General features: G+C 46.5%; 2 protein-coding genes across 2 annotated transcripts in view; both read left to right on the plus strand.

The window, feature by feature from the left end:
• Positions 1 to 3639: 3639 nt before the first annotated feature.
• LOC308154361 (myosin-11-like) lies at positions 3640 to 26336 on the plus strand (the record flags this gene model as incomplete). The annotated part of the gene is made up of 41 exons (XM_080527524.1): positions 3640 to 3810; positions 4038 to 4208; positions 5010 to 5166; positions 5663 to 5690; positions 6111 to 6210; positions 7369 to 7386; positions 7858 to 7950; positions 8050 to 8113; positions 8384 to 8482; positions 10059 to 10202; positions 10396 to 10491; positions 11162 to 11280; positions 11437 to 11589; positions 11704 to 11877; positions 12044 to 12217; positions 12409 to 12523; positions 13248 to 13441; positions 13746 to 13867; positions 13960 to 14029; positions 14358 to 14518; positions 14811 to 14919; positions 15062 to 15193; positions 15322 to 15528; positions 15815 to 15952; positions 16105 to 16228; positions 16477 to 16648; positions 16979 to 17191; positions 17695 to 17839; positions 18013 to 18219; positions 18897 to 19001; positions 19179 to 19331; positions 19852 to 20100; positions 20825 to 21037; positions 21278 to 21490; positions 21743 to 21904; positions 22066 to 22194; positions 22612 to 22700; positions 22958 to 23081; positions 25587 to 25795; positions 25942 to 26050; positions 26157 to 26336. The coding sequence occupies 41 exons, from the start codon at positions 3640 to 3642 to the stop codon at positions 26334 to 26336; spliced, it is 5805 nt and encodes a 1934-aa protein (XP_080383650.1).
• A 40158-nt stretch (positions 26337 to 66494) lies between these two features.
• Positions 66495 to 72089, plus strand: part of snpha (syntaphilin a) — a gene marked incomplete at both ends in the record, with an annotated part of 10456 nt that continues 4861 nt past the window's right edge. Inside the window, 2 exons of the mRNA XM_080527525.1 lie at positions 66495 to 66538; positions 67272 to 67367. Of these exons, the coding sequence (XP_080383651.1) occupies positions 66495 to 66538; positions 67272 to 67367 (140 nt within the window). The remainder of the gene's footprint in view (positions 66539 to 67271; positions 67368 to 72089) is intronic.

Here is a 72089-nt window from a genome sequence, read left to right on the forward strand (position 1 = left end):
TAGAGAAAGCAGGGAAGGCTATCATCACGGGGCTGTGTTTGCTGTCAATCAAACTGTAGCACACGTCAGGTGCTGGGGTCAAGTGCAGCCAGGTTAACCAATGAGAGTAAGCCCCCCCCCCAAACAACAACAACATCAACAACGAACGCGAGTCAGATGCAGCAGGTTATAGAAAATGCAGGAAACTCAAACCACAGTCAGCAAGAAAAGAAGATGCACCTACAACAAAGACTGGGAAAACACGTATACGTGGGTGAAGCCAGTGCAGGGCGACTCTCAGAGAGTTTTTTGCAATCTTTGCAAGAGTTCTTTTTCAATTTCACATGGCGGTGAATACGACATCAAAAGACACCGAGAATGCGATTCTCACAAGAAACGTGTCGCTCAAAAAGAGACATCCAACTCTATGGAGACATTCCTACTCAAACCGAAAAATGATGGCCACTCTGATAAGGTAATAGCAGCAGAAATAACTAATGTTTACCATACAGTGCAACACTCCCAATCATACCGATGAATTGAGAATCAAGGACCCCAATTGAAATAAGCCAGTGGCTTTCTTGGGTTTTTATCCTGTTAGTTGACCTTGTATGTAATATGTACTTTCATGTACCTACTTCTGCAAATCTTCTAATAAAGTTTTCAATCAATCAAACCGGTCAATTGACTGTGTTAACAAGCTAGCTCCGACCATTTATCCTTTCTCTTAAGCATCCCCATCACCAATGCTTCGGTAGAGAGAGTGTTTTCCCTCATGACGGCAGCGTGGACTGACCAGCGGAACCGGTGCTCTGTGGAGCTTATCAAGTCTGAAATTCAAATCAAGACCAACTTTGGATACAGTTGTAAGGAATTCTACACCTATGCACTCAAGGAGAAGGCCTTATTGGAAGCTGCACGCTCAAACAAAAAGTACCAAGGCAAGAAGAGCATCTAAGGTAAGATAAACTTACTAAACTGTTTAGAATATAGGCTAGACTAAGAGTAGGATATTTTTGAATATAGTATGATATTGTGGGCTAATGTGGTGTTAGATTTTAATACGGTGCTGCTATTCTTGTGTTTCTGTTTCACTGCCAGGTGTTTTCCATGGTGCTGGAGTGCATAGATAGCCTGTGTGGGGGAGCCCACCTGCTGTTGCTGTGATGGACAAAACTAAAAAGATGTGTGATGGACAAAACAGAAAATATTTCAACCAGGTGCTTTCCATTGTGCTCGGAGTGCATAGCCTGTGTGGGCTTGCCTGTGTCTGCAGCTGTTGCTGTGATGGACAAAACTGAAAGGAGTTTTATTTTATTTATTATTAATTTTAGTTTTTGTGCCAGTTATGCCAGTTTTTGTAGTTGTATTTTGTGCCTACTTTTACAGGAAATACAGGAATTTGGCTTAGGAAGATGCATTTATAAAGACTTGAAGTGAATAATGCCTGCTGCTTTGGTTAGCCTTAGTTTACTTTTCTTTATTAAGATACTAAATTGATACTGCACTTCACATTCTGCTCCATAGAGATACTGTTTTGTGAGTTCACATTCAAATAAAATATATTTGTTATATAGCCTATTTGTTAAGTTTTTATCTGCATAGTCTATTGGATGCTACTGAATAAACCAAACAGAATAGGAAACAGAATGGAAATGCATTTTTAAAAATTCATTCATTCATTCCGGCCGGGGGGGGGGGGTGTGTACCAGGGGCACCTAAAGTTCGGTCGGGGCCTGTTGAGAGGTTGTCCCACATTGTCCCACACGAACATACTCCTTGTCCCACATTTGGGTTGTTGGGACCTGGTCACCCTACCTTCACCTTCAGCTGGAGAGCAGAGCATCCTCCTCCTCGCGCTGCTGTTCATTTGGGTCACGACGGAAACGAGGCGGATCCACGCGCCCTGCTCCTCCCACGGACGACGCGGGCCGGTTTAAATACCCCGTTAGGACGCTGCAGCCAGTGGATTGGGAGGATAGTTCACCTGGACGTTTACCTGTGCTATTTCCACCCTGGAATACTGAATCGAGCCAGCATTGAAGGATACATTCCCACATAAAGGGAAGCAAAACAGAGTAAGTATCCTATAGAAACTTGAAAATGTTGACTGTGAGGAGTAGAAAGTAATATTACTGTATGCGTATAGACCTGCTATGCAATGTCAAGCTGCTTCGACTTTATGTCTGCTGCTTCTAATTATGATAGCCAGTGTCGAATATAGAAATATCTGCCTGTTTTGTTGTGGAATAGCCTATAGGAAAAACGAAAACAACTTTTCGGCTGTGAGAATGGTTAGACCTACACCTGTTTGAATATTATAGAATAATAAGTTGACAATCAATGTTTGAATTTAAGGTGTAGACTACAAGTATTGCTATTCCATATCTTATGCTACAACTTGCAATAGGATGTTGATTGATTTTCTAAACATTTAGATACATTTTTTTTATTTAACACATAACATGACACCTTTATGTGAAGTGTGTTTTAGCACAATTCTCAATCAAAATGTAGGCCTAGCACCGTATGAAAGAGCAGTGCACATTCACAGATACAACATCAGCCTTCAGCTGTAGTCGGTCCCCACATCACAGCACCTTGTGACATGTCCCCATTTTGGGGTAAACGGTAAGCTTGGATGGGCACATGAATTACTCCTTATAAGGTATTATATTGGGAAGTCCCTACATCCCGCTGTAGGCCACCAAGACACTGTCACTGAAGAGAAGGTACCCAAACATGGTCATCCCAGAATGGCACCTCAGCTGTTTTATTGTAGTGGTTATCATTGTGATATTTTACATAGTTTATTGCGTTATGGTCACTGCAAGGCAGACAGTGCAGCCTTGTGCTCCACAGGGAGAGAAGAGGAGGAGTGAGTAAGTAATGCAAAGAGCTTGGGATTGAATGTATGCTCTTAACCGATAGTTGTCTACTGCTGTGTATCAAGATATTAAACCCCAACTTGATTCAGCAATACAACTCATTTGTAAAGCTTATCAGGTTACTGATAAGGGAGAGAGAGAGAGACAGACCGACAGACCGACCGACCGACACAGACAGACAGACAGACAGGCAGACAGACAGACCGACCGACCGACAGAGAGACAGAAAGATGGTCATCATACAAAAATTGTTTGCATTGACTATGCTGTTAGTCACTTTGGATAAAAACATCATCTAAATGGCGTAGATATTACGGTATATATTATAAAGACAAAAAGAAAGACAGAAAGAGTAACAGACTGACTGTCTAATGTGGCAACCTTTCTTTATTGTCTAATTCTCCTTCATCCACAAACAGCAAGTCCAGTTCAGCAATCGTATTTTCATGTGGATGAAGGAAAGGAAGCCTCTTTAAACTATGGGACAAACTGTTGAAATAAGCTATGCTGTATTGTTTAGGTCTGTTATGGGTCAGGGGTCAACATATTAATGAATAGATTAGCTATTTTCTTCCACATGTGAGGGCAACTAATTTAATCATTGTTGTTGTTGTTTTGTTGGTGTTTTCATTTGTGCCTCTGTTTATCTTCATAAAGACCAATTGGATATCCGCGTGAGGGATTATATAGCACACTGTATTGTATTGTATTGTACTTTACTATATTGCTCCACAGCTCTGAGATCAACTCAACTACCACCGACCTGTCCAAAATGGCTGCCAGCGACTCGGCCAGCGATGACAATAAGTTCCTCTTCCTGGACAACGACTTCAAGAACACTGGGGTGGCACAGGCAGATTGGTCAGCCAAGAAGATGGTATGGATCCCGTCAGAGAAGGAGGGCTTCGAGGCAGCCAGCATCAAGGAGGAGAAGGGGGATGAGGTACCGGTCTGCTACAATGTCATTGACATTAGACAGAGACCAATTCTAAATAGGCCGCTAGCCCATCTTCCCAAGGGACTTTGGAATATTGAGTAAATCTGAAAAGAGCACCGGTGCAAGATGCTCCACCTTGCTCTGTTCCATTTTGGTTCGAAAAGCAAATATACTTCCTGAAGAACCATGAGATTGGTGACGTCATTGTCTAATGAACCCTCTTGTCATCTAAGGTGCTGGTGGAGCTCTCTAACGGCCAAAAGGCCACGGTCAATAAAGACGACATCCAGAAGATGAACCCGCCCAAGTTCAGTAAGGTGGAGGACATGGCCGCTCTCACTTGCCTGAACGAAGCTTCTGTGCTGCACAACCTGAAGGAGAGGTACTTCTCCAGCCTCATCTATGTAAGTATACTGGATATGAAACGGCAGGTAGTCTAGAGGTTAGAGAGGCCGGCTAGGCCGGTAGTGGTGGTCTAGTGGATAGTGAGTTGGACTTGGGATCGGAAGGTTGGGAGTTCAAATCCCGCCTGAAGCCACACCACTACTAGTGTGCCCTTGGGTAAGGCACTTAGCCCTCAGTTACTCCAGGGGGAATTTCCCTGTAATTCGTAATTGTAAGTCGCTTTGGATAAAAGCGTCTGCTAAATGGCAAAATTAAAATTATAATTAGCAATCAGAAGGTCGCTGGTTCGATCCCCCGCCTCAGGAGGGAGCCGGATGTGAGCTGGTGACTGGAGGGTTGCTGGTATCATATCGAAGGTGCCTACCACTGCTGTTGTGCCCTTGAGCAAGGCACTTAACCCCTAATTGTCCCAGGGTCGCTGACTATGGCTGAGCGAAAAAAATACATTTCGTTGTACTCTGTGCAATGACAAAGGTCAAATCTAAAAAATAAATAAAAATGCAGACCTATACTTTGTGTGCACACACAAATATCACAGGCCAGTACTAACTATTATACAGTACCTGCAGGAAGTAGGGGTGCTGGAGGTGCTGTGATGAGTGATGAACGGAGCTTGTATAAATAATTTGGTGAAAATGTCCCATTGATAGTTTTAAATGACCGGCCATAATGTACAGTCTGAATACAATTAATATAAACCTTGCCATCCCACTTTAATACATACTTAAATATATTATTCATATATATTCAGTAGATGAACATGTTGAGCCTGACCTCCTCCCCCTCCCTCTCCTCCTCAGACGTACTCTGGCCTGTTCTGTGTGGTAGTGAATCCCTATAAGATGCTGCCCATCTACTCAGAGAAGATCATAGAGATATACAAGGGCAAGAAGCGCCATGAGGTGCCCCCCCACGTCTACGCCATCACAGACAACGCCTACCGGAACATGATGCAAGGTAACAAGGCCACCGGAGAACGTGTGTGTTTGTGTGTGTGTGTGTGTGTGTGTGTGTATGTTTGTGTGTGTGTGTGTGTGTCTGTGTGTGTGTGTGTGTGTGTGTGTGTGTGCATGACCATGGGCATGTGTGTGTATGTGTGTGTGTGTGTGTGTGTGTGTGTGTGTGTGTGTGTGTGTGTGTGCGTGTGTGCGTGTGTGTGTGTGTGTGTGTGTTACATGGCTGGCTGGAATGGTCAAGTAGTGACCTCAAAACCAAGCCCTTCTTTCCACCCTTCATACAAGGGTGACACTTCCAAAATACCCATACATGGAGTAGTTAGACTTTCCAATAGACTTCTCCATCCATCTGCTATTTTTAGCCAATAACAATAACATGAAGCTAATCTCCTTCTGAACTAAACTTATCCCACCACCTATCCTCCTCCTCTCTCCTTATCCCTCTCTCCCCCTCTCTCCCGCACCCTCTCTGTCTCTCTCTTTGTGTTTCTCCACAGACCGTGAGGACCAGTCCATTCTCTGCACGTGAGTCAAAACACCAAACACTGACTTTTCTTCCCATCACATGACCCCCCCCCACACACACCTTGGTCACTAAGCTGGAGATCGACAGAGCAGAGGAGGATAGTGATGGTAGTGTTCAAGTTATTGCCGATTTGCATGGGCAAACAGTAAAGACGTGAGAATACACAGTGTGTTGGCTCAGCTCCGTTTTATAGCTACAGATTACTTGGAGCAGTCCTTATCATAGTCTTTCATGCTCATCTTCACTCTGGGAAGCCACACACACACACACACACACACACACACACACACATAACCTGAACTCAATGTACCACTCACCTCCTACACCCATAACCCTCATCACTGCACCCTAACCTCCTTAACCCCTCTCCCCCCTCTCCCCCTCTCCTCCCCTCCTCCCTCTCCCCCCCTGTCCCCCAGAGGTGAGTCTGGTGCAGGGAAGACAGAGAACACTAAGAAGGTGATCCAGTACCTGGCTGTGGTGGCCTCCTCCCACAAGGCCAAGAAGGACACCGGCACTGTGAGTATTACCTCTAATATACACCAGTAAACCTGTTCAGACTCAGACAGAGAGATATACAGTAGCAAGACATTGAAAGTTGGAAACATTTGGTGTGTTTTAAATAATTCTAATACATACAAACATGCAAAGTTTCTCTATTATCGTTTTTTTTAATATTTAGACTATAGACTTTTAGGTCAATTTGATAAATTATGGTTATAAAAAACGATTAGGAAATTGAGATGAATAGACATAGGATCAGCAACAATACCTACTGCATAAGCACGGTAAAGAATAATACGGTATGACATTTCTGTGTGACAGGATTCAAATGCATCAGGACTAGCCAAGGTACTGTATAGACACACATTCTGTACCCAGCATTCTTTTAGCACCCAATGTCTTCTGTATGCAATTTTGGTGGTGGTTTTGCTGCTTTGGTGGAGCTTTTAATGTTCTGTAACCTAACATGCATAAAGACTTGCATTAAGTCCATAGTTGCATAAAGTCCAAAGTTGATCATCAATAAATACCATCCCTATGGACAAATGAAGTCAAGTCAAGTCAACTTTATTTATATAGCACATTTTACATGCAGCAGCAGCTGAACCAAAGTGCTTCACAGGTGGGGAGCAAATAAGGAGCACAAATGTAAAACAGGTAAAGTGCAGGATACTAAATAAAATGCAACACAATACAAGATATGATAACAATTAAAAGGAGAGAAGATAAAAGGAGTAAAAACAATAAAACAATAAAAACAATAAAAGCCAGGGACCTAACGATGGCTAAGTGGGGGGGAAGGTCAGGGAAAACAGGTGGGTTTTTAGGAGGGATTTAAAAACCTCCAGGATCTGAGCGGCCCATACGTGGAGGGGGACGCTGTTCCAGAGCTTGGGTGCAGCAGCCGCAGAAGCTCTGTCTCCCCTGGTTTTTAGCCTAGTTCTAGGCACCACCAGCAGTAGCTGATCTGCTGATCTAAGGGATCTGGAGGGGGTGTGGCGGAAGAGAAGAAGGCCCCTACTCAGTTTCATATCCCCTTTGGTGGACTCCCATGCAGGCTGAAAATAATGGGAGAAATGACAATGGAAATAAAAGGTGTACTTGTTAGACAATACCCTCTAGTGGACGTTTATTATAACCATATTGTAATATTATGCTCCCTTATAACAACAGGCAGGATCCTTAGCTTATGTGAGTATAAAGAGACTGTGTTGTCTTTCCTGTCTTTATCAGTTGCGTGCGAGCCTGTCTTCTCCCTAGATTAGATCCATTTTGATAATCAATCTCTCCTCTCCTGACCTGAAGCATGCTAACACTCGTACAAGTTAAAAGTAGCTGCCTGTCCGAATAGAGAATGCACAGTGTTTGAAACATCAAGGTTATCTCAGGATGTTCATCACCTCCACGTTGGGGGCTCTGTGAGTTGTTTTAGTTCTTTGCATGATTCACTCTTGAAATTCCTGCACTCTTTTCTGACTGTAAGCATGCTTTTTTGAAAGTGTGTAAATGTTGCGCCATTCATCGTCATATGTTTTAATGTAGACCATATAATTGCATTGATTTGGCGCTTTTAAGTTTGTTATTGTGTAAATAATATGCACTGGAAAGATGACAGAGAATAAGGTATGTAGTTTATAATAACTTCCCTGTGTTGACCGGTAGGGGGAGCTAGAGAAGCAGCTCCTGCAGGCCAACCCCATTCTGGAGGCCTTTGGAAACGCCAAAACCATCAAGAATGACAACTCCTCACGATTCGTAATTCAACTCACTCCTCTGGAATCATTCCATCCTTAGTTATCAGAGTACAGACTGCAATTGTAGTCATATTTTCTCATACAATCTTTCTCTCTGCAGGGAAAGTTCATAAAGCTCAACTTTGATGTGACCGGGTGCATGGTCGGAGCCTTCATCGATACTTGTATCCTCTGTCAAATGTTGTGGGTGAGAAATGAATACAGATGGGGTGGAGGTATAACCTACCATTCAATTGTAGTGTAGTGTCATGTATGTAAGGGTCTATGCTGTCAACTATGCTTTCTTACCATTCTAACACCACCATTCAGTCCAACCACCAATATATACATTGTTATAATGCAGTGTGGGATTCAGACTTGTCATATTGGAGAGTGAAGTCCAGCAGTTGTTTCTTCACTACAGAGTTTCTCTTTAACCCTTCACTTACCATCAGACTTGCTGGAGAAGTCTCGTTGTATCCGCCAGGCAAAGATCGAACGAGCCTTCCACATCTTCTACTACATGGTGGCTGGAGCCAAAGACAAAATGCGTGGTGAGGAGTGGGACAGGAGTTTCTCACTGAGAGAGTCAGCAGTTAGTCCTGTCAAAAGATTAGAGTCAGATCATCTTTAGATAAACAACAAACTGATGGAATACCTCACTTGAAATTAGTGTTGTTCCGATACAATTTTTTGATCCCGATACCGATACCGATACCTGACCGTGCAGTACTTGCCGATACCGAGTACCGATCCGATACCACGGCGTTTGAAAAAACAAAACAAAAAAACATGTTTTTTGAGCCGCATACTCACCTCGATGTAAAATTATTGCTAACACTTAGTCTGGCACTGCTCAAAACCTTTGTAAAACAGGAAAAAATACCAACAGAGAGTGAATACTATAGTATATAGTATAGTATATAGTATAATATAATAGGGGGATAAGTAATCGGTAGACATCTGAGAATGTAGCTATTGTGAACTTTTAAATTACATTAAGTGGTTGAAGACAACGCAGCGTTTTTTAGCCCTGCCAGCTGTACATCTTATATGCATAACTGCATTTTGTTGTTGGTACTTGTACTCAGCAATGACAATAAAGTTGAATCTAATCTAATATCTCTCTAATATCTCTGATAACGCTAAACCACATAGGATTACCCAATTAGCCAAGCCAGATGAACAAAACTACGTGCGAAACAGCCGCGTAACACATGCAACAACCTAATAAATACACATCTGAAAACTATAACATGTTCATTAATAATATTTCGAAATTCTCACCTGAGCTGCATTTGCCATTGTATTTGTAATTCTTCTTCTTCTTCTTCTTATCAATTGCGTGTTCAAATTATTGTTCGTTAAATGTTCTATACAATGTCGCCGTGTTTTTAAAATCCATTTAAGATCCTTCAAAATCTCGCGGTTTCTCGCGGTTTCTTTTACCGACGCGCTTACGATGACGTGGACCAAAACCCGGAAATCACATTTCCGGGTGATGGATTTGATGCGCGCAGATGGATACTATAGCACCCAGATGGTAATGAAAAATGCTTTGTTGCTTTTACCACGTCACGCGCAGTATCAACCAATGAAAATGCGTGGGGCATCAACCAATGAAAATGAGTGGGGGCGAGGACAACATGCAAGACACTCCCCCATATTTGCATACAGATCTGATAATCGGGGAGAGTGAATACTATAGAACTTTTTTTTATTGTCTACCTGGTATGGTGACAAGAAAATCAACCCCTTATAAAACCTGAAATGTGGCTCTCACAGATGCCAATCAGTGCAATATCCATTTGAGATATAAAACAGTCGTAGTAGTAGTGCAACAGCAAGTGAACATTTACAAACAAAATAAGTTTGGTACTTTAAAAAAAAAAAAAAAAATCGGATTTTTATTTTTGTTAGTACTCGCCGATACCGATACCAGCATTTTTGTGCGTATCGGTGGCCATGCCGATACTAGTATCGGTATCGGAACAACACTACTTGAAATGATAAGACTTCAGTTCCAATGACTTATTATCCGTTTTCTTTCTGCACATAAGAACATGTACATGAAACAGGAATCTGCGAACTCCTATATTATACGATAAACTGTTCCCTGTGTCTCTGTAGAGGACTTGTTGCTCGAGGGCTTCGGTAGCTACCGCTTTCTAGTGGCAGGCCACGTGGAAGTGCCAGGACAGGAGGACGACGAGATGTTCGAGGAGACGCTGCTGGCCATGGAGATCATGGGCTTCACCGAGGAAGAGAGGCTAGGTATAGAGATCTCTCTTTCTCATTCTCTGTCTGTCTCTCTGTCTCTCTGTCTCTCTCTGTCTCTCTCTCTCTCTCTCTCTCTCTCTCTCTCTCTCTCTCTCTCTCTCTCTTTCTGTTCTCTTTCTTTCAGTGTATTTTTGTTTTTATTGATCTCTTTCTCACTCTGTCGGGGGGGACATCCCCCTTTTTGTAGGGATGATGAAGGTGGTGTCCACTGTGCTTCAGCTGGGAAACATCCAGTTCAAGAAGGAGAGGAACCAGGAGCAGGCTACTATGCCCGACAACACAGGTATACGTAGTACACAGGTAACAACACAGGTATAGTACACAGGTAACAACACAGGTATAACACAGGTAACAACACAGGTATAACACAGGTAACAACACAGGTACAGTACACAGGTATAACACAGGTAACAACACAGGTATAGTACACAGGTAACAACACAGGTAACAACACAGGTATAACACAGGTAACAACACAGGTAACAACACAGGTATAACACAGGTATAGTACACAGGTAACAAAACAGGTATAACACAGGTAACAACACAGGTATAACACAGGTAACAACACAGGTATAGTACACAGGTAACAACACAGGTATAACACAGGAAACGTAACAATACCAGAGGTTATTTATGGCCTGATGACAATAACGTGCAATTATAATATCGTAAATGATAATAAAACAGGTATCGCAGTAGAAAGGTAACACATGTAACTGTAAGATAAGACATGACACACAGGCAAATATGGTCTGAGGATTCAAGTACTGTAACAAATAACACAAGTAAGAACAGGACATAGGTTACTGACATCAGAGCAACACTAAGATTGTTGGCTTTGATTCAGAGACTTTTAAAAAAAAAAAAATTATGTATACATTATGGCATCTAATCATACTTTGTATCCATCCTCTCTCTCTCTCTCTCTCTCTCTCTCCCCCTCTCTCCAGCGGCTCAGAAGGTGTGCCACCTGCAGGGCATCAACGTGACAGACTTCACCCGTGCCATCCTCACCCCGCGCATTAAGGTGGGCAGAGAGGTGGTACAGAAGGCCCAGACCAAAGAGCAGGTAAGCAGAAGACCCTACTAGGTTCTGCTACTAGAGTGTTAGAGAGTTTTATATGTATGTATTTTATATTTCTACATTCAGTTTGCAATTCTTATCATATCTCAGTCAAGCAAATCTTTCTTTTTCTTCCCCTCCCCTCCTCCCTCTTTCCCACAGGCTGACTTTGCCATCGAGGCCCTGGCCAAGGCCATGTACGAGCGGCTGTTCCGTTGGATCCTGCTGAGGGTGAACAAGACCCTGGACAAGTCCAAGCGCCAGGGTTCCACCTTCCTGGGCATCCTGGACATCGCTGGCTTTGAGATCTTTGAGGTGAGAGGGGGGCAGCCGCAGCCCTCTAAGACCGGGATGACCAAACCTCTACTCTAACCTCTAAGGTGTTATTGAACTCTACTTTATGTTAACATCCATATTTTCTTGCCGTAGGACAACTCCTTTGAGCAGCTGTGCATCAACTACACCAACGAGAGACTGCAGCAGCTGTTCAACCACACCATGTTCGTCCTGGAGCAGGAGGAGTACAAGAGGGAGGGCATCGAGTGGAGCTTCATCGACTTTGGCCTGGACCTGCAGCCCTGCATTGAGCTCATTGAGAAACCGGTCAGAACTGGGTCATAATTACACACACACACACACACACACACACACACGTTCATGAACACACTCAAGCAAACACATAAACACAGATTACCCCATATCTAAACATCACATCAATGCAACATAACTTAATTTAGCACAAAATCCTAATTTCATTTATTTCCCATAGAATAACCCTCCTGGTATCCTGGCTCTGCTGGATGAGGAGTGCTGGTTCCCCAAGGCCACAGATCTGTCCTTTGTTGAGAAGCTGATGAATACCCATGTGAGCCACTGCAAGTTCTCCAAGCCCAAATCACTCAAGGACAAGATCGCGTTCTCTGTACTGCACTACGCTGGCAAGGTGAGACACACCTTGAGTAAAATCGACATATCTTTGTCTTCGACAATGCTCCAAAACCGGGTCTCTTCCTTCTCATGGTTCTAAGTACCCATACCTAATTAGGAACCAGACTGAAGTAAGCTTGCTTTCACTTCTACTGTGTACAATGTGACTTACCAGTTCACCAGTTGGTCATTGCCATGTATCTCTAGGTGGACTATAATGGAGCCAACTGGCTGACTAAGAACATGGACCCTCTGAATGACAACGTGACAACTCTGCTCAACAACTCCTCCAGCCTCTTCATACAGGACCTCTGGAAGGATGGTGAGTCCGAGTCGTCTTGCCAACACAACTGTAATGTTACTCAACTGTAACAGGGGTAGCAACTTCATTATGATCAAGGGACCAGTTCTGTAAATATCAACATCAAGTGGGTCATGACAATCATTCTAAACATTTTCTTAAACTCTGTATACAGTATGATTACAATTATGGCTTAAAACCCTATTTTTGCAGTCTTTGATATAAACCCAGACACGGCAGCTATATTTTGTAGATGTTTGACAACAGAGACTGCTTAGACCAGGGGTGGGCAATACATTTTCACAATGGGCCACATGAGAAACCGGGACTATTGTGGAGGGCCGGACCAGTAGGCTGAACTTAATTCTGCTCAATATTACTTTAAGCGCTTTATAAAAACAGGTAATGATATGGTTTTGACTAGCTGCTACTGGTAAGAATACATGTTACGATAAGGCTATGAAAATGTGGAGTAGGTCAAATATAGAAGAGCAGACTTTTATTCTGAAATATTTTTTTTCAGACTTTTATTCTTAAAAAAAAAAATCAGACTTTAATTCAGAAATAGTTTTTTTCTGACTTTTATTCTGAAATATGTTTTTTCTGACTTTTATTCTGAAAAAAATATCGGACATTTATTCGGAAATATTTTTTTTCTGACTTTTATTCGGAAATAAACACAGATTAGAGATAATAAGTTACTAGAACCTTCCTTCTCTCATTCATTTCTTCCACCCTCTCTCAGTGGACCGTGTGGTAGGCCTGGAGACCATCAACAAGATGTCAGAGAGCTCCATGCCCAATGCCACCAAGTCTAAGAAGGGCATGTTCCGCACAGTGGGCCAGCTGTACAAGGAGTCCTTGGGCAAGCTGATGACCACCCTCAACAACACCCAGCCCAACTTCATACGCTGCATCATCCCCAACCACAAGAAGATGGTAGGTGACCGTTCCACAGACCCCCCTTATTGTTACCCCCTTCTCCTACTCCCTTTTCTTTTTTCTTTTTTTTAACACAATGACTTACCCGCCTAAACAAAGGGTAAAAATGTTTTTTAAAAAATCATGGGTTGCAATAGATTCTAATAGGACTGTGTACAACTTAAGGTAGCACCTCTATGAAATAGCCACTGTTTTGTACCCAATGAATTTGTGCTTGTAGCACTGCTTTTAGGGGATCATTTTGATTGTCTCAGTTCCGGTAATCAGTCAACTGCTCGACCTCTGCCTTCCCTGCGTGTAGGCCGGGAAGCTGGATGCCAACCTGGTCCTGGAGCAGCTACGGTGTAACGGGGTTCTGGAGGGGATCCGCATCTGCAGACAGGGGTTCCCCAACCGCATCGTGTTCCAGGAGTTCCGCCAACGGTGAGAAACAGAACCATAAAGAACCGTTGTTGTGTTTGTGTGTCTGAATCCTATTAGAGATGGACGTTGCACTCTTCTCTCTCTGGTCACAGCTATGAGATCCTGGCCGCCAACATCATCCCTAAAGGCTTCATGGACGGAAAACAGGCTTGCTGTCTGATGGTGAGTTGAATGGTCGGTACACACACATCCATATCAACCATAGTTGATTGGCTAGTTCATTGTTTCTCCAGTACTCCAGTGTTTAACATGATGAATTTAACGTGTTCACATGTGTACAATGTGACATACCGCCAAGGGTCTTTGACTTACTCAGGACTGTTTGAAGATAATAACTTCTTAACTATGTGGATACGTCATCCCTCTCCTCCTCTCCCCCCAGGTGAAGCACCTGGACCTGGACCCTAACCTGTTCATCCCTCTCCTCCTCTCCCCCCAGGTGAAGCACCTGGACCTGGACCCTAACCTGTTCCTCCTCCTCTCCCCCCAGGTGAAGCACCTGGACCTGGACCCTAACCTGTTCCGTGTCGGCCAGAGTAAGATGTTCTTCAGGACCGGGGTCCTGGCGCAGCTGGAGGAGGAGAGGGACCTCAAACTCACTGTGGTCATCATTGCCTTCCAGGCGCATGCCAGAAGCTTCCTCGCACGCAAGTAAGACACACACACATGCTAGCACACACACACACACACACACGCACACACACACACACACTCACTCACACTCTCTTTGGGATACATACAAAAACAGATACAGAGAGTCATAAATGCAAAGGTATTGAGCTGCACAGACACACACAGACACTCAAGTGTGTACGCACACACACACACACACGCACACGCACACACACACACACACACACACAACTTCATTTCTCTTTAATTTACATCGTTTTATGTCCAGAGTTTAAGTAAACCATGACCTGTTTTTGTCTTCTTCCCATAGGGCCTTCGCCAAGAGACAGCAGCAGCTGACTGCTATGAAGGTGATCCAGAGGAACTGTGCTTGCTACCTCATACTCAGGAACTGGCAGTGGTGGAGACTCTTCACCAAGGTACACACTCACGCACGCTAAAAACATCATTTGATAGCAAAACGTTTAGCGAACTGAACGTTCTCCAGATTGATAGTGATGACAGTGTTAACCCAGTTATTATTTACATTTTGATTGGTCTTCTTATCTATCCATCCTCCAGGTGAAGCCCTTGCTCCAAGTTACCCGACAGGAAGAGGAAATGGGTCAGAAGGATGAGGAGCTGAAGGAGGCCATAGATGTGGCTCAGAAATCCCAGACGGAGCTGAAGGAGATCTCCCAGAAACACACACAGGTGAGGCTGACACACGTACATATGCGCACACACACACACACACACACACACACACACACACACACACACACACACATTCACACAGAGGTGAGACTGACACCCTTTCTCCTTTACCTCTCTGTGTGTAGTTGGTAGAGGAACGAGCCCAGCTCCAGGAGAAACTCCACGCTGAGACAGAGCTGTATGTGGAAGCGGAGGAGATGAGAGTGAGACTGGAGGCCAAGAAGCAGGAGCTGGAGGAGGTGCTGCACGAGATGGAGACCCGGCTGGAGGAAGAGGAGGATCGTAGCCAGAACCTGCTGCTGGAGAGGAAGGATATGCAGCAGCAGCTACAGGTGGGCAGAACCAAAATGGCCGACCTCCTCCGCCGTCTCTCACGATAGTTACAGATTGTTAGAGCCAAAATGGCCGACCTCTTCCACTGTCTGTCAGGTGGGAACGAGATGTAAAAGCCAACATAGCGGTCTGTGATGTCTGCCATAAAACCTCGACGTAGAAGTTACATTTAGACGTAGAAGTTAAATTGTTTAAGCATAATATGCACTATATAAGCTTTACATGGTAGCAATCAAATAGCATAAGTTACATAACCCTGCTGTCATTCTGTGACTACCCCCTCAGGACATGGAATCCCATCTGGCTGAGGAGGAGGACTGTCGTCAGAAGCTGCAGCTGGAGAAGGTGACCGTGGAGGGGAAGATCAAGAAACTAGAAGAGGACGTGCTGGTCATGGAGGATCAGAACAACAAACTGCTCAAGGTGTGTGTGTGTGTGTGTGTGTGTGTGTGAGTGTGTGTGTGTGTTTCTGTGTGTGTGTCTGTGTGTGTGTGTGTGTTTCCGTGTGTGTGTCTGTGTGTCTGTGTGTGTGTGTGTGTGTGTGTGTGTGTGTAACATCTCCTTTGCTGCCCTAGGAGCGGAAGCTTCTGGAGGAGGGGGTTGCTGACTTCAGCTCCAACCTGGCTGAGGAAGAGGAGAAGTCCAAGAACCTGACCAAGCTGAAGAACAAACATGAGTCAATGATCTCTGAACTTGAGGGTCAGTCATTGATCTCTGATCTTAAACCCAGAGAGCATTGGATTTGTCATACATCTCTGTTGACCCCTAAAAACTCACCTTAATTATAAGATTGTATTAAGTAAGTTAAAATACCTCAGGAACATTCTGAGATGAGACTTGTGACCAGTCATTCATTGCATCTACATCTGCATCATTATGCATTTTACCTGTTTAATCTGTTATTCAAATTGTTTGACATTCTTTCTCTTCCTTCGCCAACCGTCCAGTGAGAATGAAGAAGGAGGAGAAAGGTCGACAGGATGTGGAGAAGGCCAAGAGGAAGTTGGAGGCGGAGCATGCAGACCTCCAGGAGCAGCTCGCCGATCTGCTGGCCCAGATCGCCGAGCTCAAAGCCCAGCTGGCCGCCAAGGAGGAGGAGCTACTGGCCACCCAGGCTCGGTAGTCAACATGACTCTGTAGACTGAAACATCACATCATCATTAGGAACATACTGTACTTAGAGAGTCCCACTGTCTCTCCTGGTCTATAGACATACTTACATAGTCCCACTTTCTCTCCTGGTCTATAGACTACTTTCTAGCACAGCATCCATAGCATAAGATATATGTTATACCTTCTCTTTCCTCTCTCTCTCTCTTTCTCTCTCTCTCTCTCTCTCTCTCTCCTTCTCGTGCACTTTCTCCTCCCTCCTTCTCCTCTCCCCTCCTCCCTCCATATCTCCCTCCATCTCCATCCTTCCCTGTCCCCGACCTCTCTCCCCAACCTCAGTCTGGAGGATGAGAGTGCCCAGCGTGCAGCAGCGGTGAGGAGGTTGAGGGAGCTGGAGGGTCTGCTGGGGGAGATGCAGGAGGACCTGGAGGCTGAGAGGGCCGCCAGGGGGAAGGCTGAGGCGTCGCGCAGGGACCTGGGCGAGGAGCTGGACGCTCTCCGGTCCGAGCTGGAGGACACCCTGGACACCACCGCCGCTCAGCAGGAGCTACGGTCAGTCAGCAGGACGGCAGAGGGAACCCACTATGCAGCCAGAGTGATCTGGTGCCCTGATCGCACTTTGTCACTCACCTTGTCAAGTCCTGTGAACGAATAGAAATAAAATACAATAGAGTTATGTTGTGTTATTACACGCCCCAGGAATGAATCAAGGTTAGGGTTGGGGAGCTGATCCTATATCGATGGCCAAAACGCAAAACCTCCTATCTGCTAAAATGTTCAGATTTGCAGTTTTCACTTTAAATGATGACAACAAGGAAGGCTGCACATGATAGGTCTGTCTGTGAAAAAAAAGGGATTTTGCAGATAGGAGGTTCTGCGTTTTGCGTTTCGGCCATCGATATACGTTTAAAACTGTAGTCGGTTTCCTCGCCTCTTGTTTGTCTTTTGTTGTTTTTGGAGGGGATTTAGGCATGCTGTTGAAGAACTTTGTGACACATATATATTTGTAAAAAAGCTCTAAATCAATCAAGTTTCACTGAGTGTTTGATTTCCAGGGCAAAGCGTGAGCAGGAAGTGGCCGTGTTGAAGAAGGCCATGGAGGAGGAGGGGAGGAGCCACGAGGCCCAGGTCCACGACATGAGACAGAAACACACACAGGCTGTAGAGGAGCTGAGTGAACAGCTGGAGCAAGCCAAGAGAGTACGCACAACACACACACACAAACACACACACACACACACACACACACGCACACACACACACGTATGTTGGCAAGTCAGATGTCAACCTGCTTTATTTTCCTTCCTTATCTAACTTTCTTCTCCTCCTCCTCTTCACTCTTCCTCCCCTTCCCTCCTCTCCTCCACCACCAGGTGAGGGGCAGTCTGGAGAAGGCCAAGCAGGGTCTGGAGAAAGAGTGTTCTGACCTTGGCGATGACCTCCGCTCATTGGCCAACGGCAAGCAGGAAGTGGAGCACAAGAGAAAGAAGGTCGAAGGTCAACTGGCCGACGTGCAGTCCTGCTTCAACGAGAGCGAGAGACAGAAGGGGGAGCTAGGAGAAAGAGTCTCAAAGATGACCGTAAGTCAAGTGTTTACCTAAAAATGAGAGGTACAAATATGAGATGAAAATGTTAAAGAAAACCTTACATTTAAAGCCCCAAAAACACTGCATGGGATTATCACACGACAACGTTCAAATTTACTTTGGGCTGTTACATGAAAAAAAAGAATTCCACTGGTCCGGAAAAACACATACAAAAAATAATTCATCCTATCTGCAACCACCGCCCTGAACAATTTAAAATAGGAATCGCATTGTTTTTGAAAAAATGAATCTTCCGGCCCCACGGTGGTGTAGCGGTCTAAGCACTGGCCACTAGTGCAAGCTGCCCACCGGGGACTGGGTTCGAATCCCAGCTCGCCAGATCCGGATATGGCTGGGGCACACACGGGGAGCGGCATATTGGGCGGCCGCTCCCGAGGGCGGTATAGGAGTATTTCCGGACAAGGATCCGTCGCGCAACAGCGCCCCCGGGGTGCCGGAATAACGGTGCTGGGCTCGAGGAGCCAGTCAGCTAGTCTGCCTGGCGGCCTCTTCTGGGACTGCCGGCCACGGGGTCGTGCGGCGGATCCTTCGCAATAGGCAGGGGATAATTGGATGCTAGGTTGGGTTCAATTGGCTACCAAATTGGGTGAAAAAGGGGATAAAATCTGAAAAAAAAGAATCTTCCCTCATCCACTTCTTCCATCTCTCAGTCGGAGTTGGACAGTGTGACTGGTCTGCTGAACGAGGCGGAGGGGAAGAACATCAAGCTGCGCAAAGACGCGTCCAGCCTCGGCTCCCAGCTGCAGGACGCACAGGTGAGAGAGAACGCCACATGAGTTCGGACATTTTAATGGGTGCCATGTTGGTATTAAAGTCACCAGGACCATCACATTCTATGCCAATTATCCCTCTACTTTTCTACACCTGCTCTCCTCCGTCTTCCCCTCCCCCTCTCTCTCTCTCTCTCTCCCCCCCCCCCCCCGTGTCTGTAGGAGCTGTTGGCTGAGGAGACTCGTCAGAAGCTGAACCTGTCTGGGCGTCTGCGTCAGACGGAGGACGACAGGAACAACCTGCTGGAGCAGCTGGAGGAGGACAACGAGGCCAAGAGGGCCGTGGAGAGACAGGTGTCCAGCCTCAACACACAGGTCAGTACTGTAGCAGAGAGACAGGTGTCCAGCCTCAACACACAGGTCAGTACTGTAGCAGAGAGACAGGTGTCCAGCCTCAACACACAGGTCAGTACTGTAGCAGAGAGACAGGTGTCCAGCCTCAACACACAGGTCAGTACTGTAGCAGAGAGACAGGTGTCCAGCCTCAACACACAGGTCAGTACTGTAGCAGAGAGACAGGTGTCCAGCCTCAACACACAGGTCAGTACTGTAGCAGAGAGACAGGTGTCCAGCCTCAACACACAGGTCAGTACTGTAGCAGAGAGACAGGTGTCCAGCCTCAACACACAGGTCAGTACTGTAACAGAGAGACAGGTCAGTGCTGTAACAGAGAGACAGGTCAGTGCTGTAACAGAGAGACAGGTCAGTGTTGTAACAGAGAGACAGGTCAGTGTTGTAGCAGAGAGACAGGTCAGTACTGTAGCAGAGAGACAGGTCAGTGTTGTATCAGAGAGAGACAGGCCATATCCCTGCTGGTGTCGTGTCTCCCTCCCAGCTCTCGGACTCTAAGAAGAAGATGGATGATCTGGGGGGGGCGGTGGAGCTGCTGGAGGAAGGGAAGAAGCGGCTGCAGCGCGACCTGGAGGCCGCCAACAGTGAGTACGAGGAGAAGGCCTCGGCCTACGACAAGCTGGACAAGAGCAGGACCCGTACGCAGCAGGAGCTGGAGGACGTCCTGATGGACCTGGACAACCAGAGACAGCTGGTCTCCAACCTGGAGAAGAAGCAGAAGAAGTTTGACCAGGTGGGTAAAACGGTGTTCCCATGAGGCGGACGCAATGTATTTACAATGCACTTTTTAAGTTGTATGCTAGTGTGGATTTCGGAACGTAGTCAGTCTGTCAATTTGGGTGTGTAACATTATCCTTCCTCACTTCCGATAACATTGTAAGATATGGTAATAGAAAAGTATGAATGAATGAATGAATGAATGAATGGACTTTATTGTCATTGCTACAGTACAGGTACCAAACAACGAAATTTAGGAGGGGTGGCTCCCCTGGTGTTAGGAAAGGAAAAAAAACAAACAAAAAAACTTTTAGAAAAAGAATAAAATCACAAGAAGGTAAGGAGCTGGTTTACATAAATAAAGGCTATGTACACAATCCACTGTACTATACTGCACAGATAGTCAACTAGGGTTGTCATATTGCACAAAAGTATTTTTTCACGTTATTTAAAGTGTCACAGTTTGCAGGCTTGAAATGTACATGTTTGTGCCTCAGCACTAGCTGCCATACAATCCGTCCAGACTGTCCTGGGCCCAGAACTTAGGCCTTTGCTGTGTTCAGGGCCTTGACGGCCAGTACGGACAATACCGTGCCTCGTTTGTCATGAGGTGAAAACAAAGGTGACTTGGATATGTTTACTCCCTCAGCTATTCCCTTATCTCTCTCTTCCTCTACCTATCTATGTTTTCCGAAACCTCTCTCCCATCCGCCCCCCCCCCCCCTCGCCACCCTGCCCAGATGCTAGCAGAGGAGAGGTCCGTGTCCAGTAAGTACGCAGACGAGCGTGATCGTGCGGAGGCGGAGGCCAGGGAGAAGGAGACGCGGGCCCTGTCCCTGGGCAGAGCTCTGGAGGAGAGCCAGGGCTCTCTGGAGGAGGCGGAGAGGGCCAACAAGGCCCTGAGGGCAGAGATGGAGGACCTCATCAGCTCCAAGGACGACGTGGGCAAGAACGTGAGTTGGTCTGGTCTGGCCCCCCTGGCTTTTGACACAAATACCGAGTGTGAATGACCTGTTAGTTGTTCTTGGGGGGTTTTGTCGTTGTTGATCAACACACTCTTGAAAATATACATTTAGTGCTGAAGAGGAGGAGGAGACACTGTGTATCTACTGTACCTCTCCGTTCTTAACTTGTCTACCTCTCTCTCTCTCTCTCTCTCATTCTTCCTCTCTCTCCTCCTCCCCTCTCGTCAGGTTCACGAGCTAGAGAAGGCCAAGCGCGGCCTGGAAGCACAGGTGGATGAGATGAGGGTTCTGACGGAGGAGCTGGAGGATGAGCTGCAGGTGGCGGAGGACGCCAAGCTGCGTCTGGAGGTCAACCAGCAGGCCATGAAGGCCCAGCACGACAGAGACCTGCAGGGGCGGGACGAGATGGGCGAGGAGAAGAAGAGACAGCTCCTCAAACAGGTACAGTGGATGGTGTCTGTCGGATCTGTGGAAGTTGTTACAATTTCGAGAAACGGTTTCGATTTCGGCAGTTGGTAACATTTTATAAGCGCGAGAATGTTTCCATTTCAATCAGATTCAAAAATAACTTCTCTTCCTCTCTCTTTCTCTGTCCTCCTTCCTTCCCCTCTCACTACCCCTCACCCGACACCGTCACTCTCTCTCTCTCTATCTCGTCCCCCTCCCTTCCTCTCCCCCTCCTCCCTCCCTGAGGTGCGTGAGTTGGAGACAGAGCTGGAGGATGAGAAGAAGCAGAGGGCCCAGGCCTCAGCAGGGAAGAAGAAGCTGGAGGGGGAGCTGCAGGAACTGGAAGACCAGGTGGAGGCCACCAGCAGGGGGCGCGATGAGGCCGTCAAGCAGCTCCGCAAGATCCAGGTAAGAGCAGAAGAAGAGCACACAGACCTCACCTTTAATACTCCATCTATAGCACTCTCATTTAACATGAGGTATGTGCCACTGATAGATCAGCTGACCCCAGTGCCATCATAAAGAGAAATCTAGCCTTGATTGACTCCCCGTCTCCTCATCCCTCACAGGCCCAGATGAAGGACATGCAGAGAGAGCTGGAGGATTCACGTGCAACCCAGAAGGAGGTGCTCTCCTCGGCCAGAGAGTCAGAGAGGAGGGCCAAGAGCATGGAGGCTGACGTCATGCAGCTCCAGGAGGTACTGTAGGCCCACTGATGATGGACACACAGGGCCGAATTTAATTTAAACCCCTACAGTGATCACAGATCTGAAATGGAATATGATCAATGGTTCACTTAGCCTATTGGATGATTCAGTAAAGCCATAACTACAGTTGAAATCAAAGATCTACGATTTTCTTCTATGTGCACAAAAGGCAAAGCTCGAATTGTGTTCACAAATCTTTCAATCTGTGTTTGTGAGCACTTCTCCTTTGCCGAGATAATCCATCTACCTGACAGGTGTGGCGTGTCAAGATGCTGCTTAGACAGCATGATTATTGCACAGGTATGCCTTAGGCTGATCACAATAAAAGGCCAGTGTATATTACCCACAGGCTACCTTTCTAATATTTTCAGATCAAGGAAACATCCCCTCTCTCTCTCCCTCCTCTAGGATCTGGCTGCGGCTGAGAGGGCTCGTAAGCAGGCTGAGACAGAGAGAGGCGAGCTGTCTGAGGACCTGGCCAACAACTCCTCTGGGAAGTGAGTCGCACCAGTGAAACACAGTACCGGTAGTTGGCTTTAAGTCAGCCAGCAGCCCAGCACAACCTGGATATGGATATTTTCATGTGAATATATTCATGTAGGCTTGTAACTGAGTACAATATAGAAAGAAGATATTCCATGAAAATAATACAGTACACATTGCACCATTTTCCCTTTACCTGAGTCAATATATAGCATGTCATGTTCCTTTCTCCCTCTTCCTCCACTCCTCTCTGCCTCTGCTGTGCTCTCAGGTCTGCTCTGTCAGATGAGAAGCGTCGTCTGGAGGCTAAGATCATCCAGCTGGAGGAGGAGCTGGAGGAGGAGCAGGCCAACATGGAGACACTCAACGACCGCCTGAGGAGGAGCCAGCAGCAGGTAGGGAAGTGTAGGCAGGGCTCATGGAAGTAGGGAAGTGTTCACTAGGCAAGGCTCATGGAAGTAGAGAGAGTGTTCACTAGGCAGGGCTCATGGAAGTAGAGAGAGTGTTCTCTAGGCAGGGCTCATGGAAGTAGGGAGAGTGTTCACTAGGCAGGGCTCATGGAAGTAGAGAGAGTGTTCACTAGGCAGGGCTCATGGAAGTAGGGAGAGTGTTCACTAGGCAGGGCTCATGGAAGTAGAGAGAGTGTTCTCTAGGCAGGGCTCATGGAAGTAGTCAAATACATGCTCACATCCAGTCATCCGCTCACTGCTCTCCGTCAAAAAGGGCACATCCATCAATAATATTACATAATAACTGCTCTGATTAGATTGCTTAGATTGTTTAATACATCAACGGGGGGGAAAGCGAGATGAACGCCGACATGTGTTAAAGGGAGCAAGACGCAAATCTACCGGCATTTGACTGCCGCTGGACTGAGGAACAGCATAGACACAGCACATCGCCATAATAGCGATTTTTTTTGTTATGCTTGTTGTAAATAAAAGTTCTATGATGCATTGAAATGACATTAAACTAAGATAATACGATGGTTAGCATCATTTTTCTAATCTTTATTAATAAGTTATTACAGAAACAGTAAGTGACATTTTCCTAGAGCGAAATCTGTTGTGGTATTTAAAGATGGCGGTTAGCGAAGAAATCTATGAACATGGGATGACGATTTCCATTGACCAATCAACGGTGTGCAGTAGGGGTGCAACGGTTCAGTTGGCCCACGGTTCGGTACGGTTCGGTATTTTGGGTCACGGTTTTCGGTACGGTTCGGTTCAGAAACAAATGCTACTATTTATTTACAAACTGTTACTTTACTTTATTTTGCTTATACATAATATGGAACTTTAACATACACATGTATATGTTATGTATATAATGTATATATAATTGTATATAAACAAAAAACACTTTCAAATGTCCAAAAATAAATAAACACTTTCGAAAGTAAAAGTGCACTTTAGCCTTGACAGCTGGTAGCCAGTATACAAACAGGAGGAAAACAAATTCACACTACAAAAGTAACACTTTCCACATAGCGTTCCAACATGTCATGTGTTGTATTCCAACGAGTTGCGACATCGTGGATTAATTTGTGTTTTGGTAAGTCTAACATATCTTGTTTAATTGTCAGAATATGGTGGGCTGTGGTGCTTTTGTGGAAGAAAGTGACTGCATGTCTGATCTTACCCAGGAGGCGGGACACCGGGGTTATTGCCACTGCCTTCTTGGCGGCGAGATTTACGACGTGCGCAAAGCAGCCGATCTGTGGCCCCAGTCCACCAGCTTCATGGATCGCATTTACGATATTTGCTGCGTTGTCTGTTGTTACGGGAATTGTTATGTTTGGCCTCTCCAACTTCCACTCAGTCACTGCATTTGTTAGTTCCTCTGCCAGGTGCGCGCTGGTATGGCTTTCGTATAGTGGACGAGTTTGCAGTACTGCGCTCTTCATCTCCCAATCCGGTGACATGTAGTGGACCGTGACAGTGAGGTAACTCTCCGTTGCCCGGGAGGTCCAACCCTCCGTAGTCAGTGCAAAGCTCTGTGTTTTTGCCAAATCGTCTTCAATGCCTCTGCGCGTTGTTTGGTAAATACCGGGGATTATTTTGGTGCTGAATGATGTACGGGAGGGGACACTGTAACGGGGCTCGAGAGTTTTTATCAGATTTCGAAAACCCAAATCTCCAACCACCGAAAAGGGCTGCAAATCCTTTGCAATGAACATCCCCACTGCATTGGTTATTTTTTTGTGTTTCTCTGAAGTGGTAGTGTACGTCTGTCCGAACGCATCAGAGAGAGAGACTGCTGTCTGCTCACTGACGCTACCTGACTGGCTTTCCTGCTCCCAGTCAGTGTTATCGTTGAGTGGTAGCGGCGAATATGCTGGTTCATGTTAGAGGTGCAACCATTTGCATATGGCACACGCTTTAAGCAGAGCTTGCAGACAGTAATATTTCTGTCCACTGTTTTCCCCCCCTTATTGTCGTATTCAACGGGAAAAGCGAAATGACCCCACACCGCAAACTTGTAGGAATCCGGGGCTTCCTCAAACTGTTGCGGCGCTCTCAGAGCTAATTTACGAACGCAGCCAAATCGCAGCATAAACCGAAAACCGCCACGGTTCACTAGTGAATTGAGCCGTGGAACGCAAACCGTACCGTCCGTAAAAAAACCGAGAACCGTTGCACCCCTAGTGTGCAGTGTCACACGTCACACGCAGCCTGGCAAAAAAGTACCTTTCGCTACCCATCCCGAACAAGAACTATTTTAGTTCTTGTTCGGCACGGGTACCAGAAATGGCACGGGTACCTTTGGCAGTGGAAAAAGGATAATAAACCGGGCCAGCCCGGGCTGACCTGGGCTGGCCCTGTAGTGGAAAAGCGCAACTATAGTGAACTGCCTCACCTGTGCGCCTCTCTAACTCTTCCCCTCAACCCGTGTGTCAGGTGGACCAGCTGAGCGGGGAGCTCCAGGCGGAGCGTTCCTCCTCCCAGACCAGAGAGGGCGCCAGGCAGCAGCTGGAGAGGCAGAACAAGGACATGAAGGCCAAGCTGCAGGAGATAGAGGGCCAGGGCAGGTCCAAGTTCAAGTCCTCCATCACTGCCCTGGAGGCCAAGCTGCACCAGCTGGAGGAGCAGCTGGAGCTGGAGAACAGGTGTGGGGGAGCCGAGGACGCTGGGAAATGTAGTCCATACTGAGAGAAGAGCATCCATGTACTGTAGCTACAGTATAGAGAATAGGGTGATAGTGTGTTTTCAGGAGGACTAGGGAAACCGGTTGACTGTGTGTTTTACTGTGCAGAGAGAGACAGGCCGGTGGGAAGGCCATGCGTCAGAAAGAGAAGAGACTGAAGGATCTGATCATTCAGATGGAGGAGGATAGAAAGAATGCAGAGCAGTATAAGGACCAGGTAAAAAAAGAAAACACACACATACATACCTCACATGACTGCAAACACACACATCACACATACACATAATTTCTCCCTCCTCCCCTTCACCCGTCCCTGTCTCCAGGCAGACAAGGCTAACGTGCGCGTGAAGCAGCTGAAGCGTCAGCTGGAGGAGGCGGAGGAGGAGTCTCAGCGCATGGCCGCCGCCCGCAGGAAGCTGCAGAGGGAGCTGGACGAGGCCTCTGAGGCCAACGACGGCCTGAACCGCGAGGTGTCCTCCCTCAGGGGCAAAGCAGACTCTTAATTAAACATGTTTAAACATCAATAAAACAACAGCGTCTAGAAACGTCTGTTTTTTCATCACGAAAAGCAACTTTTGGCTCAAGTGATCTTGAATTTACACAAAACAACACTTCTGGAGGTGTTTTTAGTGGAGTAAATGCTAAATGCCAAAAATGTAAATGCGTCCCCTGGGCTTGAAGACCAGCCCATAAGAATGAAGTACATATGATGAAGGAATGAATGAATGGTCTTTATTGTCATTAATACATATCCGACTTTGCTGTTTTTATTCGACTTTGCTTAGTTGATTTTTTCATGTTTTGATATGTGGTTTTAACTGTGTCTTGTAAAGTGTCTTTGAGAGCCTTGAAAGTCGACCATGAATAAAATAAAATGTATGTTGACGTTGGCATGGTTTTATTTTTCTCTTCAGCACAAACGGAATACAACTCTTTCGCTCAGCCGAGCTAACTTAGAATGATAGACAAACAACTAGGACAAGTGCATCAACACATCAACATACAAGCCTTCAGTCTTATGCAGCGCCCCCCAGTGGTATAATGACAGTACTGCAGAATAAACACAATCCATATTCAACTGAGGACATAATACATTTTACTCAACACCCCCACTTGTACTCAGGTTGCTGTACTTCAAAAATGTAAACAAACAAACAAAAGGAAAAATGTGGACCTTCTCACACATGTTAAATTCCAAAAACATTTCCTGCAAACTTCTTCAGTTTCAGCTTAGTTACAGGTTTTGTCATTATATCTGCTACCATTTCTTCAGTAGGGCGGTACACCAGAGCTACTTTCCCATAATTTACAGTTGATCTTATAAAGTGGCACTTTATGTCCACGTGCTTACACCGCTGTCTGCTCACTGGGTTTTTGGCTAGGGCGATTGTTCCCTGGTTGTCCTCATACACTACTGTTTGTGTATATTTGTAATCATCGATACTCGCCAATAACTGATCTAGATATATACACTCTTGTATAGTTGAGGCCAGAGCTATGTATTCTGCCTCACAGGTGGAAAGTGCTACTGTCGGCTGTTTCTTACTCTTCCATGAGACTAAAGAGCTGTTCTTACTGAGGCTTACACAGTACCCTGTGGTACTACGCCTGTCGGTGGCATCAGCTGCCCAGTCGGCATCACTGTAGGCTAGTAGGCCTAGCTTCTCACTGTCGTTTCTTCTGAAACACAACTCCTGAATAAAATAAAATGTATGTTGACGTTTATGATGGCAGCTTCCACTACGTTGCACTCGGGGAGAATCAATGTTGGAGGAGACGATGAACTGTTTTGCCCTCGGGCATGGTTTTATTTTTCTCTCCAGCACAAACGGAATACAACTCTTTCTCTCAGCCGAGCTAACTTAGAATGATAGACAAACAACTAGGACAAGTGCATGTGCATCAACACATCAACATACAAGCCTTCAGTCTTATGCAGCGCCCCCCAGTGGTATAACGACAGTACTGCATAATAAACACAATCCATATTCAACTGAGGACATAATACATTTTACTCAACAATGTATTATTATTGTTATTATTATTATTTTTAAAAACTATTTGTATATATATTGTGATATCTTCCTAATATAATAATGATGAGCGGACAGCGGGTAAACATTAACTGGTTTATAATAATAAGTGCAGAGCAGTACAGAGCATGGCAGTTCCCCGCATTAGACTATCCCGGAAGCTATACTGCCCCCCCCCACGGGACCTTCCTGACCCGGCAGATAACCTCTACTACATTCCTCCCCCCTTAAGCTATGAGCTTCTTCTAATAAAATCCAAAAACAAATACCCACACAGTATATACTCCATGAAACAAAACAACTACCTGTGCATAACTACCATTAACTGTCCCCTTCCCTATTTATTTTATTTTTTTAAACATCAAAGTCCTTCAAATAACTTGGCCTGGACACTCTTCTATGCGACTGTCGCACAGGAGTGATCCGCTGTTGTGACTGCACTGGCATGCCTGGAGGTAGGTTGTCAGTCACTAATGTTCCCGACTTGTCCGGAGCAGGTTCTGCAGGTCCGGGAGAGTTTCCCCCTGGAACACAGCTGTTTCCCTCAGGAATGGAATTATCCGACATTGCAACAGCTGCTGATGGCAATTCAGGCAGCCCCGGAGGGTCTCTAATCTTCGGGTCCATCAAGTCCTTGTCCTCAGGTCTGGCCAGTATCTGGTCGACGTGTCTGCGCACAATGTTGCCATCTCCCAGCATGACCTTATAGGAAACAGGACCTGTGATTTTGATTATGATCCCAGGTATCCACTTAGGCCCATGACTGAAGTTCCTTGTGATCACTGTGTCCCCCTCCTGGAAACTTCTCCCTGAAACTTGCTTGTCATGATGCTTCTTTTGGATGCCTTGTTTTCGTTCCACCCTTGTTCGACGGTCTGGATGAATTTGGTCGAGTGTGGATCTTAACTTTCGACCTTGCAACATTTCAGCAGGCGACAGCCCTGTGGTGGACTGTGGTGTAATGCGATAACTAAACAACACTCTTGACACCTTAGTGTTGATGCTCCCTTCACCTGCCTTTTTCATCATTGACTTGAATGTCTGCACTGCACGCTCAGCACAGCCATTGGAGGAAGCATGATAGGGAGCAGAGGTGATGTGCTCAATGCCGTTTTTCTGCATAAATTGTTTGAATTCCGTGCTTACAAAACATGAGCCATTATCAGACACAATTGTCTCTGGTAGCATCTGAATGCTGAAGCTCTTCCGTAGACATTCAATGGTGATGGCTGAAGTCGAGGCTGTCACCGGATAAGCATCCATCCATTTTGAATGCGCGTCCATCAGGATCAAAAACATGTGTCCCATAAACGGACCTGCATAATCAATGTGCAGCCTTTGCCATGGTTTGCTTGGCCACTCCCATGGGTGAAGTGGTGCTGGAGCTGGCGAGTTGCGGTGTTCTTGGCATGTGACACATCTCTTGACTACAGCCTCGATGTCCGCATCCAACTTTGGCCACCAGAAGTAGCTCCGCCCCAAGGCTTTCATTCTTGTGATGCCAATGTGACCTTGATGTAGCTGCTGTAACAAAGCGTCTCGTCCAGGCGGCGGCACCACCACCCGTGAGCCCCACAGTACGCAGCCATCTTGCACACATAACTCTGTTTTCCTAACAGCATACGGTTGGAAAGCTGGGTCTGGGACTTGTGACGGCCAACCATGTTGGACAAACTCTGTCACTCTGGACAACCCAGGGTCCCTGCTTGTCCATTTCCTCATTTCCGCTGCCGAGACGAGGGTCACATTCTCCATCATCAGCACTCGTTCTTCTTGCTCTCTCTCTGTGGACTGATGAGGCAGAGGGAGTCGACTCAGGGCATCTGCATTGCTGTGGTATTTCCCTGGCTTGTAAACAATCTCGTACTCATACGCTAGCAACGTTACTGCCCACCGCTGAATACGAGGGGATGCCATTTGAGGCACAGCTTTCATCTCATTGAAGAGAGATAGTAAGGGTTTGTGGTCAGTGCAAATGACGAACTTCCTTCCATATACATATTTATGAAAGCGCTGGATGCCAAACATCACCGCCAGACCTTCCTTGTCCAGTTGTGAATAGTTTGATTCAGCCGACGTCAGTGTCCGCGACATGAAGCTGATGGGCCTCTCCTGTCCATCTGGCATGCGATGTGACAACACCGCCCCCACTCCATACGGAGAAGCGTCGCATGACAGGATCAGATCTTTTTGGCTGTCATAATGCATTAACACCTTAGATGACTGCATAAGTCGCTTCGACTCCTCAAAAGCTCTCTCCTGTTTTTTCTCCCATTTCCATGTTGTCTCTTTCCTCAACAGTTCATGTAAAGGCGATAACAATGTTGACAGGTTTGGCAGAAACCTGTTGTAGTAGTTGAGTAGGCCAAGGTATGCTCTCAGTTCTGTGACATTGGTCGGTGCTGGTGCCTTCTGTATGGCACTGACCTTGTGTGGTAGAGGATGTAATCCCGAGGCGTCCACCTTATGTCCTAGGAACTCTGCTTCCTGTTCCATGAATGCACACTTGTTGCGTTTCAGACGAAGGCCAGCTTCCTGGAGCCGCGTCAACACCTGGTTTAGTGTGGCCAGGTGATCTTGGTCGCTCCGCCCCGTCAGCAAAATGTCATCCAGATAGACGGCCACATTTGGAATGCCGGCCACCAGACTCTCCATCATCCTTTGAAAAATTGCTGGGCTGGAGGAGACCCCGAATGGAAGACGATTCACCTGAAAAATACCTTTGTGCGTGTTAATAGTGACATATGGCTTGGATGCTTCATCAAGTGTCACCTGTTGATACGCATGGCTCAGGTCCAGTTTGCTGAACTTCTCCCCGTCGGACAACTTTTCAAACAAGTCCTCCAATCTTGGGATTGGATACTGCTCGAGCTTCGACACCTGGTTGACAGTGACTTTGTAGTCTCCACATATGCGCACTGAATTATCAGACTTTAACACAGGCACGATCGGTGCTGGCCACTCAGAGAACTTCACTGGTTCAATAATTCCCTGGTCTGTGAGTCTCTCTAACTCGATCTCCACCTTCTTCCTCATGGCGTAGGGGACTGGTCTAGGTTTATAGAACTTTGGGGCAACGCCTTCCTTGACATAGATTTTCGCTGGTGGGCCTACCCAGGTTCCCAGTTCCTCTTTGAACACATCCTCATGTTGCTTTAGCACATCCTGTAATGTCAGTTGTAGCTGCTCCATTTTATTCACCAGCACACAGTTCATTCCTAGCTCTTTGATCCATCCCCTGCCTAACAGGTTGGGTCCTGTGCCTGCTACGACCACTACTGGTAGCTGTTTTACTTGGTCTCTGTACTTTACAGTCACTTCTGCTACTCCCAGTGTAGGTACTTTTTCACCTGTATACGTTTTCAGAGTCACTGAGCAATCCTGCAGCTCTTTTGTGCCCCCTGCTGTCCATAGCTTGGCATATTCAGTCTTTGTCAAGATTGTCACACTGCAGCCAGTATCCACTTCAAATTTAACAGTACTCTCATTTATGTTAAGCTGTGTGGTAATGGGATCAACTTTTGTTAACTTGGACTCTGTTAGATTGTACATAGTAAACACATCTTCGTCGCTTGAAACATTCTCAGGAGATTCACTTATGTGATGGGCAGACTGCTTTTTATCATTTCTAAAACTCTTTTGCTTGTACTTCCCTCCTCCCTTAAGCTTAAGTTGATCCGGAGTTGAGGATTTGCACATTTTCTTCACATGCCCATTTTTCCCACAGCCATGGCACTTTTCATTGAGAAAACGACAGTCCCTTGCCATATGTTCACCCCCACATCTATAACATGCCAATGGAGTTGTTTGTCCTTGCCACTTCTGTTTTTCCTTCACATTATACACTGGCTCATGGGGTACAGCTTTACTCACAGTACTGTCCAGCGTTCTCGGTCCCAACTGCAGATCCTGCACATCCCTATTTGCAGTTTCCATGGCTTGCGCGACTGTCAATGCTCTGTCGAACGTTAGCTCCGCCTCCGCCAACAACCTCCGCTGTATGCGATCATCTGCTATGCCACATACGAGCCTGTCGCGTAGCATCTCTTTCAATTTGTCACCGTAGTTGCAATGTTGAGCCAGCTCTCTTAGTACTGCCACATACTCCGTCACAGTTTCATTTGCCGCTCTAATCCTTGAATTAAATTTAAATCTTTGGACTATCTCGCTGGGCTTCGGGTTATAATGCGACTGAAGCAGTGCGGTCAAGACGTCATATGTCTTCTCACCAGGCTTGTCCGGGCTTAACAAGTTCCTCATTAAACTGTATGTCCGACTGCCTACAGAGCTTAGCAATATTGCCCGCTTCCTATCCGCATCCGTAATCCCATTTGCAATGAAAAAATGTCCCAAAACTTCGACATACTCCTCCCACGTCTGGGTGTTACTGTCAAAAGCAGTGAGTGTTCCTACCATCATGGTAGCCATCTCGACGTCTGGGTTATCACTATTAGCTCCCTCGTCCTCCGACATTAGCCGAGTTGTCCGCGTTCTAGAACTCACAAGTTGTTCGTCTTTTCCACAACTTCCTTCAAGTTCACCATTTATCTCGTCGCCAGATGTGATATCTTCCTAATATAATAATGATGAGCGGACAGCGGGTAAACATTAACTGGTTTATAATAATAAGTGCAGAGCAGTACAGAGCATGGCAGTTCCCCGCATTAGACTAACCCGGAAGCTATACTGCCCCCCCCCCCCCCACGGGACCTTCCTGACCCGGCAGATAACCTCTACTACAATATATTATTATTAAGGAGGATAAACGTTATCGCTCGCGACACGTTATTTGGCTCTCGTGCAGCCTAGGTTGAGAATGCGCGGCAGTCCCGGAGTCTCGCGATGCCTCAGCTCACTGCGAACCTGCCCCTGACTGAACTACACCTACTTACCTCAGAGAGACGACAAAGTGTGAGTACTGACGACTTGTATGTCGTCTTTTAATTGAAAACGACTTGAATACATCCATCACAATGAAAGGGCGTGTATAGAAGTTATTGTAAATATATTTGTCTGTTGTTTTATACTTGTTGCTCGACGTTTGCGGCAGCTGTCAGCTGTCACTGTAGCTCGCTAGCTAGCCAGTCTAGATTCAGGGTATCCGCGCGCGGTGTCTTGAAAAGTATTCAAAGTTCATCAATCAATTTTGGGAAAATCAAGACCCTTAATAAGTATTAAAAAGTCTTATCACGATTTTATGAGGTGATTGTGTTGGTATTTTTCTGAATTAGACTCTGTCCAAAAAGTTTGAGTCCTAAAAACGATTAGCAAAAGTTCGTGAATTGATTAGTTTTATTAAAAAACAAAGACAAATTCAACATACAAATTCAACATCGGTTAGTTTGGTCAACTAACTAGCTAGTTAGCTAGCTGGGAACTGAGAAGCTCAAATCAAATCAAATCAAATCAAATCAAATTTTATTTGTATAGTGCATTTCTTACAAGATGCAACTCAATGCGCTCATTCGAACAATAACACAACATTAACAACGTTGTCATGTCATTGATATTGATTATTATTGGAATGATTGTCATCATCCAACTTCTCTCCTCAGCAGAGCGAGGATAAGAAGACGATGTTTTACACGTACCTCTTCACGTCCAGGCGCGGGCCTCTGGCCAAGATCTGGCTGGCAGCGCATTGGGAACGGAAGGTCACCAAAGATCACGTGTTCGAATGCGACCTGGAGAGCTCCATCATAGAGATCATATCCCCAACGGTAAGGTCCTGGCAGATAAGGTCCTGGCAGATAAGGTCCTGGCAGATAAGGTCCTGGCAGATAAGGTCCTGGCAGGTAAGGGTGGACCCGCCACGAATCAATGCATAGATGAATGCATACAATCAATGTATACAATCCACTGATGTATGTGGTTGTCTTACCTGTGTGGTTGTGTGTGGTTGTCTTACCTGTCTGTGGTTGTGTGTGGTTGTCTTACCTGTGTGGTTGTGTGTGGTTGTCTCACCTGTGTGGTTGTGTGTGGTTGTCTTACCTGTGTGGTTGTGTGTGGTTGTCTTACCTGTGTGGTTGTGTGTGGTTGTCTTACCTGTCTGTGGTTGTGTGTGGTTGTCTTACCTGTGTGGTTGTGTGTGGTTGTCTCACCTGTGTGGTTGTCTTACCTGTCTGTGGTTGTGTGTGGTTGTCTTACCTGTGTGGTTGTGTGTGGTTGTCTTACCTGTCTGTGGTTGTGTGTGGTTGTCTTACCTGTCTGTGGTTGTGTGTGGTTGTCTCACCTGTGTGGTTGTGTGTGGTTGTCTCACCTGTGTGGTTGTGTGTGGTTGTCTCACCTGTGTGGTTGTGTGTGGTTGTCTTACCTGTGTGGTTGTGTGTGGTTGTCTTACCTGTCTGTGGTTGTGTGTGGTTGTCTTACCTGTCTGTGGTTGTGTGTGGTTGTCTTACCTGTCTGTGGTTGTGTGTGGTTGTCTTACCTGTGTGGTTGTGTGTGGTTGTCTTACCTGTGTGGTTGTCTTACCTGTGTGGTTGTGTGTGGTTGTCTTACCTGTCTGTGGTTGTGTGTGGTTGTCTTACCTGTCTGTGGTTGTGTGTGGTTGTCTTACCTGTCTGTGGTTGTGTGTGGTTGTCTTACCTGTGTGGTTGTGTGTGGTTGTCTTACCTGTCTGTGGTTGTGTGTGGTTGTCTTACCTGTCTGTGGTTGTGTGTGGTTGTCTCACCTGTCTGTGGTTGTGTGTGGTTGTCTTACCTGTGTGGTTGTGTGTGGTTGTCTTACGTGTGTGGTTGTCTTACCTGTGTGGTTGTGTGTGGTTGCAGATGAGCATCGGGCTGCGGACCTCGGGCCACCTGCTGCTGGGCGTGGTCAGGATCTACTCCAGGAAAGCCAAGTACCTGCTGGACGACTGCAGCAACGCCGTGGACAAGATCAAAGTGGCCTTCCGGCCAGGTCAGAATGATATCATAATAATCATAATATAATCATAATAATATCATAATAATATCATAATAATCATAAAATCATAATACTCATAATAATATCATAATTATCATAATAATATCATAATAATATCATCATAATAATCATAATATCACAATAATCATAATAATATCATAATAATATCACAACAATATAATAATAATAATAATAATATCATAATAATCATAATAATATCACAATAATATCATAATCATAATAATATCACAACAATATCATAATAAAATAATAATAATAATAATAATATCATAATAATCATAATAATATCACAATAATCATAATAATAATCATAATAATATCACAACAATATAATAATAATATCACAACAATATAATAATATCATAATAATCATAATAATAATATAATAGTAATCATAATAATATCATGGATCATGGATGTGTTGTTGAGGTGATCATGGATGTGTTGGGGTGATCATGGATGTGTTTTTGGGGTGATCAGGGATGTGTTTGTGTTGTAACAACAGGCCAGTTGGACATGCCCGTGGAGGGGATGGAGGCCACCTTGAAAGCCATCACGCTGATGGAGGACTTCACTATCTTTGAATCTGAGCTTCCTGATTATAAGTACTAACCCTAACCCAGCTGTTACTAACCCTAACCCAGCTGTTACTAACCCTAACCCAGCTGTTACTAACCCTAACCCAGCTGTTACTAACCCTAACCCAGCTGTTACTAACCCTAACCCAGCTGTCACTCTGACCACAGCTGCTAGATTACATTAGATTAGATTCGACTTTATTGCCATCGCAGAGTACAAGTACAATACAACGAAATGCTGTTTAGCATCCAACCAGAAGTGAAAATAGTGATATAAATAGAGGTAGTGATGGGTAACTATGTAATATACAGTATGTGCAGAGGTAGTATTGTAAACATCAGTATAGTTTAGAGGTATATACAGTTATGAGCTATATACAGTGAGCTATGTACAGTTATGAGCTATGTACAGTGAGGTAGTTTATGTACAGTGAGGTAGTTTATGTACAGCATCTAATGTGCAGAAGTATAAAAGAAGCTATGACAGGAGACATGTGCAATGTGCATTTTTAAGTGTCTGTATTCTGGCTCAGATATGTGTGTCTGGGCTCTCTCCCCTGCCAGCGCCAGTGAGGCGGAGGACCACTTCACCCAGAACCAGAGCCGCATGGAGGATATCACCCTGAAGGAGGACCTGGTGGGGAACAGCTTCCCCACGTTTGAGGACTTTGGTACGACTTTAGAAACGTCTGTGAAAGTTCACCTCATATGAACCTAATGTCCCTCTGGTCCCCTGTCCCATGATCCTCTCTGGTCCCCTGTCCTGTCCCATGATCCTCTCTGGTCCCCTGTCCCATAATCCTCTCTGGTCCCCTGTCCTGTCCCATAATCCTCTCTGGTTCCCTGTCCTGTCCCATGATCCTCTCTGGTCCCCTGTCCTGTCCCATAATCCTCTCTGGTCCCCTGTCCTGTCCCATAATCCTCTCTGGTCCCCTGTCCCATGATCCTCTCTGGTTTCCTGTCCCATGATCCTCTCTGGTCCCCTGTCCCATGATCCTCTCTGGTCCCCTGTCCCATGACCCCCCCCCTGTCCTGTCCCATGATCCTCTCTGGTCCCCTGTCCTGTCCCATGATCCTCTCTGGTCCCCTGTCCTGTCCCATGATCCTCTCTGGTCCCCTGTCCTGTCCCGTGATCCTCTCTGGTCCCCTGTCCTGTCCCATGATCCTCTCTGGTCCCCTGTCCCATAATCCTCTCTGGTCCCCTGTCCCATAATCCTCTCTGGTTCCCTGTCCTGTCCCATGATCCTCTCTGGTCCCCTGTCCCATAATCCTCTCAGGTCCCCTGTCCCATGATCCTCTCTGGTCCCCTGTCCTGTCCCATGATCCTCTCTGGTCCCCTGTCCTGTCCCATAATCCTCTCTGGTCCCCTCTCCTGTCCCATAATCCTCTCTGGTCCCCTGTCCCATGATCCTCTCTGGTCCCCTGTCCTGTCCCATAATCCTCTCTGGTCCCCTGTCCTGTCCCATAATCCTCTCTGTTCCCCGGTCCTGTCCCATGATCCTCTCTGGTCCCCTGTCCTGTCCCATGATCCTCTGGTCCCCTGTCCTGTCCCATGATCCTCTCTGGTCTCCTGTCCTGTCCCATGATCCTCTCTGGTCCCCTGTCCCATGATCCTCTCTGGTCCCCTGTCCCATGATCCTCTCTGGTCCCCTGTCCCATGATCCTCTCTGGTCCCCTGTCCTGTCCCATGATCCTCTCTGGTCCCCTGTCCTGTCCCATGATCCTCTCTGGTCTCCTGTCCTGTCCCATGATCCTCTCTGGTCCCCTGTCCTGTCCCATGATCCTCTCTGGTCCCCTGTCCCATGATCCTCTCTGGTCCCCTGTCCCATAATCCTCTCTGGTCCCCTGTCCCATGATCCTCTCTGGTCCCCTGTCCCATGATCCTCTCTGGTCCCCTGTCCTGTCCCATGATCCTCTCTGGTCCCCTATCCTGTCCCATGATCCTCTCTGGTCCCCTGTCCTGTCCCATAATCCTCTCTGGTCCCCTGTCCTGTCCCATGATCCTCTCTGGTCCCCTGTCCTGTCCCATGATCCTCCCTGGTCCCCTGTCCCATTATCCTCTCTGGTCCCCTGTCCCATGATCCTCTCTGGTCCCCTTTCCCATGATCCTCTCTGGTCTCCTGTCCTGTCCCATGATCCTCTCTGGTCCAACATGAAGAATAAAAACATCACACATAACACAACAACATAAAGAGTAAACACAATGTAAACCGTGTCTCTCTCTCCATGTCTCTCTCCATGTCTCTCTCTCCATGTCTCTCCACGTCTCTCTCCATGTCTCTCTCCATGTCTCTCTCCATGTCTCTCTCTCTCTCCATGTCTCTCTCCATGTCTCTCTCTCTCCATGTCTCTCTCCATGTCTCTCTCCATGTCTCTCTCTCTCCATGTCTCTCTCCATGTCTCTCTCTCTCTCCATGTCTCTCTCCATGTCTCTCTCTCTCTCCATGTCTCTCCATGTCTCTCTCCATGTCTCTCTCTCTCCATGTCTCTCTCCATGTCTCTCTCTCTCCATGTCTCTCTCTCTCCATGTCTCTCTCCATGTCTCTCTCTCTCCATGTCTCTCTGCATGTCTCTCTCTCTCCATGTCTCTCTCCATGTCTCTCCATGTCTCTCTCCATGTCTCTCTCTCCATGTCTCTCTCTCTCCATGTCTCTCTCCATGTCTCTCTCCATGTCTCTCTCTCTCCATGTCTCTCCATGTCTCTCTCTCTCCATGTCTCTCTCTCTCCATGTCTCTCCATGTCTCTCTCTCTCCATGTCTCTCTCCATGTCTCTCCATGTCTCTCCATGTCTCTCCATGTCTCTCTCTCTCTCTGTGTCTCTCTCTCTCTCCATGTCTCTCTCTCTCCATGTCTCTCTCTCTCCATGTCTCTCTCCATGTCTCTCTCTCTCTCCATGTCTCTCTCCATGTCTCTCTCTCCATGTCTCTCTCTCCCTCTGCTGCCCCCTGCAGGCGAGGAGACCCAGGGCCATCAGGCCAGCCTGTTGGATGTGAGCTACCAGAGCCTGGCTCACCCCGGGGATGCTTTTGGAGACGAGGAGTCTGGCTTTGACCTCCTGGGTAATGTGATGACTAGAGACTGGTTGTTATAGAGTCTTTGACCTCCTGGGTAATGTCTGACTAGAGACTGGTTGTTATAGAGTCTTTGACCTCCTGGGTAATGTCTGACTAGAGACTGGTTGTTATAGAGTCTTTGACCTCCTGGGTAATGTCTGACTAGAGACTGGTTGTTATAGAGTCTTTGTCCTCCTGGGTAATGTCTGACTAGAGACTGGTTGTTATAGAGTCTTTGTCCTCCTGGGTAATGTCTGACTTGAGACTGGTTGTTATAGAGTCTTTGACCTCCTGGGTAATGTCCTGACTAGAGACTGGTTGTTATAGAGTCTTTGACCTCCTGGGTAATGTCTGACTAGAGACTGGTTGTTATAGAGTCTTTGTCCTCCTGGGTAATGTCTGACTAGAGACTGGTTGTTATAGAGTCTTTGACCTCCTGGGTAATGTCTGACTTGAGACTGGTTGTTATAGAGTCTTTGACCTCCTGGGTAATGTCTGACTAGAGACTGGTTGTTATAGAGTCTTTGTCCTCCTGGGTAATGTCTGACTAGAGACTGGTTGTTATAGAGTCTTTGTCCTCCTGGATAATGTCCTGACTAGGGACATTGACTGTGCAGTTTTTCTGTGTAGGAGGCAGGCTAATTTACAAGACGGCCAACTAGTGGTCGTTGTGTGTAAATAGCAGCTTTATATTCTAAAGAGGCTCTTTCAGTAGGTAAAACTGCACGGCTGTTCTGGTGTTAAGACCTTCTCTACTCCCTGCCAGACATCATGATGGGAGGCGACACGGGCCTGGCTGAGTGGACAGACCTGGGCCCGGCTGAGTGGACAGACCTGGGCCCGGCTGAGAGGCCTGAGACCCTAAACCTGGCTGTCAACCTAGAGGGTATTTCTGTCTGCACTGGTTCCTAAATCCTAACAGAGATCAGCGCACGTCATTTATAAGTCATTGTGCACATTTCACATTGACATCAATGCAGGATTTACACTTTTACAATGTTGGAGTTGCATATGTGACACGGTCTGGTGAAATGGGATGCATGGCATCGGCAATTCTCAAGTCGAGCAAATGACCAAAAAGTGTTTTTTCCGTTTTTTTTTGCATATTAGGAAAGTTGAAGTGTTGAAGAGCCCACTCGAAATAACACACAACAGTTTTAGGGTCACTAAATACTTATAATGTGTTATTTACTTATAATGTCTCGTCTGGGTAAGTGATGCATGGCTTGTAAACAAACGTACGTTTCATGTTACGTTCTGTGTGATCATCTAATGTGTAGTTATGTGTTTTTAGCATGTTGATGTTCTATCAGCATGTTGTGATGTGCTAAACATGCAGTTAGATGCTCATAGCGATGTTCCTTTTTAGTGCTAGTCTACTAGCAGCTGTTTTGATTCAGAGCGAGTTTCTCCACTATTCGGTTTGAAGTGGACCAACACTTCAAATAAACATCTTCAACTATTTCAGATTTGCACTTCAATCTGCACTTTCATAATCAGTAAAGAACTGAAACATGACCACACCCCACCTGACGATGTTTTAACCAGCCATGTCACATATCCTGAGTTAGGGTTCCTGCCTTGGTCGCTGTCTTCCAACAGAAGTCCCAGCATGCCGTTCACCAGGACAGGAGTCCATGGAGGAGGAGCCGCCTGCAGCAGACGTCACTCTGCTGGTCAACGAGGAGGAGGGCTTCGCCCTGGAGCCTGTCAGCACACGTAATAATAATAATAACTTTAATTTATATAGCGCCTTTCAAAAAGCCCAAGAACGCTTTACAGGGGAATGATCGGACAGACAAAACAGAAAACAAACAAAGCAAAACTGAAACAATGACTAGGGGCCAAAGGCCTTGGAGAACAGATGGGTTTTGGGGGCTGATTTGAAGGAGTCCAGGGTGGGGGCGTTTTTTTAGCACTCTTTTGTCCCAACGTGAACAGACTTCCTGTTAGAACACGTGTTAGTGAACCTAAGGAGGAGGGGAGAGTAGAGGTGAGAGGAGGAGAGGAGAGAGGAGGAGAGGAAAGGAGGGGAAGGGAGGGGAGAGGAGGGGAGGGGAGGAGAGAGGAGGAGAGGAGTAAGAACATGTGCCAGCAGTAGTCACAGTAGAAAAAGGGGAAGAGAAAGCCAATAGTTGATGGTATATTGTTTGTCCCAGCCTCCTCGGAGCAGAAGAGGGGGAGGAGGAGGAGGAGGAGGCTGCTGCTGGTGGACAAGGCCAAGGAGCTGTCCAACGAGGCCATCAGGGAGCAGCTCTCCAACTGGCACGACATCGTGGAGCCCCTGAACCTGGCCCCGCCCACACGGAAGCTGATGCACTGGATGGAGAGCGGGGGGGTGGACAGGCTGTTCAGACACCCCTGTGAGCCCGCGGTACACCCACAGCTCGGACAGGTGTGTAGAGTCAGACAGACAGGTGTGTAGAGTCAGACAGACAGGTGTGTAGGGTCAGACAGACAGGTGTGTAGAGTCAGACGGACAGGTGTGTAGAGTCAGACAGACAGGTGTGTAGAGTCAGACAGACAGGTGTGTAGAGTCAGACAGACAGGTGTGTAGAGTCAGACAGACAGGTGTGTAGAGTCAGACAGACAGGTGTGTAGAGTCAGACAGACAGGTGTGTAGAGTCAGACAGACAGGTGTGTAGGGTCAGACAGGTGTGTAGAGTCAGACAGACAGGTGTGTAGAGTCAGACAGACAGACAGGTGTGTAGAGTCAGACAGACAGGTGTGTAGAGTCAGACAGACAGACAGGTGTGTAGAGTCAGACAGACAGGTGTGTAGAGTCAGACAGACAGGTGTGTAGAGTCAGACAGACAGGTGTGTAGAGTCAGACAGACAGACAGGTGTGTAGAGTCAGACAGACAGGTGTGTAGGGTCAGACAGACAGGTGTGTAGAGTCAGACAGACAGGTGTGTAGGGTCAGACAGACAGGTGTGTAGAGTCAGACAGACAGGTGTGTAGAGTCAGACAGACAGGTGTGTAGAGTCAGACAGACAGGTGTGTAGGGTCAGACAGACAGGTGTGTAGGGTCAGACAGACAGGTGTGTAGAGTCAGACAGACAGACAGGTGTGTAGAGTCAGACAGACAGGTGTGTAGAGTCAGACAGACAGGTGTGTAGAGTCAGACAGACAGGTGTGTAGGGTCAGACAGACAGGTGTGTAGGGTCAGACAGACAGGTGTGTAGAGTCAGACAGACAGACAGGTGTGTAGAGTCAGACAGACAGGTGTGTAGAGTCAGACAGGTGTGTAGAGTCAGACAGACAGGTGTGTAGAGTCAGGCAGACAGGTGTGTAGAGTCAGACAGACAGGTGTGTAGAGTCAGACAGACAGGTGTGTAGAGTCAGACAGACAGGTGTGTAGAGTCAGACAGACAGGTGTGTAGGGTCAGACAGGTGTGTAGAGTCAGACAGACAGGTGTGTAGAGTCAGACAGACAGGTGTGTAGAGTCAGACAGACAGACAGGTGTGTAGAGTCAGACAGACAGGTGTGTAGAGTCAGACAGACAGGTGTGTAGAGTCAGACAGACAGGTGTGTAGAGTCAGACAAACAGGTGTGTAGAGTCAGACAGACAGGTGTGTAGAGTCAGACAGACAGGTGTGTAGAGTCAGACAGACAGGTGTGTAGGGTCAGACAGACAGGTGTGTAGGGTCAGACAGACAGGTGTGTAGAGTCAGACAGACAGACAGGTGTGTAGAGTCAGACAGGTGTGTAGAGTCAGACAGACAGGTGTGTAGAGTCAGACAGACAGACAGGTGTGTAGGGTCAGACAGACAGGTGTGTAGAGTCAGACAGGTGTGTAGAGTCAGACAGACAGGTGTGTAGAGTCAGACAGACAGGTGTGTAGAGTCAGACAGACAGGTGTGTAGGGTCAGACAGACAGGTGTGTAGGGTCAGACAGACAGGTGTGTAGAGTCAGACAGACAGGTGTGTAGAGTCAGACAGACAGGTGTGTAGAGTCAGACAGACAGGTGTGTAGAGTCAGACAGACAGGTGTGTAGAGTCAGACAGACAGGTGTGTAGAGTCAGACAGACAGGTGTGTAGGGTCAGACAGACAGGTGTGTAGAGTCAGACAGACAGGTGTGTAGAGTCAGACAGACAGGTGTGTAGAGTCAGACAGACAGGTGTGTAGAGTCAGACAGACAGGTGTGTAGAGTCAGACAGACAGGTGTGTAGAGTCAGACAGACAGGTGTGTAGAGTCAGACAGACAGGTGTGTAGGGTCAGACAGACAGGTGTGTAGAGTCAGACAGACAGGTGTGTAGAGTCAGACAGACAGGTGTGTAGAGTCAGACAGACAGGTATGTAGAGTCAGACAGACAGATGTGTAGAGTCAGACAGACAGGTGTGTAGAGTCAGACAGACAGGTGTGTAGGGTCAGACAGACAGGTGTGTAGAGTCAGACAGACAGGTGTGTAGAGTCAGACAGACAGGTGTGTAGAGTCAGACAGACAGGTGTGTAGAGTCAGACAGACAGGTGTGTAGAGTCAGACAGACAGGTGTGTAGAGTCAGGCAGACAGGTGTGTAGAGTCAGACAGACAGGTGTGTAGAGTCAGACAGACAGGTGTGTAGAGTCAGACAGACAGGTGTGTAGAGTCAGACAGACAGGTGTGTAGGGTCAGACAGGTGTGTAGAGTCAGACAGACAGGTGTGTAGAGTCAGACAGACAGGTGTGTAGAGTCAGACAGACAGACAGGTGTGTAGAGTCAGACAGACAGGTGTGTAGAGTCAGACAGACAGGTGTGTAGAGTCAGACAGACAGGTGTGTAGAGTCAGACAGACAGGTGTGTAGAGTCAGACAGACAGGTGTGTAGAGTCAGACAGACAGGTGTGTAGAGTCAGACAGACAGGTGTGTAGGGTCAGACAGACAGGTGTGTAGGGTCAGACAGACAGGTGTGTAGAGTCAGACAGACAGACAGGTGTGTAGAGTCAGACAGGTGTGTAGAGTCAGACAGACAGGTGTGTAGAGTCAGACAGACAGACAGGTGTGTAGGGTCAGACAGACAGGTGTGTAGAGTCAGACAGGTGTGTAGAGTCAGACAGACAGGTGTGTAGAGTCAGACAGACAGGTGTGTAGAGTCAGACAGACAGGTGTGTAGAGTCAGACAGACAGGTGTGTAGGGTCAGACAGACAGGTGTGTAGGGTCAGACAGACAGGTGTGTAGAGTCAGACAGACAGGTGTGTAGAGTCAGACAGACAGGTGTGTAGAGTCAGACAGACAGGTGTGTAGAGTCAGACAGACAGGTGTGTAGAGTCAGACAGACAGGTGTGTAGAGTCAGACAGACAGGTGTGTAGGGTCAGACAGACAGGTGTGTAGAGTCAGACAGACAGGTGTGTAGAGTCAGACAGACAGGTGTGTAGAGTCAGACAGACAGGTGTGTAGAGTCAGACAGACAGGTGTGTAGAGTCAGACAGACAGGTGTGTAGAGTCAGACAGACAGGTGTGTAGAGTCAGACAGACAGGTGTGTAGGGTCAGACAGACAGGTGTGTAGAGTCAGACAGACAGGTGTGTAGAGTCAGACAGACAGGTGTGTAGAGTCAGACAGACAGGTGTGTAGAGTCAGACAGACAGGTGTGTAGGGTCAGACAGGTGTGTAGAGTCAGACAGACAGGTGTGTAGAGTCAGACAGACAGGTGTGTAGAGTCAGACAGACAGGTGTGTAGAGTCAGACAGACAGGTGTGTAGGGTCAGACAGACAGGTGTGTAGAGTCAGACAGGTGTGTAGAGTCAGACAGACAGGTGTGTAGGGTCAGACAGACAGGTGTGTAGAGTCAGACAGACAGGTGTGTAGAGTCAGACAGACAGGTGTGTAGGGTCAGACAGACAGGTGTGTAGAGTCAGACAGACAGGTGTGTAGAGTCAGACAGACAGGTGTGTAGAGTCAGACAGACAGGTGTGTAGAGTCAGACAGACAGACAGGTGTGTAGAGTCAGACAGACAGACAGGTGTGTAGAGTCAGACAGACAGACAGGTGTGTAGAGTCAGACAGACAGGTGTGTAGAGTCAGACAGACAGGTGTGTAGAGTCAGACAGACATGTGTGTAGAGTCAGACAGACAGACAGGTGTGTAGAGTCAGACAGACAGGTGTGTAGAGTCAGACAGACAGGTGTGTAGAGTCAGACAGACAGGTGTGTAGAGTCAGACAGACAGGTGTGTAGAGTCAGACAGACAGGTGTGTAGAGTCAGACAGACAGGTGTGTAGAGTCAGACAGACAGGTGTGTAGGGTCAGACAGACAGGTGTGTAGAGTCAGACAGACAGGTGTGTAGAGTCAGTCAGACAGACAGGTGTGTAGGGTCAGACAGACAGGTGTGTAGAGTCAGACAGACAGGTGTGTAGAGTCAGACAGACAGACAGGTGTGTAGGACAGACAGACAGGTGTGTAGAGTCAGACAGACAGGTGTGTAGAGTCAGACAGACAGGTGTGTAGAGTCAGACAGACAGGTGTGTAGGGTCAGACAGACAGGTGTGTAGAGTCAGACAGACAGGTGTGTAGAGTCAGACAGACAGGTGTGTAGAGTCAGACAGACAGGTGTGTAGAGTCAGACAGACAGGTGTGTAGAGTCAGACAGACAGGTGTGTAGAGTCAGACAGACAGGTGTGTAGAGTCAGACAGACAGGTGTGTAGAGTCAGACAGACAGGTGTGTAGAGTCAGACAGACAGGTGTGTAGAGTCAGACAGACAGGTGTGTAGAGTCAGACAGACAGGTGTGTAGGGTCAGACAGACAGGTGTGTAGAGTCAGACAGACAGGTGTGTAGAGTCAGACAGACAGGTGTGTAGGGTCAGACAGACAGGTGTGTAGAGTCAGACAGACAGGTGTGTAGAGTCAGACAGACAGGTGTGTAGAGTCAGACAGACAGGTGTGTAGAGTCAGACAGACAGGTGTGTAGAGTCAGACAGACAGGTGTGTAGAGTCAGACAGACAGGTGTGTAGAGTCAGACAGACAGGTGTGTAGGGTCAGACAGACAGGTGTGTAGAGTCAGACAGACAGATGTGTAGAGTCAGACAGACAGGTGTGTAGAGTCAGACAGACAGGTGTGTAGAGTCAGACAGACAGGTGTGTCGGGTCAGACAGGTGTGTAGAGTCAGACAGACAGGTGTGTAGAGTCAGACAGACAGGTGTGTAGAGTCAGACAGACAGACAGGTGTGTAGAGTCAGACAGACAGGTGTGTAGAGTCAGACAGACAGGTGTGTAGAGTCAGACAGACAGGTGTGTAGAGTCAGTCAGACAGACAGGTGTGTAGGGTCAGACAGACAGGTGTGTAGAGTCAGACAGACAGGTGTGTAGGGTCAGACAGACAGGTGTGTAGGGTCAGACAGACAGACAGGTGTGTCGGGTCAAACAGGTGTGTACTTCCTCTGGAGAGAGGTGAGTTCACTGCTCAGTCCACAAATGTCTGAGCCTAGTGGCCCCTGGTCCAGACTGTCCAGCTGCAGAGACGAGACTCCTCCCACCTGCAGATGAACACCTACCCAGGCCTCAGAAACGAGAGGTTTCACTGGAAGGTACTCAGTAGGCTAACAGCTTTAAAGCAACAAAACAAGACAGCTATCACACTGTCAGTACCCCAAGCTTCAAACTAGATTCTCTCTATTTACCTCAGGCCGGAGAGGTGAGTTCTCTTGCTAAGTCCACACGTACAGGTACAAACGTACGACTGTGTCTCCCCAGCTGTTCACCGGCCACCTCAGGAGGACCACAGACCCCGAGGACCAGGAGCTCGCTGACCAGGAGCAGACGAGGGAGGACATGCTGGAAGGTAGGACATCCACAGAGCAGCAGACAGACAGACAGAGAGGACAGACAGGAAGGTAGGACATCCACAGAGCAGCAGACAGACAGACAGAGTGGACAGACAGGAAGGTAGGACATCCACAGAGCAGACGAGGGAGGACAGACAGGGAGGTAGGACATCCACAGAGCAGCAGACAGACAGAGAGGACAGACAGGAAGGTAGGACATCCACAGAGCAGCAGACAGACAGGAAGGTAGAACATCCACAGAGCAGCAGACAGACAGGAAGGTAGGACATCCACAGAGCAGACAGACAGACAGAGAGGACAGGCAAGGAGGTAGGAACAGTGGCCCCTGGCCTGAGCTAGATTACTCTTCCTACTACGACTGGTGGACTGATGATTCACTTGCTTAGTCAAATGTATCGACTGTAAGTCGCTTTGGAATAAGACGTCTGCTAAATGCCAAACATGTAAATGTGATTGTAGGCGTGACCAGGGGTCTGGCCTCAGAGGAGGTGAGTGTCCTGGGTGTTGGGGACTCCCTCAGCCTGGCCCAGACCCCCCCGCCCTCCCCCCGCTGCCATGACGACCGCCCACCTGACCACAGCTGGGTCACACCAGCGCAGGTAAGAAGGACACGGCAGAGAACGTCCTGCCTGGACCTTCTGATGGACCAGAACCCCCTTCTCTAACTCCTCTCTACTGGACCTTCTGATGGATCAGAACCCTGCCCCCTTCTCTAACTCCTCTCTACTGGACCTTCTGATGGACCAGAACCCTGCCCCCTTCTCTAACTCCTCTCTACTGGACCTTCTGATGGACCAGAACCCTGCCCCCTTCTCTAACTCCTCTCTACTGGACCTTCTGATGGATCAGAACCCTGCCCCCTTCTCTAACTCCTCTCTACTGGACCTTCTGATGGACCAGAACCCTGCCCCCTTCTCTAACTCCTCTCTACTGGACCTTCTGATGGACCAGAACCCTGCCCCCTTCTCTAACTCCTCTCTACTGGACCTTCTGATGGACCAGAACCCTGCCCCCTTCTCTAACTCCTCTCTACTGGACCTTCTGATGGACCAGAACCCTGCCCCCTTCTCTAACTCCTCTCTACTGGACCTTCTGATGGATCAGAACCCTGCCCCCTTCTCTAACTCCTCTCTACTGGACCTTCTGATGGATCAGAACCCTGCCCCCTTCTCTAACTCCTCTCTACTGGACCTTCTGATGGACCAGAACCCTGCCCCCTTCTCTAACTCCTCTCTACTGGACCTTCTGATGGACCAGAACCCCCTTCTCTAACTCCTCTCTACTGGACCTTCTGATGGATCAGAACCCTGCCCCCTTCTCTAACTCCTCTCTACTGGACCTTCTGATGGACCAGAACCCTGCCCCCTTCTCTAACTCCTCTCTACTGGACCTTCTGATGGACCAGAACCCTGCCCCCTTCTCTAACTCCTCTCTACTGGACCTTCTGATGGACCAGAACCCTGCCCCCTTCTCTAACTCCTCTCTACTGGACCTTCTGATGGATCAGAACCCTGCCCCCTTCTCTAACTCCTCTCTACTGGACCTTCTGATGGACCAGAACCCTGCCCCCTTCTCTAACTCCTCTCTACTGGACCTTCTGATGGACCAGAACCCTGCCCCCTTCTCTAACTCCTCTCTACTGGACCTTCTGATGGACCAGAACCCTGCCCCCTTCTCTAACTCCTCTCTACTGGACCTTCTGATGGACCAGAACCCTGCCCCCTTCTCTAACTCCTCTCTACTGGACCTTCTGATGGATCAGAACCCTGCCCCCTTCTCTAACTCCTCTCTACTGGACCTTCTGATGGATCAGAACCCTGCCCCCTTCTCTAACTCCTCTCTACTGGACCTTCTGATGGACCAGAACCCTGCCCCCTTCTCTAACTCCTCTCTACTGGACCTTCTGATGGATCAGAACCCTGCCCCCTTCTCTAACTCCTCTCTACTGGACCTTCTGATGGACCAGAACCCTGCCCCCTTCTCTAACTCCTCTATATGATGGACCAGGGGCCGTATTACAGAAACGTCCTAAATTGCATATCCTATCTTAACTGTTTGGTAACCATGGTAATTAGGATTAGGACCGAAAAGCCATTACAGATCACAGCTCCTAAGTCAATGTTCCTATCCTAACTTGAGATAGGAAAAGTGTATTACACAAGCTTCCTAACTTCACCAAATCTTAAATAAAGTCACCTAACTTTAGGATAACCGTTAGGCTGTCCTAACTGTCAGACATCACACCCAGGTGGTGGAGTAAGCGCTGCAGGTTTCACAGAATTTCATTGCTATTGTTCAAGGAGGAGCGGCAGTTGGTCATTTACATTTCAAACCCATTTTCTAACTTGTGATGACGACTACAGTTTTTAATGTACACAGACGTAATATGTATCAAAATGTTTAGGAAGTTTGAATAATAATAATAATGTCTTGAAGTTTATTGCCCGTCGTTGTTTCTGACCCATTCTAAGATAATTATAAGATAAGATATTATTGTTTACAATATAGGGACGTTATAACAATACTTACAAAGGAGCTGCGTGAGATGGAAGTACCATTGGTTGCTAGGTAACAGACATAAATGTTGATAACCGACGTTGGATTTAATATTTAGGATGAGATAAGATAGGATGAAGTAAATAAGATAGGATTCCTAAAATTAGTTAGGACTTGCTTCTGTAATACCAAATTGAGACAAATCCTATCTTCTACTTTCCTATCTTAACTTAGGACTTAAGATAGGACGTTTCTGTAATACGGCCCCAGAACCCTGCCCCCTTTTCTAACTCCTCTCTACTGGACCTTCTGATGGACCAGAACCTTGCTCCCTTCTCTAACTCCTCTCTACTGGACCTTCTGATGGACCAGAACCTTGCTCCCTTCTCTAACTCCTCTCTACTGGTCCTTCTGATGGACCAGAACCCTGCCCCCTTCTCTAACTCCTCTCTACTGGACCTTCTGATGGACCAGAACCCTGCCCCCTTCTCTAACTCCTCTCTACATTCTCTCTCTCTCCCTCTCCCTCCCCCCTTCCCCTCTCTCTCACGCTCCCTCCCCCCTTCCCCTCTCTCTCCCTCCCCCCTTCCCCTCTCTCTCCCTCTCTCTCCCTCTCCCCTTCCCCTCTCTCTCCCTCTCCCCTTCCCCTCTCTCTCCCTCCCCCTTCCCCTCTCTCTCCCTCTCCCCTTCCCCTCTCTCTCCTTCTCCCCTTCCCCTTTCTCTCCCTCTCCCTCCCCCCTTCCCCTCTCTCTCCCTCTCCCCTTCCCCTCTCTCTCCCTCTCCCTCTCCCCTTCCCCTCTCAGATGGAGAGGTTTGACGTCCCTGACCTTCCGTCTGATGACTCCATGTTGGTCCATCCCTCTGGAGGGATGGGGGCCACGCCTAGCATAGACACTCAGGTATATACACACACACACACTCACACACACACACACACACACACTCACACACACACTCACACACACAGACAGAGAGGGTTGGTGTGAGTGTGTGTGTGATGTGGTGGTGTTGTGGTGCAGCAGGGGTGTGTGTGTGTGTGTGTGTGTTAGGGCTGCACGATTAATCGATTTTAAATCGAAATCACGATTTGAGATGATGCGATTAGCAAATCGCAAAGCCTGCGATTTGGGATACGTTATACAGCGCGTCGGATTCAACGTCAATGAACGCACACGCCCAACAACAACAACAACACTGCACGTGAAACGCCCACGTGTGAATCTGTGAAGACATTTCAGTAGCTAGCAACATTAATGGTGTGGATAAATCGCTTCAAAAACAACATCTCTGTTGTAGGGAAGTATTTCGGGTTTAGGACGACAGATGTGCAACAACAGCAGGTGTTGCGCACAACCTGTCGTGGAACAGTCGCTACATCCAGAGGCAAGGAGAGTTAAGTGAAAGTCCCGTAGCCCAGTCTTACGTTAAGCAAACTAGTGTTTTAGAGTCGTTTGCGGCTGTTACGTCGTATGAAAAGGGCTCACGAAGGCACCGTGAAATAACCAATTTCATCACGCACTACCTCTCTAAAGTCATGGTGTCTATTAACACTGTGAGCAACGAAGGGTTTAAAAAACTAATCCAAACGCTGGATAAAAGATATGCGGTTCCCTCCCGCACGTACTTTAGTCATGTGGCCATCCCAGAAACGTATGCGGAATGTAGGAAGATACTTGAGATGGAGCTGAAAAATGTCGAGTACTATGCAACAACAACAACCGATCTGTCGGGCAGGACGACCGAGCCGTATCTCAGTCTCACCGTGCACTTTATACATTACGACTTTGAGTTGAAGAGTTGCCTGCAAACGGTATACTGTCCTGCTTTATCTATTTCAATGTTTACAGAAAGGACCTATTATTCTTTACTGGACATTTTTATTATCACTTTATTTAACTTGATTGCAGTATGTGCAATATTTAGATGCTGCTCCTGAGCCATAATTGAGTAACCTTGTTTGTAGAAAGGTCCTATTTTATTTTCATATTGGAATTGTTAAAACATTTGGACACTTGTTGAGAGAAACAAAATCACAGCTATTTAAAAAAAACATAAAATAAATATGTTTTCCAATTCATATCTTTTAAGTTCTCATCCTTGCATTAGAATTAGAGCAGTTAACAGTTTGATGGTATCATGTGGTAATGCTCTCTGAAATTAGTCCATGATAGAAGGTGATAGACAGATTCATCCAATGCAAAGTATTTTTGAAAGTGCCCGCCCTTTTCCAAACAGCTTCCAATGAAGCTTTCCTAGATGGTTGTGTGAAACAAACCATCTGAGTCAGGTTAGTAATGCTCCATCACATCTATTACACAGTGAATCTTAAACTGAAGCTTGACTTTAAAGCAACCCAACGTAAGTTTCATGTAAGTTTAGTTCTTTCACTCGTAACTCGGGCTGTGGGGCTGCTAGAGACGGGAGCCAATTTGTGCTCCTAAGTCCCCTGAAGACGTACAAACAAACTGCACGTTGATACGACCTTCCTAGCCGGAAATATGGCCGCACTTTACAAAAACTTCTTTAAAAAAAATTTAATCGCAAATTAAATCGCAATCGCAATATCTGTCAAAATAATCGCAATTAGATTTTTTGCCCAAATCGTGCAGCCCTAGTGTGTGTGTGTGTGTGTGTGTGATGTTGTGTTGTGGTGCAGCAGGGGTGTGTGTGTGTGATGATGTGTTGTGGTGCAGCAGGGTTGGTGTGAGCGTGTGTGTGTGTGTGTGATGATGTTGTGTTGTGGGTCAGTAGGGGTGTGTGTGTGTGTGTGATGGTTGTGTTGTGGTGCAGCCGGGGCAGTGTTTCCTCTATATGCATTTATTCGTGGCGGGCCGCCACGAATGAATTTCCTCCGCCACTAATTGATTCAGACAGTCCACTTTGATTCAGGCTGCGCAGAAAGGCAGCGAGTTATTATGACCGGAGAACAGAAAAAAAGCAGATTGAAGCTAGATTTAGGCCGCTTCCAGACCAACATTTCGTTACGATTTAGGGCGTAGTTATTTACAATATGTTACAATGTTGCAATTAACCGTTTGTGTTCGCACTGCAATCGAGACTGAATCGCTCTCAACAGGCGCGCGGCGCGAGGCGACGCGCTCTCAAAACAGTTTTGTGATTAGTTAGAATTTAGCGGGACATTTGGATTTCTCTTTTAGCCCGTCGCCGGTGCCTTTAATCCCGTATCCTAATCGAAAATGCAACATCATCAGCGACGACTGTGGGTTATTGCATTTACTGCTGTTCTCTGGTTCATGTTCTTATACCAGTGCTCAGTATAGAGTATTTTAAATGAACATTCGTAATGTATGTCTCTGATGTTCATGGTCAATTAAATCAGCCTATTTTGTGAAACAAATAATGTTCCCGCTAATGGGTTAACCGAGCATTCTCGCACCTAACGTGCAAGCACCTAGCTTCGAACTATTCATAGCAATAAGCGCGGGGGAAAAATAATCTATTGCCTCTAAAATCACCACGAACAGAACGGCGGAGGTACGGGTAAGCAGGGCTCATGTTGGTGTCCTCAAAGGTAAGAGTTATGTTATGTTATGTTAATTTTATTTATAATGCGCCCCCATCCAACTTTTACATCGGCCCGGGGCGCAGCCCGGGTAAAGGAACAGATAAAGACAAGGACAAGGACAAGGAACACAGAAAGCAAACAGACACAGAAGAGTTGGTTTTCTTTAACTCAACTGATGATAGCATTACCTTGCTGTTGTTGTTTACCGAATGCTCCATCTGACTGCCACACTGTGATTTTACTTGTGTAAACAGTTAATGAGTAACGTTAGCCGGTTTTGTGCGTGTACTCTAATGTAGGCCTACTTCGTATTGATCTTTCTGTGTGTGTGTGTGTGTGTGTAATGCGCGTTCCGCATGTTCCGCTGCAGCTGTAGGATATCTTGGTATTTGATCACCTTCTATATAAAATCACCTGCTCGGCTTTAATGACTTAACCGCTATTTAAGAAATTATAATTGTTGCCACCCTCTAGTTTTTGGTGAAACTACGTCTTTGTTTTGAACGCCAGTTTTGAGCGCCACGAAAGATAACCGCTCCGCCACTAATGTGAAAAATCCTGGAGGAAACACTGCGGGGTGTGTGTGTGTGTGTGTGATGTTGTGTTGTGGTGCAGCAGGGGTGTGTGTGTGTGTGTGTGTGTGATGGTTGTGTTGTGGTGCAGCAGGGTGTGTGTGTGTGTGTGTGTGTGTGTATGTGTGAGTGTGTGTGTGTGTGTGATGATGTTGTGTTGTGGTGCAGCAGGGGTGTGTGTGTGTGTGAGTGTCAGTGAGTGTGTGTGATGGTGTTGTGTTGCAGCAGGGGTGTGTGTGTGTGTGTGTGTGATGATGTTGTGTTGTGGTGCAGCAGGGGTGTGTGTGTGTGTGTGATGATGTTGTGTTATGGGTCAGCAGGGCTCTGGTCTGGACAGCCAGGACTTGGCTGAGAGGAAGATGACCAGCAGAGCCCAGCAGCTGCTGAACATCCTCAGAGTAAGAACACACCCCCTCCCTCCCTCCACCGCCTCCCTCCCTCCACCCCTTCCTCCCTCCCTCCCTCCACCCCTCTGTCCCTCCACCCCTCTGTCCCTCCACCCCTCCCTCCTTCCCTCCACCCCTCTGTCCCTCCACCCCTCCCTCCATCCCTCCACCCCTCTGTCCCTCTGTCCCTCCCTCCACCCCTCTGTCCCTCCACCCCTCCCTCCCTCCACCCCTCTGTCCCTCCACACCTCCCTCCCTCCACCCCTCTGTCCCTCCCTCCCTCCACCCCTCTGTCCCTCCACCCCTCCATCCCTCCACCCCTCTGTCCCTCCCTCCCTCCACCCCTCTGTCCCTCCAACCCTCCCTCCCTCCCTCCACCCCTCTGTCCCTCCACCCCTCCCTCCCTCCACCCCTCTGTCCCTCCACCCCTCCCTCCCTCCACCCCTCTGCTAGGCATCATTGCAACCTGTGAGTAAAGAAAAGTGTTATATCTTTGCAAAATTTCAAATTCCAGCACCCTCCTTTCATGACTTGTCCTAGATATGTGCGTTCTACCACCCAGTATCCTTACATTTTCTAAATCACATCAGGATAAGATAGTATAAAGCTATTTTGCAGTTTTTCTGTGTAGGAGGCAGGCTCATTTACAAGCGGCCAACTACTGGTCGTTGTGTGTAAATAGCAGCTTGAGCATTGTAAAGTGGCGGCTCTTTTAGTAGGTCATTCATACCACCTCCACCCCTCTGCTAGAAATGTCTCTCTCTCTCTCTGTCTCTCTCTCTCTCTGTGTGTCTCTCTCTGTGTGTCTCTTTCTCTCTCTGTCTCTCTGTCTCTCTCTGTCTCTCTCTCTGTCTCTGTCTCTCTGTCTCTCTCTCTGTCTCTCTCTCTCTCTGTCTCTCTCTCTCTGTCTCTCTGTCTCTCTCTCTGTCTCTCTCTCTCTCTGTCTCTCTCTCTGTCTCTCTCTCTGTCTCTCTCTCTGTCTCTCTCTCTGTCTCTCTCTCTGTCTCTGTCTCTCTGTCTCTCTCTCTGTCTCTCTCTCTGTCTCTCTCTCTGTCTCTCTCTCTCTCTCTCTCTCTCTGTCTCTCTCTCTCTCTGTCTCTCTGTCTCTCTCTCTCTCTGTCTCTCTCTCTGTCTCTCTCTCTCTCTGTCTCTCTGTCTCTCTCTCTGTCTCTCTCTCTCTCTGTCTCTCTCTCTGTCTCTCTCTCTCTCTCTCTGTCTCTCTCTCTCTCTCTCTCTCTCTGTCTCTCTCTCTGTCTCTCTCTCTCTCTCTCTCTCTCTCTCTCTCTCTCTCTCTCTCTCTGTCTCTCCCTCCCTCCCTCCAGACCCAGAGCAGCAGCAGGTTCAGTCTGGAGTCTCTGTGTGAGGGGACCAGTCGCTCGCAGGCGGCCCGCAACTTGTTCTGCCTGTTGGTGCTGAAGAAGCAGCAGAACCTGGAGCTGCAGCAGACCGAACCGTACGCTGACATCATCGCCACGCCCGGACCCAGGTTCCACCAGAACGGGCCCTACGATGACACCATCACCACCCCTGGACCACGGGCCCACCACTTATAGAGGAGGATAGTTATGGGGTTAATGGGGCAGTTATGGGGTTAGGAGGGGCAGTTTTGGGGTTAATGGGGCAGTTATGGGGTTAGGAGGGGCAGTTATGGGGTTAGGAGGGGCAGTTATGGGTTGTTGGGTTGGTTAGGTGGGTTGTGGAGTCACAGCAGGTTCTGGCATGGCTTTATTCTGCCATATCTTCACTTTCAGTGTGTATAGTTTGTATAGTGTCTGTGTTGTTTGTGTTATTTATGGTTGTTTCTTATGTTGACATTGATTTTTTTAAGAATATAACTTCATGAACTTAGTTCAACGGCATTAGATCACAATATTGTCAATAATATAATTGTAATTTATTTTATTTTATTTTGAACACAGTTTGAAAACATGGTTAAAATCATAATTTTTTACCTTGTGTCATATCGCTCCATCTAGGAATTTGAGAGTAGTTACATTTCAACAGTCCCAACCCTCAATTGTTTACCCCCAAAAAGTGACCACTTGTCCTGCTCCTTTAAAGTAAGCTTATACTTGTACCTGGAAAATAACTCTTACCCAATGTTTTGGATCAGTAAAGCATCTTCTGTACAACCAATGTACACTTGTTAGACTCAATTTCAGCTGTTTTTTAAATTGTTGATGTGTTTGTTTTTTAAATCTGTAAACATAACCAGTAAGGTTTATGAATTTAATCTGAATACAATGCTTGTTCACTAAAACCTTGTTTTCATTTTTAACACACCTAGCTTACAGGACATTAGGTATACATCACCTAGCTGACAGGACATTAGGTACATCACCTAGCTGACAGGACATTAGGTACATCACCTAGCTGACAGGACATTAGGTATACATCACCTAGCTGACAGGACATTAGGTACATCACCTATCTTACAGGACATTAGGTACATCACCTAGCTGACAGGACATTAGGTACATCACCTAGCTGACAGGACATTAGGTACATCACCTAGCTGACAGGACATTAGCTATACATCACCTAGCTGACAGGACATTAGCTATACATCACCTAGCTTACAGGACATTAGGTACATCATCTAGCTTACAGGACATTAGGTACACATCACCTAGCTTACAGGACATTAGGTACATCACCTAGCTGACAGGACATTAGGTATACATCACCTATCTTACAGGACATTAGGTACATCATCTAGCTTACAGGACATTAGGTACACATCACCTAGCTTACAGGACATTAGGTACATCACCTAGCTGACAGGACATTAGCTATACATCACCTAGCTTACAGGACATTAGGTACATCATCTAGCTTACAGGACATTAGGTACACATCACCTAGCTTACAGGACATTAGGTACATCACCTAGCTGACAGGACATTAGGTACATCACCTATCTTACAGGACATTAGCTATACATCACCTATCTTACAGGACATTAGGTATACATCACCTAGCTTACAGGACATTAGGTATACATCACCTAGCTTACAGGACATTAGGTACATCACCTATCTTACAGGACATTAGGTACATCACCTATCTTACAGGACATTAGCTATACATCACCTATCTTACAGGACATTAGGTATACATCACCTAGCTGACAGGACATTAGGTACATCACCTAGCTTACAGGACATTAGGTACATCACCTATCTTACAGGACATTAGGTACATCACCTAGCTTACAGGACATTAGGTACATCACCTAGCTGACAGGACATTAGGTACATCACCTAGCTGACAGGACATTAGGTACATCACCTAGCTGACAGGACATTAGGTACATCACCTAGCTGACAGGACATTAGGTATACATCACCTAGCTTACAGGACATTAGGTACATCACCTATCTTACAGGATATTAGGTACATCACCTAGCTGACAGGACATTAGGTACATCACCTAGCTTACAGGACATTAGGTACATCACCTAGCTTACAGGACATTAGGTACATCACCTAGCTGACAGGACATTAGGTACATCACCTAGCTGACAGGACATTAGGTACATCACCTAGGTGACAGGACATTAGGTACATCACCTAGCTTACAGGACATTAGGTACATCACCTAGGTGACAGGACATTAGGTACATCACCTAGCTTACAGGACATTAGGTACATCACCTATCTTACAGGACATTAGGTACATCACCTAGCTTACAGGACATTAGGTATACGGCCATCAATACAAAAAGTATATTTTAATTCCGATCATCCCAATAATAATCACTTTTATTTGCATAGCGCTTTTCCTGCAAACGTTGCAGCTCAGAAAAAAAGTGCTTTAATCATTATATAATCGTCATTTAATTATTTAGTCATTTAAAGGCAATATTGAAATGGTGGGTTTTTAGTCTTAATAAGTCAATAATTAATAATTAATTAATTAAGTCAATAGTAGTGAAAATCCCACCGCTCATCTGTGATCAGACTAGCTGAGATGCTGCAGCTGAAGAGGATTAAATAAGAGTGCAAAAAAGCAGCATCCGCACTCAAATGTGCAAAAGAAACAGTATTTATTGCCAGCTTTCAGTCATACACCTTCAATTTACCTTTCAGTTTACATTAGGGATGCAACCTCAGCACATAATGTTCAAGTCAAGAATAAAAACCCATCTTCTTAATATTGACTTTAAACTAAATAATTAAATTATGATTCTATAATTATTGGAGCACTTTGAGCTGCAACGTTTGCAGGAAAAGCGCTATACAAATAAAGTTATTATTATTATTATTAGTAGTAGTAGTATATTATTATGATTATTATTATTATTATATTCGTATTATTATTATTAGTAGTATTATATTATTATTAGTAGTAGTAGTAGTAGTAGTATTATAATATTATTATTATTATATTAGTATTATTATTCTTATTAGTATTATTATTATTATATTAGTATTATTATTGTTATTATTATTATTATATTAGTAGTAGTATTATATTATTATTATTATTATTATTATTATTATTATTATTATTATTATATTATTGTTATTATATTATTATTATTATTATTATTATATTATATTATTATTATTATAATTATTATTATTATTAATTCCGACCATCCCGTGAGGAGAGGACAGCACATGAGAAGTGACAGATGCGTCATCCCCGCTGTCTCTTTAAGAGAGAGACCTCCCGCAGTGTCGCCCGTGTCTCTCTCCATGGACCCTCTCCGCCTCCATCTCCAGGCTCTGCTGCCCCCCTGCTCCACCATGTAGGACTGCCGGGCCAGGTGGCTCTGATGCTGGACACATGAAGCCCTAAAGTAGTCTGCTGTTACTGCCCGTCCCGTCCTCGCCAAGCCGTCCGCCTCCGTCACCAGCTGCGTCTGGAGGAGCTCTGTGTGGATCTGGATGTAGGGCACAGACAGACCGACAGACACGACTTCACTAGTTTGTCAGCTATTCCTGGGTCGTGGCGGTTCCGATGTCGCGCTGATCGGATGTTTTGATCCACCGGGACAAAATGATGTTGTCTGGTAGGACTGTATGTATGTTCAGATTTACACCCGCTTCAAATGGATGGTTTTATTATCTTTTTAAAAAATGTCCATGTCGTCGCACTTAACTTGCAGCATCGGAGGAGTACGAGGCATTGTCTGTCCTGTCCTGTTTGACCGACAGAAGCGCTCTTCTAGACTATTATTAGGGGGGGAAACGGCGAATAGAGAAAGTGCGAAATGCGTTGTGATAGTAGCGGGGTCGGTTCAGTTTGGTGGTTTATTTCCAAGGACGACCTGCCCTTCTGCTGAGCGGCGTGACGTCTGACGCTCAACCTCCAGAACCGCGCAGTTTCTTAAACATGCAACCTTGTATGTAATGATGACAGTAGGCTTGGCTTTCTATCGGTGTGTTACATAACGTTGTTAATCTAATGTATCTCATGCTGTTCACCCTGTCGGCTTGTTTCTGATGCTCAGTGACGTAGAACGGCGCAGTTGCGTGTCAGTTGCGTGTCTGTCTCGACCACCTGTTTAATGAAGATGTGCGAATGTGCGTCCCTGATGGGTTGAAGAGCTCAGGTGAGCTCTATGTTGGTCAGAGAGACTCACGACCCGGCTTGAATGAAAGCTAAGAAGGTCCTCTTTACAATGATACCATATAACATTATGTTATAAAACATACATGTAGATAATGTCCTGACCTATGATATGAGCCTAAAGCAGCTACACACCAGCGTCTAAAATGAGGTTTGCTTTAGGGGGCTGATCAACTTGATGAGCTGATAATTGTGATAAAGCTGACACTTAGGAATGGTTATGACATCCAAATATCATCTACAGACATAGCTTTTAAAATATATATGTTACGGTACATGTGGGAATACGGTACATGTGGGAAAACTAGGGTTAGGGTTGGGTGCTAGGGTGCTACGGTTAGGGTTAGGGTTAGGATTAGGGTTAGACATGCCAGCATGTACCAAGTCACCCTAGCACCTACCCTAACCCTAGTTTTCCCACATGTACCGTATTCCCACATGTACCGTAACATATATATACTGTATATAGTTACTTGTTACGTTTTCAGGGAGAGTCAATGACTGTCCATTGTCTTTTTAAATAAACGAATAAAAAATTAATAAAAATGCACCTGGTCAACACGCACCTGCTCCATGGGCCAGAGCCCAAAATGTCACATTTCACTCAGGGTGGCTTTACATGTGGGAAAACTAGGGCCACCCTGAGTGAAATGTGACATTTTGGGCTCTGGCCCATGGAGCAGGTGCGTGTTGACCAGGTGCATTTTTATTTATTTTTTATTCGTTTATTTAAAAAGACAATGGACAGTCATTGACTCTCCCTGAATTAGCTGGGTAGCTAAATGACCTCAGCAGTCCCTGGGCAGGTAAACCCACAGGGGAAATACGGCCTAAGATGTTATGAACTATTTAAAACAGAACTACAGGACAGCACCCTGACCTGTCCATCTCCTGCGCCCTGCGGCGGCTCTGTTCATGTTAAAGTTACTGTAGCATCATCAGTAGCCGTCGGTTGTTCTACTGCAGCTGATATGTCCCCCTAACAGCCTCCCTAGCAATGTAATAATAATAATAATAATAATAATAATAATAATAATAATAATAATAATAATGCATTTTATTTGTATTGCACTTCTCATTCAAAAGAATCTCAAAGTGCTACAGGGTTAAAAAAACAAAACAAAAAACAGCCTAAAAACATAATAAGTAAAAAACAGTAAAGAAACACAAACAATTCTCAAGAATGAACACAGGGTTTAACAGTCAAAGGCCTTTTTGAATAAAAAAGTTTTTAGGCCTGTCTTAAAAGAGTCCAGGCTCTGTACTGCCCTTAGCTGGCTAGGAAGGCTGTTCCCTTAGCTGGCTAGGAAGGCTGTTCCCTTAGCTGGCTAGGAAGGCTGTTCCTTTAGCTGGCTAGTAAGGCTGTTCCCTTAGCTGACTAGGAAGGCTGTTCCCTTAGCTGGCTAGGAAGGCTGTTCCCTTAGCTGGCTAGGAAGGCTGTTCCCTTAGCTGACTAGGAAGGCTGTTCTCTTAGCTGGCTAGGAAGGCTGTTCCTTTAGCTGGCTAGTAAGGCTGTTCCCTTAGCTGGCTAGGAAGGCTGTTCCCTTAGCTGACTAGGAAGGCTGTTCCCTTAGCTGGCTAGGAAGGTTGTTCCCTTAGCTGACTAGGAAGGCTGTTCCCTTAGCTGGCTAGTAAGGCTGTTCCCTTAGCTGGCTAGTAAGGCTGTTCCCTTAGCTGGCTAGGAAGGCTGTTCCCTTAGCTAGCTAGGAAGGCTGTTCCCTTAGCTGGCTAGGAAGGCTGTTCCCTTAGCTGGCTAGGAAGGCTGTTCCCTTAGCTGGCTAGGAAGGCTGTTCCCTTAGCTGGCTAGGAAGGCTGTTCCCTTAGCTGGCTAGGAAGGCTGTTCCCTTAGCTGGCTAGGAAGGCTGTTCCCTTAGCTGACTAGGAAGGCTGTTCCCTTAGCTGGCTAGGAAGGCTGTTCCCTTAGCTGGCTAGGAAGGCTGTTCCCTTAGCTGGCTAGGAAGGCTGTTCCCTTAGCTGACTAGGAAGGCTGTTCCTTTAGCTGGCTAGGAAGGCTGTTCCCTTAGCTGGCTAGGAAGGCTATTCCCATAGCTGGCTAGGAAGGCTGTTCCCTTAGCTGGCTAGGAAGGCTGTTCCCTTAGCTGGCTAGAAAGGCTGTTCCCTTAGCTGGCTAGTAAGGCTGTTCCCTTAGCTGGCTAGGAAGTTCTTGCAGATAGGGAGGTGCGTGTGTGGGTTGTGACAGTACTGGGAGAGATCCGCTGCGGTCTCTCCTAACATCAGACTGCTACACAGAGGCCATTGTTGTCGTTGTTGTTGACAGTAATAAGACTCGCCATGTGGGGCTCTGGGCAGGGGGGGTATTCCATCAACGTCGCTAAAGGAAAATCTAGGCTTAATTTGGGTAAATCTCACGAGATTTATCGTAACATCCAGGCTTATTTTGACATGTCTCGTGGTGTTTCCCCTGGTGTTTGAATTTGAATTTTAGTTTTTGCGTGTTGTACAGTTTAACATCAGCCATCCACTGACCACAGATAGCCATGTCTGAGTGTGTAAATGTGTAAGTGTCTCAGGCTGTGTTCGGAATGGTATACTAGCATACTGCATACTAGCATACTCAATGAGTATATACGGCATACTGCCTACGAAATTCATAATAAGTATGCGAAAACCAGCCGACCATTTACACACTATGCATACTGCCTCCCAGAATGAATTTAAACCTCCATTAGCTAAAATATGTAATTTTGGCTTTACAAGTGTTAACATGTCATGTTATGAAGTTTTAATATGTTTTCAGGCGAGAAAGTAACCACATACAGGTGCTGGTCATATACAGTATATCTCAAAAGTGAGTACACCCTTTAGATTTTTGCTAATATTCTGTTATATCCTTTCAGGGGATAACATTATCCTACTGAAACTTTGATATAACTTAAAGTAGTCAGTGTGCTGCTTGAATAACAGTATAGATTTATTGTCCTTTGAAAATTACTCAGTACACAGCTGTTAATGTCTAAACAGCTGGCAACAAAAGTGAGTACACCCCATAGTGAACATGTCCTAATTGTGCCCAATGATGTTGTTTTCTCGCCCTGGTGTCATGTGACTTGTTAGTGTTACAAGGATTCAGGTGTAAATGATAAGCAGGGCTGTTAAATTTGGTGTTTTGGGCACAATTCTCTCTGAATGCTGGACAACATGGCACCTCATGGCAAGGAACTCTCTGAGCGGCTGAAAAAAAGGATTATAGCGCTTCACAAAGATGGCCTTGGCTATAAGAAGATTGCTAACACCCTGAAAATTAGTTGCAGCACAGTGGCTAAGATCATACAGCGGTTTTCCAGGACAGGTTCCACTCGGAACAGGCCTCGCCAGGGTCGACCAAAGAAGTTGAGTCCACGTGCTCAGCGTCATATCCAGAGGTTGGTTTCCAAAAATAGACGTGCGAGTGCTTCCAGCATTGCTGCAGAGGTTGCAGAAGTGGGATGTCAGCCTGTCAGTGCCCAGACCATACGCCGCACACTGCATCAAATCGGTTTGTATGGCCGTCGCCCCAGACAGAAACCTCTTCTGAAACCGATGCATAAGAAAGCCCGCAAACAGTTTGCTGAAGACAATGAATCCAAGAACATGAGTTACTGGAACCATGTCCTGTGGTCTGATGAGACCAAAATAAACCTGTTTGGGTCAGATGGTGTCCGGCGTGTGTGGCGGCACCCTGGTGAGGAGTACCAAGACAAATGTGTTTTGCCTACAGTCAAGCATGGTGGTGGCAGCATCATGGTCTGGGGCTGCATGAGTGCTGCCGGCACTGGGGAGCTGCATTTCATTGAGGGACACATGAATTCCAATATATACTGTGACATCCTGCAGCAGAGCATGATCCCCTCTCTTCGGAAACTGGGCCGTAGGGCAGTTTTCCAACATGATAATGACCCTAAACACACCTCCAAGATGACAACGGCCTTGCTGAAGAAGCTGAAGGTTAAGGTGATGGACTGGCCAAGTATGTCTCCAGACCTAAACCCAATTGAGCACATGTGGGGCATCCTCAAGAGGAAGGTGGAGTGCAAGCTGTCCAACATCTGTGCGCTCCGTGATGTCGTCATGGAGGAGTGGAAGAAGATTCCAGAAGCAACCTGTGCAGCTCTGGTGAATTCCATGCCCAGGCGGGTTAAAGCAGTGCTAGATAACAATGGTGGTCACACAAAATATTGACACTTTGGGCACAATTTAGACATGTTCACTATGGGGTGTACTCACTTTTGTTGCCAGCTGTTTAGACATTAACAGCGGTGTACTGAGTAATTTTCAATGGACAATAAATCTATACTGTTATTCAAGCAGCACACTGACTACTTTAAGTTATATCAAAGTTTCATTAAGATAGTGTTATCCCCTGAAAGGATATGACAGAATATTTGCTGTGGTTCCACAGCTGCACAACAGCGGAGAGAAACGCGCTACAGAGAGTCGTGAGAACAGCACAGAAGATCACCGGCGCCCTCCTCCCCTCTCTGGAAGAGCTGTACAACACACGCTGTCTCAGGAAGGCCTCCAAGATCTCCAGGGACCCGACCCACCCTGGGCACGTACACTTTAACAGGCTGCCCTCGAAAAGGAGGTACAGGACCCCGGCCGCTAAGACAAACAGACTGAAGAACTGCTTCTACCACAGGGCCGTCAAGGCCCTGAACACAGCAAAGGCCTAAGTTCTGGGCCCAGGACAGTCCGGACGGATTGTATGGCAGCTAGTGCTGAGGCACAAACATGTACATTTCAAGCCTGCAAACTGTGACACTTTAAAATAACGTGAAAAAATACTTTTGTGCAATATGACAACCCTAGTTGACTATCTGTGCAGTATAGTACAGTGGATTGTGTACATAGCCTTTATTTATGTAAACCAGCTCCTTACCTTCTTGTGATTTTATTCTTTTTCTAAATGTGTTTTTTTTCCCTTTCCTAACACCAGGGGAGCCACCCCTCCTAAATTTCGTTGTTTGGTACCTGTACTGTAGCAATGACAAATAAAGTCCATTCCATTCCATTCCAAAAATCTAAATCGTGTACGGTACTCACTTTTGAGATATACTGTATATGAGTCTAGGCCTGGGGGGTGATAGTACAGGTATATGAGTCTGACCCTGGGGGGTGATAGTACAGGTATATGAGTGACCCTGGGGGGTGATAGTACAGGTATATGAGTGACCCTGGGGGGTGATAGTACAGGTATATGAGTGACCCTGGGGGGTGATAGTACAGGTATATGAGTGACCCTGGGGGGTGATAGTACAGGTATATGAGTGACCCTGGGGGGTGATAGTACAGGTATATGAGTCTAGGCCTGGGGGGTGATAGTACAGGTATATGAGTCTGACCCTGGGGGGTGATAGTACAGGTATATGAGTCTCTGACCCTGGGGGGTGATAGTACAGGTATATGAGTCTCTGACCCTGGGGGGTGATAGTACAGGTATATGAGTCTGACCCTGAGGGGTGATAGTACAGGTATATGAGGCCCCAGCATGAAGTGACTTTATGCTGATTGGCTGTAGTGACCAGATATGTGTCACGTTCTACTGCTTTGGTCCTCATGTCAGGATCTGATGTAATGATCTGACTTTTCTTATGAAAAATGTGAATACGTTTCAGCGTTGTTGAAAATCAACGACACGTCGCTAGTCAACTAACACAGCTTGTTTTGTGAACCAGTGTAAAGTAGTGTTGTAGTTAACTAGGTAGCAGTGTTGTAGTTAACTAGGCAGCAGTGTTCTAGTTAACTAGGCAGCAGTGTTGTAGTTAACTAGGCAGCAGTGTTGTAGTTAACTAGGTAGCAGTGTTGTAGTTAACTAGGTAGCAGTGTTCTAGTTAACTAGGCAGCAGTGTTGTAGTTAACTAGGTAGTAGTGTTCTAGTTAACTAGGGAGCAGTGTTCTAGTTAACTAGGTAGCAGTGTTGTAGTTAACTAGGTAGCAGTGTTCTAGTTAACTAGGTAGCAGTGTTGTAGTTAACTAGGCAGCAGTGTTGTAGTTAACTAGGTAGCAGTGTTGTAGTTAACTAGGTAGCAGTGTTCTAGTTAACTAGGTAGCAGTGTTGTAGTTAACTAGGTAGTAGTGTTCTAGTTAACTAGGCAGCAGTGTTCTAGTTAACTAGGCAGCAGTGTTCCAGTTAACTAGGTAGCAGTGTTATAGTTAACTAGGCAGCAGTGTTATAGTTAACTAGGTAGTAGTGTTCTAGTTAACTAGGTAGCAGTGTTCTAGTTAACTAGGTAGCAGTGTTATAGTTAACTAGGTAGCAGTGTTCTAGTTAACTAGGTAGCAGTGTTATAGTTAACTAGGTAGTAGTGTTATAGTTAACTAGGTAGTAGTGTTATAGTTAACTAGGGAGCAGTGTTATAGTTAACTAGGTAGTAGTGTTATAGTTAACTAGGTAGCAGTGTTATAGTTAACTAGGTAGTAGTGTTATAGTTAACTAGGTAGCAGTGTTATAGTTAACTAGGGAACAGTGTTCTAGTTAACTAGGCAGCAGTGTTCTAGTTAACTAGGTAGTAGTGTTCTAGTTAACTAGGTAGCAGTGTTCTAGTTAACTAGGTAGCAGTGTTCTAGTTAACTAGGTAGCAGTGTTGTAGTTAACTAGGTAGTAGTGTTGGTGTTAAGTAGGTAGCAGTGTTGTAGTTAACTAGGTAGCAGTGTTGTAGTTAACTAGGTAGCAGTGTTCTAGTTAACTAGGTAGCAGTGTTCTAGTTAACTAGGTAGCATTGTTGTAGTTAACTAGGCAGCAGTGTTGTAGTTAACTAGGTAGCAGTGTTGTAGTTAACTAGGTAGCAGTGTTCTAGTTAACTAGGTAGCAGTGTTCTAGTTAACTAGGTAGCAGTGTTCTAGTTAACTAGGTAGTAGTGTTCTAGTTAACTAGGCAGCAGTGTTCTAGTTAACTAGGTAGCAGTGTTCTAGATAACTAGGTAGCAGTGTTCTAGTTAACTAGGTAGTAGTGTTGTAGTTAACTAGGCAGCAGTGTTCTAGTTAACTAGGGAGCAGTGTTGTAGTTAACTAGGTAGCAGTGTTGTAGTTAACTAGGTAGCAGTGTTGTAGTTAACTAGGTAGCATTGTTGTAGTTAACTAGGTAGCAGTGTTGTAGTTAACTAGGTAGTAGTGTTCTAGTTAACTAGGTAGCAGTGTTGTAGTTAACTAGGTAGCGGTGTTCTAGTTAACTAGGGAGCAGTGTTGTAGTTAACTAGGTAGCAGGGGGGGTTACTCACCCAGTCTGTTGTGTTGCAGCAGTTTGTCAGACTGTGTCACATGTGGCGTGGGCAGATGTGGCAATGAACTCCCAGACTGCCCTCCTCCCAGGGCTGTGAAAGGAGTCTTTATGTGCGGGGGCGGCTGGGGGCCGGGTGATGAGGAGGGGGGGCAGGTCACAGCCAGACTGGTTCACTCAGCATCACTCTGCACAGCAGGCAGGAACACAACACTCTGCACCACCAACACACCTCACTGTCTCATCCTCAACGTGTTTAGTAAATGAATATAATGATGAATGTAATGTAGAATACCCTAATGTCATGTAGAATATATCACACCATATACTATATATATACTATAGTGCATCAGTACTATAATATTATACTTTTCAACAGCGTGCAGTGAGATCATGCAGTCCAGGGTTTTAACATGTAAGTTGTAGGAAGGAACATGTTGGAATATGTTGACTTCCTGTTTGGTGACTTCCTGTATTGCAGCTCTGAGGCGTGGTCCAGCAGGCTGAGGGAGAGGCGGCACCCATGTCACTCCCTCCTGGTCGCAAGCCCTCCGCTGGTCAACACAGGTACTGCACCTTCCCTCTCAGTCACACTGATGTGTTTATGAACTACAAGCACTAAAGGTGTATCCATAGTAACACACCTGTATCCATAGTAACACACCTGTACCCATAGTAACACACCTGTATCCATAGTAACAGGCCTGTATCCATAGTAACACACCTGTATCCATAGTAACACACCTGTATCCATAGTAACACACCTGTACCCATAGTAACACACCTGTATCCATAGTAACACGCCTGTATCCATAGTAACACGCCTGTATCCATAGTAACACACCTGTATCCATAGTAACACACCTGTATCCATAGTAACACACGTGTACCCATAGTAACACACCTGTATCCATAGTAACACGCCTGTATCCATAGTAACACACCTGTACCCATAGTAACACACCTGTATCCATAGTAACACACCTGTATCCATAGTAACACACCTGTATCCATAGCAACACACCTGTATCCATAGTAACACACCTGTATCCATAGTAACACGCCTGTATCCATAGCAACACAGGTGTATCCATAGCAACAGGCCTGTATCCATAGTAACACACCTGTATCCATAGTAACAGGCCTGTATAAAGAGTAACACGCATGTATCCATAGTAACACAGGTGTATCCATAGTAACAGGCCTGTATCCATAGTAACACACCTGTATCCATAGTAACAGGCCTGTATCCATAGTAACACACCTGTATCTATAGTAACAGGCTGTCTCTCTACTGCAGGAAGTCGGGGGGAGCCAGCAGTGGTGGAGGACGCCACGCCCACATCGATGCCTCCAACACCCACAACACCTCTAACACCTACCCTGGTACCCCAAGGTAACACACCTGTACCCCCCCCCCCTAACACCTACCTACCCTAACACACCAGGTAACACACACCTGTACCCCCAGGTAACACACACCTAGTACCCCCAGGTAACACACACCTAGTACCCCCAGGTAACACACACCTAGTACCCCCAGGTAACACACACCTAGTACCCCCAGGTAACACACACCTAGTACCCCCAGGTAACACACACCTGTACCCCCAGGTAACACACACCTAGTACCCCAGGGTAACACACCTAGTACTCCCAGGTAACACACCTGTACCCCCACGTAACACACACCTAGTACCCCCAGGTAACACACACCTAGTACCCCAGGGTAACACACCTAGTACTCCCAGGTAACACACCTGTACCCCCACGTAACACACACCTAGTACCCCCAGGTAACACACACCTAGTACCCCCAGGTAACACACCTAGTACCCCCAGGTAACACACTTAGTACCCCCAGGTAACACACACCAGTACCCCCAGGTAACACACACCTTGTACCCCCAGGTAACACACACCTTGTACCCCCAGGTAACACACTTAGTATCCCCAGGTAACACACTTAGTACCCCCAGGTAACACACACCTGTACCCCCAGGTAACACACCTGGTACTCCCAGGTAACACACACCTGTACTCAGGGCCGCTTGGGAGATATGCGAGGCCCTGTGCGAAGTCAGATTTGCGAGGCCTTTTATAATGATGTAGGCTACTGTTATAACCGCGCGACACGCACGCACCGATATATTGCAAGAAATGCGCTCACATGCTGTGCTGATAGACAATAGCATATCTACTTATTTAGATAGTTTACAACCATGTTTGTTTCATTTCAAACCTTTTATACTCGTAAAGGATTAGGATTTAGGATAAAGCAGTCATCATACCGCACAAGCCATTATTGACATGAATAGAGATGTTACTCACCACTATGTAGGCCTATCCTTTATGTTGAAAAGCTTACAGCAAAAGCAAAAAGACATGTCCCGTTTTTGAGAGTACACAAGCCACTTTCTTTTTTCCCCATTTGGTAGTTTTCGGAGAAATAAAGTTTCACTAAAGTTCCTGTTCTCGTTATTTTTAGGATAACAAAATCCAGGTTTCATCTTTGGGGGACCTCTTCTAATGATCACTTCTGTAACTGTAGAGTCCATATGTACCGGCCAATTTACCAGGATCATCATACATGACATATCTAACACCGTAGGCTCGTCTTGCGTTCCATCACTCTCAGCCCTGCTGCTGCTCTGAGTAGCTCCATCTTCCGCCTCCGTATCCTCTACTTCGCCACTCCTGACCATCATCACCTGGGGCTGGGCAGCCCCACTGCTGCCGGTGTAGCAGTTGTCCTCCTCCACCTCAGAGACATCATCTTTGCCTCTCAAGGGGGGCTGTGCCGTGCTACTACTAGCATTGCTAGTGCTAGCAGTAACGTTAGCTTCTTCGGTGCTAACGGGAGCCTCACTTGTTTTTAGAAATGTTTCGAACGAACCTCTAAGCGAGGCCCTGAAGCCTTCCTTTCTTTTATTTGTATTTCTTTTTTCAGCACCCGATTAACATTTTCTTCCTCGGTCTCGTTCCCTCTGCATTTCGTCCATTGCACTAAGCCAGCGTTTCCCAAACTGTGGGGCGCGCCCCCCTAGTGGGGCGCGGGGGTACTGCAGGGGGGGCGCAGAAATAAAAAATTAAATAAAAATAAAAATAAAAAACTGTGGGAATACCGCTGCCTTTTGCAACATCGTACCTGTGTGAGATAGGCTTTTCTGCTGTTGCTGCTATCAAAAGCAAATACAGGTCGAAGTTGAACATTGAGAATGAACTGAGAGTGGCAGTCTCAAAACAACAACCCCGCTTTGAGAAGATTTGCAAGGCAAAGCAAGCACACACAAGTCATTGATCGTAATTGTGATAGGAATGTGTAGAGTAAGAATAGTGATGCAGTAGAAATTAGTTAATGTTGATATGTTGAATATTTCAGTGGCACAGGATCATTTGCCAAGCACTTATGTTCCTTTTCAACCCATAATAAAATATAAAACTATAGTTGGATATATGTGTCTTGTTATTATTAGAAGAGAAAATGTAATGTTTGTACAACTTTATACAATTAATTATATCAATCTAGGTGGGGACCGGGTTAGGGGGGGCTCGAAAATATTTCCAATTACCCAAGGGGGGCCTGATTGAAAAAGTTTGGGAACCGCTGCACTAAGCAGTCACTATGCACAACAAGTGTCAACGCGCGCCCCAAAAATATTTTCACGTTTCACGTAAGGTGTCATAGGGGGAAATTACTTTTTTCTGTTGCTAAGAATCTCCCTGTCCTACAGGTATGCTAGATTTTAGATGTATGATTGACTATGATTATCACATGTGTGAACATTTAGAAATGTATTAAGGCAAAAATAATAATATGGTCCCTTGCCTGGCGCTTTGGAGGGCCTCGCCAGCCAGGGTACCCAAAAAAAATAAAAAATAAAAATATTTTTTTTACCCTGCCTCACGCGAGGCCCTCCAAAGCGCGAGGCCCTGTGCCACCGCCCCAGCTAGCCCCCCCTTAAAGCGGCCCTGCCTGTACTCCCAGGTAACACACCTGGTACTCCCAGGTAACACACACCTAGTACCCCCAGGTAACACACACCTTGTACCCCCAGGTAACACACTTAAGCCGCTTTTCCACTACGGTGCAGACCTGGTGCTGACCCGGGTCAGCCCGCTTCGTTCCCCTTTTCCATTCGTCGTTCCAGGTCGCTTCAGTCCCAGGTCAGCTCGCTTCTTTAGCTCCACATCGGAGCAGGGTCTAAAATTTCATATCCGGGTCTCTTTGCCAGGCTGCGTGTGACGTGTGACGCTGCACACCGTTGATTGGTCAATGGAAAATCGTCATCCCATGTCCCATCCCATATTATTTCTTCACTAACCGCCATCTTGAAAATACCACATTCACTCTAGGAAAATGTCACTACAGTTTCTGTAATAGCTTATTAATAAAGATTCGGAAAATTATGCTGACCATCGTATTATCTTAGTTTAATGTCATTTCAATGAATCATATAAGCACAACACAAAAATCGCTATTATGCACCGGCTTTGTCCGTGAATAACACCGGCTCTGGAGGTGTTACAAACACAATACTCCTTTGCTAACTTCACCATCTGTCTACGGTCATTTTGAGCCCTTAACCACCGCGCTGACACCCCGAGAAGTTATGCTTTTAACCGTAAACTCGATGAACCGGGAGTTCACCCAACCGCTGCTGCTGTGCTGTCAAGCCATTTTTGCCGTTCACTCATGAGTCAAATGCCGGTTAACACAGGTAACACACCTGTACCCCCAGGTAACACACACCTAGTACCCCCAGGTAACACACACCTAGTACCCCCAGGTAACACACCTTGTACCCCCAGGTAACACACACCTTGTACCCCCAGGTAACACACACCTGTACCCCCAAGTAACACACACCTGTACCCCCAGGTAACACACCCCTGTACCCCCAGGTAACACACCTTGTACCCCCAGGTAACACACACCTTGTACCCCCAGGTAACACACACCTAGTACCCCCACGTAACACACACCTAGTACCCCCACGTAACACACACCTAGTACCCCCAGGTAACAAACCTAGTACCCCCAGGTAACAAACCTAGTACCCCCAGGTAACACACACCTAGTACCCCCAGGTAACACACCTAGTACCCCCAGGTAAGCTATGCATACAGAACTCTAGAGACACAGCCTCTCACCATCCCGCATTCCGTTCCATGCATCCTTACCATGGTCCCCTGGTTGAAAGATGCTGGAAGTTTCAAAGACTGAATAACAACAAAAAATAGGCCTTTTCCTCCTCCTTTAATTCCTTAAACCCCAAACCCACAAAGACGGTTCTGAGAAGAAGAACCGTGTTTTTAACACTGAGAAGCTTCTGCAGCTTCTGTCTGGTAAGCAGATCAGGGTCATTCAACATGGATGTGACCTGTATCCTTCAGATGGATTATTCATTATGAAGCTGAGAGATTCAGAGCTGCACCACAGCCACAGCTGCTGCCTGAGGACATAGTGTACCTCCCACTGCCTCAGCTGAACCTCCTAGCCCAGGGGAGGCCGGGGGAGGCTCCAACCCTGCCCCCCCACCCCCATGCCGAAGCCCATCGCCTCTACGTATCAGTTGAAGGACGGACAGGCAACAACTTCTTTTCATCAATGTATTCTCTCCTCTGCAGAGTGATTCTGGGTAGAAGACATACAGAACAAAACATAACTGGTCTTCCTGGGGTCTGCAGTTCTGTTAGACCTCTTCAGATAGTAGTGGTCAAGTCTAGCACTGCTACTGGGTCTGGCAACACCACAGGGACAAAACACACGCAGACATGCAGTCCACCACAACTCCAAAGGGGGCTCCGCAACAACTGAATGTGTGTGTTAACTCCGCCCACCCAGGTCTGTTAACTACATGACTGTGTGTGTTGACTCCGCCCACCCAGGTCTGTTAACTACATGACTGTGTGTGTTGACTCCGCCCACCCAGGTCTGTTAACTACATGACTGTGTGTGTTAACTCCGCCCACCCAGGTCTGTTAACTACATGACTGTGTGTGTTGACTCCGCCCACCCAGGTATGTTAACTACATAACTGTGTGTGTTAACTCCGCCCACCCAGGTCTGTAACAAATTACTGTGTGTGTTGACTCCGCCCACCCAGGTCTGTTA

This window comes from Nansenia antarctica, assembly GCF_963989245.1.
Source record: "Nansenia antarctica genome assembly, chromosome: 3".
NCBI classification, from domain to species: Eukaryota; Metazoa; Chordata; class Actinopteri; order Argentiniformes; family Microstomatidae; genus Nansenia; species Nansenia antarctica.